The sequence below is a fragment of the Eumetopias jubatus genome, unplaced genomic scaffold (assembly GCF_037043125.1).
Source record: "Eumetopias jubatus isolate StellerSeaLion01/CBP00866 unplaced genomic scaffold, mEumJub1_p1.0 scaffold_2, whole genome shotgun sequence".
NCBI lineage: Eukaryota > Metazoa > Chordata > Mammalia > Carnivora > Otariidae > Eumetopias > Eumetopias jubatus.
Window position 1 is genome coordinate 834,369 of NW_028274808.1, and position 72,089 is coordinate 906,457.

Here is a 72,089-nt window from a genome sequence, read left to right on the forward strand (position 1 = left end):
TGTCGTGGACACACACGGACACCACATGCAGGACACGGGGGGTCGCGGGGGAGGGGGGGAGACAGGGCACACAGGGGAGAACAGCAGGGTGCAGCCCACAGGGCCGCGTCTGACGGCGCTGCGACCAGAAGGGGCAGACGTTTCCCAGGAGGCGGCCACCGGCTGGGGCTCTCCTCCGTCAGTCCGCGGACAGGAACGCCCGGACACGGGCGGGCAGAGAGGGTACTCTGCTCTCGTCCACGCGGGAGGGGCCAGCGGACATGGGAACGAACGCAGCGTGAGACCGCAAACTCTCAGACCGGCATGGGGGGGCGGAGGGGGGGGGAGACGCAGGGGTCGCGTCAGCAGTTGTGGTTGGAGAGCACTCGGCCCCGTGCGGTCACTCCAGCTCTTCCCAGTTGTCGGTCAGGTGGCCCCTGCTCTGCCGTCGGATGCCGACCAGCCTCCCGGCCGACCGGAGGCTCCAGCGGGAGCTGTTCCCTGAGCTCGCCAGGCTGCTGTACTTGCTACGGCCCTTGCCCTCCTCCTCCCAGCCTGGCCGAGGGGGGCGGCCGCTCGCCGCGTCACCCGCGTCGGCCGTCACATCTTCAGGGGCGAGTGTTGGGGGCTCCCAACCTTCAATCTCATCTGGTTTCTTAGACTGAATACTCTGTTTTAAAACCAAATTGTCCCAAAATCCAGACTTCTTCTCTGTCTTCAACTCCTCTCTTAACCGCAAGTTAGTTCTGCGGGAGACAAGACAGCCAAGCGTTGGTGACCCAGTGATCTCAGGGCCTCAGTTAGTGTCCGCCGTATATACCTAACGCTCTTTAAAAAGTTTAAGTCATTTAGAAAGTGACCACAAATCTGTAATAAGGAATTTTAATTAAAATTAGTAAAGAAAACTTCGTCACTGCGTATTAGGGAAACCGTGAAAGCTGTATTTTAAGGTACCATACTCGGCCGTACACAAGCAAAGAGCTAGTTTTCACACAAGGAAATACTCAAGTATTTGAGCAAAGTAGAAAACAGGAAATGCAGGGTCCTAGTTAAGAAATATGGGGATAAATATCCATTTATCAAACTCGTTTTCAACAGCTATTCACATACACACAGAGCCGTGAGTGGGTAATTTGCTGAACACAAATGAGATTCAGACACGAGGGGGCCGGGGGTGGGGGACAGGCCGCTGTCCCTCCAGCCCGAGAGCAGGGGCATCCCCGGGGCGCCACGGTGCCCGCACAGCCCAGGCTGCACCCCCAAGAGTCCCGTGCGCTGGACTGGGGGACCCCACAGATGCTGACCCCGGGGGCCCAGGCCCACAGCCCTCCGTGGGGCGGGCAGGAGGGTGAGGAGGAGGAGTCCCGGCCGTGGGGTTTGGAGCAGGGCTGCCTGGGCGCCCCTGGCCCCCACAGCAGCTCCTTGTCCGCGGCCAGGGCCCCTGAGGCTCACGTCTCGTCAGACACGCCAATGGCAACCCCACTCAGCTCTCACTGACTTTATCTTTTCATGTTTAAATATACTTAAAAAAATTCTGTGTCTAATGAACAACATGTCAGTTTCAATATATTCAATTTTCTACAATCTTTTACAGTTCACCAATCCTTTGCATTTTTAACTTTTCTCCCCCTTGATTTTCTGCAGTTAGTAAACCTCTCATGCATGGCTAGAGGCTGCCTGAAGGCTGAGTGTTTCCAATTCCGAGTTCGAGAGCTGGTCTGCGAAACCTTCCTTCACTTGTCCCGGAAGCTCTCCGGGTGCCAGTGACGGCCATACCCCCGTGACCTTCCCCCAGAAGCGCATCTCACTTCCTAGTTTCTTCTGTTGCCACAGCATCGAAATGAGCACAGCGCGTCTCTTGTCCACTCACCGCCCTCCCCCTGGAGTCCACGGACACTTACCCTTTGGACTTGGGGGATTTACATCTTTCCAGCAGGTGCTGTTCATCGTCTTTATTAAACAGAGAAGTCACTTCTTTCCAGCCTCGGAAACTTGCTCCCTGAACCTAACAGGAGGTTAGAAAAAGGTCAGCTCCGATGGAGGAAAGAAACAAGACGGTTCCGTATGCAGCAACCCTGGAGCCTCAAGCGAGCACGACAGCGCAGACTCATCGCGCCTCTGCCGGCTCCGCGCACACAGGCGGCTCCCCTGGCTGCAGGGCCCGCGGCCGGGCCCGGCTCGCCTCGCTCGGGAACAGGCCGGGCGGCGGTCTGCTCGGCCCCGCGGCCCGAGGCGGGACAGGAAGGCACACACGGCAGGCTGTGTCTGACCCTCAGCGTCTGGCTCTGCGCTAGGAAGCAGGAAGGACCGGAGGGAAGGGAAGGTCCCCATGAACCCACTGGGCACCCGGGGCCGTACAGCTGGGCCTGGACGACGGGGACCCTGACGCTCCGGAACGTTACACACGTAACGTGGCCTAAAGCAACCCCGGACACTGGACCAGGAGGCGGCGCGACGATGCTGGCCTCGGCGTCTGAGAGTCCGACGCCACAGAGGCTGGGTCGCCAGCCCGCGGAGCCACCAGGCGTGGGGACCGGGCAGGGCCGCGCAGGGACAGGCCTCAGGAGCCTGCCTCACGGGGGCGGACGCAGGCCGCCTCGAAGCGGGGGTGCCGAGGGCGGGGCAGCAGGGCCGGAGGCCGGCAGACGCGTGGCGCGGGGCGGGGCCGGGGCGGGGCAGCGGGGCGGGGCCAGGGCGGGAGGCCGGCAGACGCGTGGCGCGGGGCGGGGCCGGGGCGGGGCAGCAGGGCCGGAGGCCGGCAGACGCGTGGCGCGGGGCGGGGCCGGGGCGGGGCAGCGGGGCGGGGCCAGGGCGGGAGGCCGGCAGACGCGTGGCGCAGGGCGGGGCCGGGGCGGGGCAGCAGGGCGGGAGGCCGGCAGACGCGTGGCGCGAGCCGGGGCGGGGCCGGGGCGGGGCAGCAGCGCTCACGCTGCGCAGGCCCACACAGCCCCGGCAGAGGGAAGGGTGGGTGTGCGCCCCGCGCGCAGGAGCCGCGGGGTGGGCGCCAGGACCCCAGGCTCCCACAGGGACCTCCCTGCACGCACTCCTGCTCGCTCCCTGACGAGGTCTGGGGAGGCCACATCTCTCCACGGGCTCTGCCGCGGGGCCTGGTTCAGCAGGCACCTGCCGGCCTGGGGGCCCCACACGGACCAGGGACCACCCCCAGCAGCACGGCCGCTCCGTCCCAGGCGCTCCTGCCGCCCAGCGCCCTCGCGGACGCACAACTCCCCGGGCGCTCACAAGACCTCCCAGTGCTAACTCGTCGGTCTCCCCCCCCGCATTCGGGGGCCTCCCCCGCAGCCGGGTGCGCACAGGCTCCTGCCCGGTCAAAGACTCGTCGGACACGTCTCACAGGAGCGGGCGGCGAGGACAGCGGGCCTCCTGAGGGCTGAGGTTCTTCCTCGTCTCACCTGCCCGGGGCCGGTCCGCCAGTGGCCACGGCACCCCCACCCCGCGGTTGTTCCGAGGACACACGCCACGTGGGGGTAGACCCCGTTCACGCCGACCATGCACAGCATTTCTGGGCGCAGTCGCCTGGGAGCCCACCAGCCGCAGACGTCCTGCGAAGGCTCCTGACAGGTGAAGGCGGCTCGGCCGGAAACGGGGTAGCAGGTGCCGGCGGGGGCTGGGGAGCCTGCCTGGCGGGGGACCTCACAGCGAAGGAAGCAGATGCCCAGAGGCAGGGCCGGCGGAAGGGTCCCGTGCGCACACACGGGCCGTTTCTCAGCCATGAACAACGAGGGGTCCCACCGTCGGACACGGCTGTGCTGAGAGACGTCAGTACCACCTGATCTCACGCGCCTGTGGAATCCAAACCAAAATACCACACTCGTCCGCAAAGAACTTAAGTTGGCGGCTGCAGGAGGTATGGGGGAAGGGACAGGTCCGGAACGCCGAGAAACCAGCCCTGGGGTGTGCAGGTGCACGCCGGCTGGGACGGAGCACGGCAGCCAGGCCGCGGGGAAGGGGGGACCCCAGGCATTCCCATCACGGCAGAAACGTTTCTGACAAGATGGATGTCAGCCGGACGGGCGTGGGGATCACGTCGCACCAGCGTGCCCGACGCGTTCGGCTCCCACGGCGACGGGCGTCCACCGCTTCTCGGTAAGGCGTGGGGGCTGGCGGGGGGGGGGCGCAGCCGGGGCCGAAGGGCAAGTCGGCCTCCACCACGCAGCTAGCAAACGCAACCCCGAGGGAAGCACCCTAAACGCCCAGTCGGCCTCCACCACGCAGCTAGCAAACGCAACCCCGAGGGAAGCACCCTAAACGCCCAGTCCGAGGAGTCAACCCTCGGCACACAGAACACACTCCCCTCCCTGCGCTCCGTGCGTGGGGCCGCCAGTACCTCCCCGTCCCCTCCACTCCCCCGACCAGTTCACGCTCACGGGGCCGGAGACGCAGCGCCGTCCTTAGCCCGGGGAGGCTGCACGTGCGCACGCAGCGCGGGGCGCTCTTCCCCCCAGGCCCACCCCCCCCCCCCGTGTGGAAGAGTCTTGGAGCCTGCCCCAGACCCAAATCTCCCGCCTAAGACGGCCCGCCACGTAATGGCCAGCCTCCACCTGCACCTCGCCTCCCCCTGACACGGGCCACTGACAGGAGAGCGAGACTCCACCGCCCAGCACACACGCGTCCAGGGAGGGTCACGGCGGGACTCGACCTCAGAGGCACCGCGAGTCATCGGGACAAGTGAGCAACACTGTCTCGGGGCAGCTGAGCAGTCAGAAGAGGCAGAAATCACACAAACGACCGCGGTAAGACTATAAATGCAGCAGAGACACAGACGTGGCTGGAGGAGTTCCACGTGGGCGCCCATGACACCATGGGGCACACAGACCCGGGCTCGGCCTGGAGGGGGTCGTCTCAGCCCCCGACTCTGGTCCTAAAGACACGTGCCCCACGCCGGGCTCGATGGCAGGCTCCCACGCCGGCATCTGCACCTTGTGCCAGGGAGGGCCCGAGGGAATGTCACACTGGCTGCACTTGCCGCACTTGGATGCGACTGCCGTCACCCCACAGGTCCCAGCCGGACCTCAGAGGGGCCCCCATCCCAAACACCGTTCTAAAGGACGCCCGCAACTGGGTGTGCTCGCGAGGACCTGGGTTTCTCCTGGGTTGGAGAGCCAGTGCGGGCTGTGTCTGTCAGGCATCTTCGTCCCATCCAGGGGCAGGACACCCCGTAACAAAGGTGAGACGGGCCCAGCGCCTCCCGAACACACAGGATCGGGGCTCCAGAGTTCTTTACAACTACGGTCAGGCTCGGAGAAGTGACAGCCAGAAAAACGAAGACAGAATGATGTTCTATAGTCCGAGTAGTACCCAAGAAGTTGGGCTGCGGAAACGAGAACATGAGCTTCGGCACAGAAAAAGGCGTCCCTTTTGCCCCGACCTCAGCTGCACCTCACCTCATGCCCCGTGAGGAAAAAAGCTGTGAAATCATCCAAAACCGACCAAAATTCTTTCTGCTGGAGCGACTTAGCAGAAGTGCCTCATCACCACACACGTTCAGAGAGGCCAGATGACCTCTGGAGGCAGCACGAAATCCAGAACACACCCTCGAGCACATGTCCTGCTGGCCCCACAAGATGCCAAGCTCTGAGTACAACACACGAAACGATGTCTATGAACGATCACACAGAAAACTCAGAGGCATGCTCTTAACAACACACAAGCAAAATGTGAAAGTAAAACGAAGAAAAAGAAACCATGAAATAACCCAGAAATCCTAGAACTGAATAATCCCTGAGGAGAAAAATTCAAGAGCTCCAACAGCTGACCTAACAATGCAGAAGAAGAGTGAGTGACCTTTGAAATTATCCAACTAAAAGGGCAAAAAGAAAAACGCGTGAAGAAAGCCTATGGGAATTGTGCCCGTACTATGGGAATTCCAGGAGAAGAGAAAGAGACAGAAAAGTATATTTAAAGCAATAATGACTGAAAGCTTCCAAGCCTGGGACAGAAGTGGACGCCCAGGGGACCTCAAACAGGTCGGACCTGAATAGGGCTTCGGTGAGATACGGTATAATTACATGGTCGAAGACAAAGAACTTTGAGAGCAACAAGAGAAAACAGACAAGGTACACAGAAGGAGCCAGCCTTATACGGGGTGGTTTCTCAGCACAAACTCTTGGGGCCAAGAGAGAACAGGATGATGTAGTCAAAGTATTTACAGACAAAGAAAACCCTGTTAACCAGGAATGCTGGAGCTGACACAGCTGTCCTTCAGAAATGAGGGGAGATACACACTTTCCTTGACAAACGAAGGTGGACAGAGCTCCCCACCACTAGGCCTGCCCTCCGTGAAATGCTCAGTAGGGGTTTTCTAGGCAGAAATAACAAAATGCCACTTAACATCATAACAACGTGAGCAGGGAACATAAAACTCACTGGTCAAGGTAAATTTGTAGTTGGTCGGCTCTGCAGTACAGTCCTGGTGGTACATAATTCACTTACAACTTCAAAGGTTAAAATACAGTAAACATGACCAGAACTAGCACGTTCTGTGATTGGGTACACTATGTAAGAAACACGTGAACTGCAGCCCCAACAGCCTCCGGCGTGAGAGGGCGGGGAACGGAGTGTCAGGTTGAGGAAGCTACTGGAGTTGTCCGTAAACTGTTTCACAAAATCCTCATGATAACAAGGGAAAAACCTTCAGTAATCACACAAAAGATCATTATAAAAAGTTAAAGGACACTGATACCAAACGACATCAAAAAATAAAAAAAGAGGGCAGCATAAAAAGAAACAATGTGTCTACAAAACAGCCAGAGAACAATCAAGATAATGACAACAATAAGTCCTTGTCCACCAACAATTAAATATGAAAAAGTCAAATTCTCGAATCAAAAGATATATAACAACTGAATAAATAACAACACAAGATCCAAAGATGTGCTGCCTACCAGAGACTCACTTTAGTCCTAAGGACACACGTAGACTCATATTGAAGGTGTGGAAAAAGAGATTTCAAGCAAGTGGTAACCAAAAAAGGTAGGAGTAGCTCTCTTTAGATCAGACGAAATGGACCTTAAAAAGAGTAAAAGGAGACAAGGGAGATCATTATATAATAATGAAGGGGTCAGTCCATCAACAAGACATGACAATTGTAAATATTTATGCAGCCAGCATCGGAGCACACCTATACACATTAAGCAAAAACTAACAGAAATACAGTAATAGTGGGGAACTTAATGCCCCACTGTCAACAAGGGATCATCCAGACAGAGAATGAGGAAACGGGACCTGAACACTACAGACTAACGGGCCCAGCAGACACTGCAGGTGCCGGTCCAGCCCAAATGCTGTGTAATGTCGACACGTCCCTGCTTCACAAAAGCTATTTAATGTGCGTACTTTTTAAAGGTATTTAAGTTCATAGGTGAGGGCAGAAAACTAAAAATCTTTGTTAGGCCAGGTATCCCAATGTCTTGTTAGGAAGACACTGTTCTCATTAATGATGTGGTGACAGTTCAAGGTCAGCGTTTCAGTTCATCTCACGAGGCCTGAGCTGTGCGATCCGGGGTGTGATCTGGTGCAAGGGGTCCTCTCACCCCTAGAATCGCTTCACACTGCATGCATCTCCTGCTGTAGATGGAAAAGAGGTGAGCGCCCGTGAAACCCAGGGGCCCCGTCCTCCGTCGCAGCAGAGCGCAAGTCCAGGTTTTCACGCTGCGGCCAGCAGCAGCGACCCCCAGCCTGGCCCGCTGCAGACCGTGGAGAGCAGTTACCCTGCGGCCTGCCTTCCCCACTCCAGAGTGTCCCCCGCGGGGACGGCACGGTCTGCTGTGTCTCCGAGGAGCCAGGCCAAGGTTTCAATCATGATGGCATTTAAGAAGCCTAACTTTTCCCCAGACCATTCTAAATGGTAGAACTCACCAGAGGCTTAGGTTTCGACACTCTGAAGTTATTGAGAAATTGGTAATCCTGGAGAAACGGATTTCATAACCAAACTGACGAGTGGCTGGCCCTCTCACAGAACCGCGCCGTCAGGCCACAGGGACAATTCTGATGGCGCATTCAGCACCCCCAGAGCGTGGGCCTTGGGAAGGCCGTGGAGGGCACGGCCAGCCTTCCTGCTGCAGACGGCCCTGGGCCAAGAGGGGCAGCCTGCCCCTGAGCTCTGCCCGCCCAAACACCCACCTTTAAAAGGCCATTCAGATGACACTAAGGCAGGATGGGGACAAGCAGCTGTACACTGAGGGCCAGTGGCGAACGAGGGGCAGCAGTGCCCTTGGGTCCCAGTTAGTGTGACACGGATGGCGCCCACCTGCCCTGTCCCTGCCCTGTCCCTGTGACTAAGCCTCCATCCACGGTGAGGCAGGAGCCCGGCTCCGTTCCTGGAGAATAGAGCCTCCCTGAGATGCCAGGAGCACAGCGGGCTGCGGCCACTTCCACACAAAACCCAGGACGGAGGCAGCACTGGGGGCCACAGGCCTCTCTGGGCGAGGCAGGCTGCACAGCCGCCCACGGACAGTTCTCATCTGTCAGGGCGGCTCGGGCGAGACCCCTGAAGCAGAGAAGTGGCAGCGCGTCACACGGTCTGCTCTCCAAATTGCATTCTGTCCGGCTGTGCCCCGTGCAGGTGCCCTCGGGGGGAGCCTGCGGCTCAATGTGACCCGTGGCCTCAGCACTCGTTCCACGCGCACAACATGGCAGCGCACACGTTTCGGAGCTCCTAACCCACAACAAAAATGCCTGCCATCAACTGCCTCTGACACTGCAGGGATCTGCCCATCGGGTCACTCACACCAGTGTTCACAGCTCTTCTCCGTACCCCGACCATGGACCAGCCCCCTGGGTTATCCGTGTGGATGGAAGGGAAGAGCCATGCCCAGGACTCAGAGGCAAGCACATCTTTACAAGAAAACACCCCCACAAACGGGGTCAAAACTAATGCCCACTCGCAGCGGGTTCAGGGACACAGAGTGTGGGACGTCTGCGCTTGAGCCAGGCAAGGCTGGACGGAGCCACAGGCCCCGAAACAACGCTGCCAGCAGGACACGCGCACAAATCCGAATCCCTACCACGCGCCGCCCCCAGTATGCGCAGCTACAAGACATGGTCGTTTAGATGTGTCCGTGTATATATTCACATCGATACATCTGCGTGAAGTGTTCACAAGTCTATATACTGACCTCTCTCTGTGAGGCGTACATCTTCCATGCAAACAGACCTGAAGAAAAGAACGGGTTGGCCGGAAGACAGAAATTACAGAGAATCAGTGTCCATCCTTTAGTTCATTTTAACTTTTATATGTGTGTCTTAGTTTGGGCAGTCATAAAAACTACCGCAGAAGGGGTGGCTTAACCAACATTTCCTTCTCACAGTTCTACAGGCGGGCCCGGCTTTCCGGGGTCGGGTGGGGGGCCCGCTTCCTCCCGGTTCACAGACGGGGTCTCTTCCGGAAGCGCGCGCTCCCAGAGGCCCCCGGCCGAACTGTCCCGCTGGGGGTTAGGTCTGAACAAGTGAGCCCGGAGGCGCACAGACATCCAGCCTGGAGCGCTCACGTGTGTGTGCTGTACCATGGTAGGGACCCCCCCCGGAACTTGGCACCCCCGTCTGAGCCGGCGGGACGGTTCCCTCAGTTCTCCCCGCGAGCGGCAACTGCTGCCGTGCCAGATGCACGCAGATGGCCGAGTTCACTTTACACCACACGCGGACTCCGGCCGGGGAGGGGAGCCGCCCAGACCCCTCTCGGCCCAGCGGCCTCAGCTCTGGCTGTCCCCGCGGACCAGCAGCACTCGTGGGAAGGGGCTGCAGCGAGGGCTCAGCGTGCCGCCTGCGCGGGGACGCTCACAGGGCCCGGGGAGCAAAGGACAGCCTGGGCCCTCCATGCGGCTGGCCCTCCTGGTCCTGGAGGGACTGGGAAGCAGGGAAGACGGGGGGGGGGGGGGGGGGGGGTGGCCGGGGCAGGTCACAACGCAGATGGAGACACAAAAAGCAGACGAGGTGGTACTGAAGAGATGTTGCCAGTGCAAGAGACACGTTTAGAAGAGAACACATGAAAACCCAACTGCGAGACGGGGTCAGGGTACTACTGCATCTGACACAACGAGACACAGGAGCAGCGGGGAGGAGGTCCCAGGACTGAACAGACAGGAGCGCCACCTGAAGTGGCAGCCCTGGCTCAGAACAAAACCTCTGTTCTAGCCCCCATGACCGGGGCGGGGGGGGGGGCGGGCGGACAGAGGCTCTCTCTCAAATAATACATAAAGTTAAAAAAGGGTACATGCAGGTGCACCTGGGTGGCTCAGTCATTAAGCATCTGCCTTCGGCTCAGGTCAGGGTCCCAGGGTCCTGGGATCGAGCCCCGCATCAGGCTCCCTGCTCAGCGGGAAGCCTGTTTCTCCCTCTCCCACTCCCCCTGCTTGTGTTCCCTCTCTCGCTGCGTGCGTCTCTCTCTGTCAAATAAATAAAATATTTTTTAAAAAGGATACATGCACCCCTTTGTGTACAGCAGCATTATTTACAGTAGCCAAGCTATGGAAGCTGCCCCAGTGTCCGTGGACAGACGAACGGACAAAGAAGATGTGGTGTATATATACACTACAGAATATTCTTCTACCATAAAGAAGAATGAAATCTTGCCAGTTGCAATGATGTGGATAGAACTAGAGAGTATTATGCTAGGTGAAATAAGTCAATCAGAGAAGGACAAATACAATGTAAGTTCACGCATATGTGGAATTTAAAAAACGAATGAGGAAAGGAAAAAAAGAGAGAGGAGGGGGCAGAGCAAGAACCAGACTTAACTACAGAGAACACACAGGGTTCTCGGGAGGAGGATGGGGGAGGGGGAAACAGGGAGATTAGGGAGTGCACTTGCTGTGCATGATGAGCACCAGGTGACGTGTACAAGTGTGGAACTGGTATCTTGTACACCTGAAACTAATATCACACTGTACGCTAACTATACTGGAATTAAAATGAAAAGTTGTAAAAAAAATTCCAAAGACCTCAACATAAAGGATTTTATTTTAAAAATAATAAAACAGCCAAGTAGAAAAATGGGCAAAACAATGGGAAAAGCAAGAGTCTTCTGAATACAAAAGTATCTTCTTGTTCACAGGAGAAGACAGTGACCTGAGACAGGGAGCAGGTCTCAGGCGGGCCGCTCAGGTTATCTCTACAAGTTTAATGATTCTGGCAGAGATCTAAAACCTAAGGCTCCTCAGAGACAACTGTGGCCTCAGAGCTCAAAGGAATCTTTCCGGCCTGCTGACCTGGTGGTGAAAACAGCTTTCCTACTTCGCCCTGGGCTCTGCCAGGCACCAGCCTCCACGAGACGTCCTCCCTGCAGTTTCTGTAAAACATGCAAGGAAGGACCTGTTTGCCAGCCCACGGTGGGGCTCCTCACTTTTCCTCTGACAGGCTCAGACACTGCATCTGGGGTAACAGGTTCCTTTTTGTCTTTAGTTCTCTTTCTCTCATTTAATTTTGGAATACAACAATGACGTGTTTATTGAGTCCGGAAGCCAGAAAACAGTGAGAAAAAGCAGGATCCCTAAAACATTCATTTACCAAGCTAGCTGAGAGCTTTTCACAAGCAGGAAGGGCATCAAGTCAGAGAAGTGAACTCAGGGGCCCTGCAGAGAATCCCAAACCAACACCCACTCTTAGTCCACCACCTTAAAACCAACTGCGTTAGAAATCCACATACTGTCAGGAGGAACAGGGCACCCCTTTAGCCACACGTGGCCCTCAGTGCCTGTCAGTGGGGCCAGTCTATACTTTGAGCTAACCCACTTCTTCACACTCTGCCGTTTACTTTTCAGAACAAAAACCGGCACTTGAACAACAGACCGTGACAAGACAATCATCAAGACAAATGAACTTGTGTTCTTTGCTTATGCACATTTTGAAACCTAAATTTAGTAATAATTCATTCAGAGCTTTGAGGCAGCATTTTTAACTATTTCCCACCCCTAGGAACTTCTCCCTTTTGTCCTTTACAACATCTATTTGAGACGAAACAGACAGTGGTGATTACTTACTTAGAGCAAGGAGAATCTGAACAGTGCGGAAAAGGGGCTTTTTACTTCCTGCACCTAATTGTTTAACAAAGTATTTCGTGGAAATGAAAATTAACCTTCTTCAATGACAACTAATATTCAATTTATGTAAGCAATATCAATCATAACTCGATCTAATCGTGTATGCCTAATGAACACAGACACATGCGCTAACGCACATGGAGCGCCGGCCCACACGGCAAAGGGACCACGGTGGGAAGCAGGCCGGCTGTAGCCTCCCTGGGGACACATCCTCTGGTTCCACAGGTACCATAAGCCACGGATCCAGCAAGTGCATCACATGTGCTGCGTGAATCCACGTCGCCGAGTACTCGCTGGCGTTAATAACAGGCTCCTCATGCTGGCCCTCTTGCAAAACTCGGGGGTGGGGGCCTCTCAGGAGGAGGAAGACCACGGTTCACAGTGACGAAGGCTGCTGTGGTCCGAAAGTCTGTGCCCCGCAAAGTTCACATGTTGGGACCCTAACCCCAGACGTGATGGTGCTCAGAGGTGGGGCCTTCGGGGGAGGAGTTCATGAGGCTGGAGCTGCCCTGAAAACAGAGGCCCTGCCACGGGAGGACACAGCCACGGCAAGACGTGTGCAGCCTGGAAGAGAGGCCCCACCACAACTCTGAGAGCGATAAACGGCGAGAATTAATCTCCACGTTTTAAGCCACGCAGTCCTTGGTATTTTGTTACAGCCGGCAGAACAGACTAAGACAAACATGCTTAAAACGTGTTTGGAAGGAACTAGAAAAAGCAATCCCAATGAAGAGAAGTCATCCATTACTTTGCTAACCAAAATCCAAAATATGGGGATTTTTTTACTAGAAATATTTCAGGCAGATGAACTTAATTAACATGTTGCCAGAAACCAATGGAAAATTCCACCTACTCCTCCCCACTTCCCATAAAGTCTCTGAATTCCCCCTTCAATCGCAGCAATGGGAATATATAAAAGCAGACAAAACCCAGCGTTATCAGATAATCAATACTTCAAGGAGGCTTAGGTTGAGAATAAAAAATGATTATTCTCAAAGGCCAGACTTGTGCACAACAGCACACAAAGCAGGACACAGCATGGAAACACCCTCCAACACACAGCCCTCAAAGGATCAGGCCTCCCCCAGGGTGAGCTGTAGCCGCGGCTGCGGCTTCGGCTGAAACGCAGCGGCTTCAACACGCGGGGTGCGGCAGGCCAGGGGTCTGCTCTGCCCTCTGCGTCCCTCCAGGCCCTCCTACCACGGTCACGCGGGGCAGGGCCGAGGGATACGGCTAGTTCCAGCTTTCCCCTGAGCCATGTGGGGCTTGCAGTTCTTGCTTGGCCGGCGTCTGAAGACTGCGTGGACACGGCACGCGGGCACGGACACGCCTCACCGACGGCAGGCAGGGCCCGGTTTTCCCTCCTTCCCGCCTCTGACAACGCCGCCCCCATTCCCCGCGGGGCTCTGGGCTGCAGGGAGCAAGCAAGTGTGAGCGGCACAGTAGCCACCGCCTTCCCCCGCTCCCAGGGGCAGTCCGACAGAGCAACAAGAGGGGCGCCCGTGAGCCACGGCAGCATGCAGACCTCCTGAAGAACGGTGCTCAGAGAAAGCAAAACGGTCAAATGAAACACTACCCTCCGTTTTCTCTCTGGGCTTTCTTCTCCATTGTGTAGGTACAAGGAGAGTCCAGAATATTGCCAGAAACGGCAGGTGCCATCTCCCACTCCACAGCTGGAGGAGAAGCTAATCATAGAATCATCACACAGTCATTAATGATACTAAAATTCTACATATTTGCAATCCTACTACCAAAAATAGTCGTAAGAACCTAGCTGCACGAAACGTCAAGTGAGAAGAATTCCAAATTGTATGAAGATGCCAAAAGAAACACGTGAAACTCAGAACAAAGCCGTTGCTACTGTTCATAAATAACAGCGGTGTTCTATGTTACTGCTGTAAAAATGAACTTAAACGGTAAATACATATACATAAAAGGCAGAAATAAAAAGAATCATTGAAGGAAAAAAAGACCCCGTGCCTTCACTCAAGCCATCATTCCTTTTGGAAAGTTACTAGAGACACATGAACACACCAAATGGCAGCAATCCGAACCACTGACTTGAACAAATGGTTTCAGCACTGACAGTGAGGGAGGGGCGCCAGTCTCAGATCAGGGGGGCCACCGCACCCCCGTGGCAATAGCTGGGGCCCCCTCGTGCCAGCCCGATGCCTGACTTCTGACAATCCCTCCCCCACGGGCTAGGAGAGCACCCGCGAAAGCAAAATTACCACCACCACCCACACCATGCACCCTCGCAACTGAAAACTCTTGAGAAAATTTACTGTATTGAACACTTCCTATTAGAAGAAGGAGAGTTTGACTTACAGCAAGAAAGGAGCAAAATGAGTAACGGAGAAGACCCCAGGGTCCATCACTCCAACACTGTCCAGGTGCGCATGCACACACACCGTCTCCACGTCTGGGAGCTACTTAGGGGCTTTAAGGAGGAAAGCAAGAATCACCTTCCACCATGAGCATGAGGAGCTAGGAAGACTCACTCCCCAACGGAACCACTGAAGACTGTAAAACCAAAACCAAAAAGAAGAACTACTTACAACCTCTGGAAATGCACCTAAGGACAAACTGTAAATAAAGAAATATCTACTTAAAAAAAAAAAATCTACTTAAAATCTACAAATACGTGGGCGCCTGGGTGGCTCAGTTGGTTGAGCAACTGCCTTCGGCTCAGGTCATGATCCTGGAGTCCCGGGATCGAGTCCCACATCGGGCTCCCTGCTCAGCGGGGAGTCTGCTTCTCCCTCTGACCCTCTTCCCTCTCGAGCTCTCTCTCATTCTCTCTCTCTCAAATAAATAAATAAAAAATCTTAAAAAAAAAAAACCTACAAATACTTGAAAACTCAGAAATTCACAACATCTACGGAAGGTGAGCCTCTGTGGTATTTGAACTGTGACCGCTGTGTCCTTGCCCCTGGAGACTGCCACAGGCAGCGGCTCCCAGGCAGAAGGCGGTTCTCCCAGGGAAGCAGGGCTTCAGCACTTCTCATCCTGAGGCTGATTCCCTGGAGAGACGGGGCCCCTTCTCAGGGGGCAGAGTGCGTATGGATCGCTGGGAATCCTGCGGCCCTCATCACCTCGCCCAGGTCATGGGGTGACAGTCACACACAGGCAGGAGCAAGCTGAGAGGCCCCCAGGCATCTGCCCACCCCACCAAGCACTCGCTCCCACGGTAAAGGAACCGCTCAGGGAGAAGCCCATCATGGTCTCCGCCCCCATCTCCAGAGCCCTGGCTCAGAGACTGCACCTGGGACAGAAGCAGGACATGAAACAGAGCTGGGAGCAGCAGCAGCAGCAGCTATGGAAGAAAAAGACTCACTTCCCAAAGGGGTTGATTTCATCTGCAAGAGAGCATGGAGAAATTTAAACCTAAGCGTGCTCTCAGAGTCAGGGAGGTTGGTACAGGCTAAACTGAGCTAGCTAGCAGAAAAGAACTGAGAATAAACCTAGAAGGGGCCCCTTAGAGCAATTATCAAACAGGAGCCTCAAAAATGATTCCCTCAAAGCAGCCAGTTTGATTAGTTTGTAGAGAAATCCATACCCAGCATATTTAAATAATAACAAGAGCAATCAACTGGCAATTAGTGGAGTTTACCAGCTGGATGTTGTCAGGAAAGAGAAGGTGACATGGGCATGCCTACAGCTGGGACTCCCTGGGAAGCTACAGCAGATATTTAACAACGGGAGTGGGGGCATGGACAGGTCACTAAATAACCCAGCTAGCCATTCAACAGAGAAGCAAAAAAAAAAAAATAATAATAACAACAGTAATGGGGGTGGAAGGGAAGGACAGTGCTCAGAGTTGCTACAACAAAGTATTTTAAATGTCCAGTTTCTAAACAAAAATAGAACAAACAATCCCAAAATTTGCACAGAACCTCAAAAGACCCCAAACTGCCAAAGCAATCCTGAAAAAGAACAAAGCAGGGTCCTCACACTCCCTATTGTCAAACTCTATCACAGAGCTGTGATAATCAAAATAGTATGATACCGGCATAAACCCAGACACACAGACCAACCGAACAGAACAGGGAGCCCAGAGATAAGCCCACATGGATAAGATCAATTCATGACAAAGGAACCCAGAATACAGGACCCAAAGCAATTGGGGAAAAGGACAATCTCCTGACAAACGGCACTGGGAAAACCGGACAGCTCCGTGCAAAAGAATGAAACTGGACCCTGTCCTACCCCACACATAAAAATAAACTCTAAACAGAGCAAAGACATGAATATAAGGTCTGAAGTCATAACACTCCTAGAAGAAAACACGGTAAGCTCCCCGACATACATCTCAACAGTGACTTTTTTGGGTATGCCACAAAACCAAAGGCAGTAAAAACAAACATCAACTAGCAGGACTACATCAAGGTAAAAAGCTTCTGCACAGTAAAGGAAACTATTACCAAAATGAAAAGGCAGCCTACCAAATGGGTGAAAATATTCACAGATCTTTTACCTGATAAAGGGCCAATATCTAAAACATATAAAAGAACTCATACACATCAACAGCCAAAAAACAATCCAATTAAAAAATGGGCAGAAGATCTGAATAGACATTTCTCCCAAGAAGACATACAAATGGCTAACAGACACATGAAAAGATGATCAACGTTATTATCATCAGGGAAATATAAATCAAAACCACGCTGAGCTTTCACCTCACACCTAGTATCAAAAAGATAAGAGATAACAAGCGTTGGCGAGGATGCAGAGAAAGGGGAGCCCTCCTACACTGTTGGTGGGAATGCAAACTGGTGCAGCCACTCTGGAAACAGTATGGAGATGCCTCAGAAGGTTAAAAATAGAACTACCATGTGAACCAGCAATTCCACTTCTAGCTATTTATACAAAGAAAATGAAAATACCAGCTCAAAAGACATCTCTACTCCCATGTTCACTGCAGCATTATTCACAATACCCAGGACATGGAAACAACCTAAGTGTCTAACAGAAGATAAATGGAAAAAGAAAGTGTGTGTGTAAATAATGGAATATTAGTCAGCCATAAAGAAGGAAACATGGATGGAACGTCAGGGCATTATGCTGAGTGAAGTAAGTCAGAAAAAGACACACACCTTATGATCTCCCTTGTATGTGTAATCTTAAAATACACACACACACACACACACACACACACACACACAACAAGCTCATAGATACAAAGAATAGACTGGTGGTTGCCAAGGGCTAGGGAAAGGGGCGCAAAATGAGTGACGGTGGTCAAAAGATAGAAAAATTCTCAGTTATAAAATAAATAAGTCATGGAGATATAATGTACAGCACAGTGACAGTAGTTAATAATACCGTGTTTTATATTCTTCTGGTTTTCACCACAGGAAAAAAGGATTTTGTAACTATGCATATACTGTAGGGATCATTTTGCAATATATACAGGTGTCAAATCATTCACTGTATACCTGAAACCAATATATTATGTTAATTATTCCTCAGTTTTAAAAACTAAAATAAAATGTCCACTTTCCAACAAAAAATTTTGAGTTAGCCAAAAAAAAAAAAAAAAGTATGACCCATACACCAGAAAAAAGTAAATACAAAATGCCTGTGAGCACACCCAGATGTTGGATTTAACAACAATAACACTAAAAAACAGCCATTATAAATAATTATGTTTTAAAAGATTGAAGGAAAACACCATGGAAGAAGCAAATGAAGATATGATGGCAGCACACAGAAACACCAGTGACGAGGCAGACATGATCAAAAAGAATCAGATGGAAATGCTAAAGTTGAGAAGTACAATAAATGAAATAAAAATGTACTGGAGGGTCTCAGTAGTAGGTCTGAATTTGGAGAATAAAGAATTATGGAACTTGAAGATGGATCAGGATGGATTATGCAAGCCAAAAACCAGAAAGAAAAAGCATGAAGACAAATGAAGAGCCTAAGAGAAATGTGTGACGCCAACACATACAAAATAGAAGCATCAGAAGAAATTAATTGGTAAGAAAATATCCACAGAAACAAGAGAACATTTCCCAAATTCACCGAACACCAAAAATCAATACATCCAGGAAGCTTAACAAACTACAGGTAGGATGAACACAGAGATCCACAAACATGCACATAGTAAAAGAAAATCAGAGTGTTCTGTCTCACCCACCAACTGGTTTACCGTAATACAATTCTGACACTAACCACAGGGAGTTTGTCTCAGACTCTACAATGAAGAATCAGTGCTCCTCAAGACTGACCTGACTTCAGGCGTCCCAGGCCAGGGGCACTTCTGATGGAAAAGTATAAATTCAAGGGTTCCCACAATCCCTTCAGGTTCAATAGCTGACGAAGATCACACAGCAGGAAGGAGACCACTACGCTTAAGACTACAGTAGTAGTAACAAAAGAAACAGTTACCTGAGGAGACACACAGTGGGAGGCCTGGGAGGCCATGCAGAGCCTCCCTGCCTCCTTAGGGAGTCAGGGTCAGCCCATCACTCCCCACCAGCACATCAGTGTGTTCACCAGCCACAAAGCTCCACTAAGCCTTGTGTTCAAAGTTTTGATTGGAGTTTCATCATGTAGGCATTGGTTAAACCACTGGCCAGAGGCTAGAACTCAATCTCCAGCCTTCTCCCATCCCTGGAGGTGAGGTGGCTGAAAATCTCAAGCCTCTAATCACGGGCCTGCCCTTTCTGGTAAGCATCCCCCATTTTCAGCCACTTCGTTAGCATAACAAAAACTCCTAACATTCAGGAGATCCCAAGGATTTTAGAACCTGTGCTAGGAATCAGAGGCAAAGACCACATACATTTTTTTATTACACCACAGAAAGACAGGAGAACATCTTGAAAACTACAAGGAAAAAGTGATTAGTCACTTACCAAGGAAACTCTAATAAGATGAACTCTCAGAAAAAACAATGGAGGCCATAAGGCAGTGAGAGAGCTCAAAAAAAAAAACTGTCAAACAAAAATCCTGTATCTAACAAAGCTATCTTTCAAAAAGAAAGATGAAATAAACCAGATAAACAAGTTTGAAAGAATTTGTTGCCTTACAAGAAAGACTAAAGGAAGTCCTTCAAGCTGAAAGCAAGTGACACATACAGTGAGCAAATCCACATGAAAAAACACAGCGCTGGTGGGGGTCATTATTTAATTAAACATAAAACACAGTAGAAATGCCTATTTTTCTGGGGCACCAGATGGCTCAGTCAGTTAAGCAGCTGCCTTCAGCTCAGATCATGATCCCAGGGTCTTGCGAATGAGTCCAGGATCAGGCTCCCTGCTCAGTGGGGAGTCTGCTTCTTCCTCTCCCTCTGCCCCTCCCCCTGCTCCTACTCTCTGTCAAATAAATAAAATCTTTTAAAAAATGCCTATTTTTCTTTCTTCTCACAACAAACTTAAAAAAGCGTAGACAATAATACGCATATAACGTACTGTTGGGCCTGTAATATATACAGATATAATGCATGTGTAACGCATTTGCCAACAACAGCTTTAAAGAGGTGGGTGGTGGAAGACTGTATTGGGCTACGAGAAGGATCACAGACAGTAAATGATAAGAAGAAATTAAATGTTACAAGAGAAAATATACCCAATGCAAAGAAAGGGTCAGAAGAGGCGTAGAGAAGCAAAACAGACACGAGACCTAGAAAACAAAACGTAAAATGGCAGATGGAAACCTGCTACAGCAACAATACTCTATTACACGTAAACACATTAAATAATCCAATCAGAGGCAGAGATGGTCAGCCTGGATTTTAAAAACTGTTCCAACTAAAGGCTGCCTACAGGAGACATACCATAAATTCAAAAATAAAAAGAGATTAAAGTAAAAGGAAGGGCAAAGAGAGGTCATACAAACAGGAACCACAGAAGCTGGAGTGGTTGCATCAGTGGACAAGATAGACAATAAAATTTCAAAAGTTACTAAAGGTAAAGAGAAATTTCATAATGATAAATGAATTACCATCAGGACGACATAAAGATTCATACTAACAGAACAAAATACAATAAGCAAAAATGGGAGAAATAATAAATAAAGGGAGAACTAGACAACCCAACAATAAAAGATATGCCACTAACAATAATGAATACCACTACACAGAAGATAGCAACCGAAGCCATGAAAACCACTACAAACTAACTAGAACATATATATAAAACATTCCATCCAACAACAGAATACACACTCTTCTCAAGTGCAGAGGGAGTAGTGTTCAATATAGAACATACGCTAGGCCTAAAACAAATCTCAATACATTTAATAGGATGAAATCAGGGCCACTTGGCTGGTTCAGTCGGTTAAGTGTTTGCCTTCCGCTGAAGTCATGATCTCAGGGTCCTGGGATTGAGCCCCATGGTGGGCTCCCTGCTCAGCGGGGAGTCTGTTTCTCCCTCTCCCTCGGTCCCTCCCCTCACTTGCACACATTCGTTCTCTCTCAAATAAATAAATAAATAAAATCTTTAAAAAAATAATAGGATGAAATCATTCTGAGTAGGTTCTTTGCCAACAGTGGTATGAAATTAGAAATCAATAGCAAGAAAAACTCACAAGTATATGGAAATTAAACACCACATTCCTAAATAACCAGTGAGTCAAACAAAGACTGAAAAGGGAAACCAAAAATAGTTTGAAATAAATTACAGACAAGACACAACATACCGGGCGCCTGGGTGGCTCAGTCGTTAGGCGTCTGCCTTCAGCTCAGGTCATGGTCCCAGGGTCCTGGGATCGAGTCCCGCATCGGGCTCCCTGCTCTGCGGGGAGCCTGCTTCTCCCTCTCCCACTCCCCCTGCTTGTGTTCCTGCTCTCGCTATCTCTCTGTCAAATAAATAAATAAAATCTTTAAAAAAAAAAAAAAAGACACAACATACCAAAACTTACAGGATGCAGCTAAGGCAGTGCTTACAGGAAAATGTTTAACCTTCAATGTAACAAAGACTTCAAATCAATAATCTAAACGTCCATCTTAACACTGGGGAAAAAAAACCAAAAACCAAAATAACCTAACACAAAGCAGAAGGAAGGAAATAAAAAAAGATTAAAGCAGAAATCAATCAAAGAGAGAACAAATAACAATGGAGAGATCAACGAAAACAAAAGCTGGTTCATTAAAAAGATCAGCAAAATTGACAAATCTTTAGACTGACCAAAAAAAAAAAAGGGAGAAGATTCAAAATTACTAGAATCAGGAACTAAGGAGAGGGCATTATTACTGACTTTACAAAAATAAGAATAAAGGAACTCTGAACAACTGTACATCAAATTACATAACACAGATGAAATCCCTACACATACACACTACCAAAACTGACTCAAGAGAAAACAAAAAACCCGAATAGATCTACAAGCAGAGAAACTGAATTAGTAATCTAAAAGCTACCCCAAAAGAAAAGCACAGGCCCAAATGTATTCATGACTGAGTCCTACCAAACATTTAAAAGAAGAATAAATACCATTTATTCACAAATTGCTCCAAAAGGTATGAGAGGAGGAAACTCTTCCTAACTCATTTTCTAATGGCAATATCACCCTAATACCAAAACCAGACAAAGACATCACAAGAAAAGGAAATAGACCAGTTATCTCTTACAGATATAAACAAAATAATCATCAACAAAATACTAGCAAACTGAATCCAGCAAAAACTAAAAAGAATTATGCACCATGGCTCAGTGGAATTATCCCAGAAATGCAAAGTTGGTTCAACGTCTGAAAATTAATATAATAAAATCATTTCAAGAAAATAAAAAATTATATAATTTTCTCACTAGATAAGAAAAAGCATCTGATAAAATCCAACACCCTTTCATGATAAAAATATTCAACAAACTAGTAATAGAGGAGAATGTTCCCCTGTGTAGAGGGTTATAAATTATTTCTACTTTTTTACTTATATACATGCGTGTATATTTTATATTTTTTCTGTGAAAAAATAGCATAAAAAGTAAAGCAAACACTTAAAACTTATTGCTACCATACTTGGAGCCTACAGTGACAGTTTTACTGTAACTCTGTATGCAAATTATACTTGAAACTTGAATGGACTACTTTCAACTTCTATGTTTAGATAACATGAGATAGGTCAGAATAATATTAATAATATTCTGTTTGCTTTGCTTTTTATGCTATTTTTTCCAATCAGCGATTATTTTAAAAAAAGAACTTCCTCAATTTGACAATAGGCATCTAAGAAAAACCCACAGCTAGTATCATATATATGGCTAACTACTGAAGGCTTTGCCCCGAGATCAAGAATGAACAAGGAGGCCGATCTGGCCATTGCTATTTAACGCTGTGATGAAGGTGCGAGCACGGCACTTGGAAAAAATAAAGTAAAAAGCAGCCAGATTGGAAAGGAAGAGGTACAACTATCTCTACTTTAATAACATCATCTTTTACATAGAAAATCTTAAGGAATCCACCAAAAACCTTAGAACTAATAAACAAGTTCAACAATTTGAGATAAGATATGATCAATATAAAAAAATCTGTTCCTGTACACCAGCAATGATCAATCAAAAAAGAAATTAAGAAAACTTCCATTTACAAACACATCAAACAGAATACTTCAAAATAAATTTTACGGGCGCCTGGGTGGCTCAGTCGGTTAAGCGTCTGCCTTCAGCTCAGGTCATGATCCCAGGGTCCTGGGATCGAGTCCCGCATCGGGCTCCCTGCTCCTTGGGAGTCTGCTTCTCCCTCTGCTTCTCTCTCTCTCTCTCTCTCTCTCCCTCTCCCTCTGTCTCTCATGAATAAATAAATAAAATCTTAAAAAAAAAAACAACAAAATAAATTTTACAAAAGTTGAAAATTTCTTCCCTGAAAACTACAAAATATTATCGAAATAAAGTTTTATCACTTATTTGTGGAACATAAGGAATAGCTTGGAGGACATTAGGAGAAGGAAGGGAAAAATGAAGGGAGGGAAATCGGAAGGAGAGCTGAACCATGAGAGACGATGGACTCTGAGAAACAGACTGAGGGTTCTAGAGGGAGGGGGTGGGGGATGGGTTAGCCTGGTGATGGGTACTAAAGAGGGCACGTTCTGCGTGGAGCACTGGGTGTTATATGCAAACAATGGATCGTGGAACACTACATCAAAAACTAATGATGTAATGTATGGTGATTAACATAACATAATAAAATTAAATTAAAAAAAGATAAAGCTGAATTAAAAAAAAAGAAAGTTTTAAAAGATTTGAATAAACAGAAACTCATATCATGTTCAGGATACATAACACTGTCAAGATAGCAATGTCCCCAAACTGATCTATAGGTTCAATGCCATCCCTTATCACAATCCTATCTGACTTCTTTGTAGAAAATGATAAAGTCTAAAATTTATATGGAATCACAAGAGATTCCAAATAGTCAAAATAATCTTTAAAAAAAAAAAGCAGAAGGACTCACAAAAAACCTTACTACAAAGCACCTATAAATACAGAGAACAAACTGATGGCTGCCAGAAGGAAACGGGTGGGTGGTGGGCAAAATGGGTGCAGGGGAGTAGGAGATCCAGGCTTCCTGCTGTGGGCCGAGTAAATCGTGGGGATGGAAGGCACAGGGAATATAGTTGGTGGTGCTGCAACAGTGCTGAATGGTGACAGAAGGTAGATCCGCACAACGTGGAAAGAACTCGAATCACAATTGTACATCTGAAACGAATGTAACGTGGTAACTATACTCAAAACATTTCCTTAAAAAAATAACTTACTACAAAGCAGTGGCAATCAAGACGGTGTGGGGCTGGTACATGAATTAATAAATAGATGAACAGAATAGAAGTAGAATCCAGAAACAAACCCATCCATCTAAGGTCAACTGATTTTCTTGAAGGGAGGTAAGACGATCAACTAGGAAAAGAACAGTCTTTACAACAAATGATGCTGGGACTCCTAAAGAGCCACATGCAAAAGAAAGAAGCTGGACCCTTACCTCACACCACTTACAAATATTAACTCAAAATGGACCGGAGATCTAAATGAAGGAGCTAAAATTATAAAACACTGAACAGAAAACACAGGGGGCAAACCTTTAAGATCTTGGATTTGAAAAAGGATTCTTAGATAAGATACCAAACCAGAAGCAACAAAAGAAAAAAAGAGATAAACTGGAGTTCATCATAATTTTAAAAAATTGTGCCTCAGGAGGCACCTGGGTGGCTCAGTCATTAAGCATCTGCCTTCAGCTCAGGTTATCGTCCCAGGGTCCTGGGATTGAGCCCCGCATCGGGCTCCCTGCTCAGCGGGAAGCCTGCTTCTCCCTCCCCCACTCCCCCTGCTTGTGTTCCCTCTCTGTGTTTCTCTGTCAAATAAATACATAAAATCTTAAAAAAAATTGTGCCTCTAAGGACACCATCTAGAAAGTGAAGACAACCCACAGAATGGGAGAAAATACTTACAAATCATATGATCAGATAAGGGACTTGAATTTAGAATATATGAAAAACTTTACAATTCAATAATAAAAAGAAAACCCAAGTTTTAAAAATGAGCAAAGCATCAGAATAAATACCTCTCCAAAAAGTTGTATAAATAGGCAATAAGCACATGAAAAGATATTCAGTACATCAGGAAAATACAAATCAAAACCACAATGAGATACTACTTCAAACCCACTAGAATGGCTAAAATCAAAAAGTCAGATAATAACAAGGATGTGGAGAAATCAGACCCTCAGGGCACCTGGGTGGCTCAGTCGGTTAAGCATCTGCCTTCATTCAGCTCAGGTCATGATCTCAGGGTCCTGGGATTGAGTCCGGAATCAGGTTCCCTGCTTAGAAGGGAGTCTGCTTCTCCTTCTGCCTCTCTCCCCCTCCACCCAGCTTGTGCTCTCTCTCTAATAAAATCTTTAAAAAAAAAATGGGTAATTAAAAAAATAAAAAAGAAAGAACTCAGACCCTCATACATCATGTCAAATGGAGAAAGTGCCCATAGAAAACAGTCCAGCAGGCTCCTAAAACCATTAAACATAAAGTTACCATATGACCCAGTGTCTTAGTCCGCCAGGCTGCTATAACAGAACACTATAGACTGGGCAGCTTAGAAATAACTGAAGTTTATTCTCTAACTTTTGGAGTCTGCAAGTCCAAGGTCAAGGTAGCAATGGGTTTAGTGTCTGGTGAGGGCCCTCTTCCTGGCTCATGGATGGCGATCTGCCCAATGGGTCCTGATATGGCAGATGAGGCAAGGGAGCTCTGTTGGGTACCTTTCATAAAGGCACTTAAGGCCATGCAGAGCATTCTCATAACCTACCCATGTCCCAAAGGACCCACCTCCTACCACCATCACTCTGAAGATTAGGGCTCAACATATGAATCGGGGGCACGGGGCAGATGCAAACACTCAGTCTTCCAGCACCCAGCAACTGTATTCCTAGATATATACCCACCAACCCTAAAAACACAGGTCCACACAAAATGTTCTACACACAGGTTTACAACATCACAGTATTCACAGGGGCCAAAAGCAGGAGCCCAAATGTTTGTGGCAGATTGATACAATAAAAATTATTTGGCAATAAAAAGTAATGAAGCACTGATAAATGCACAATATAATTGGACCTTTAAAAAATACAGTAAGTGAAAATTGAGGAAGACACAAAGAAATGGAAAAACGTTCCATGCTCATGGACTGGAAGAACAAACATTGTGAAGATGTCAATGCTACCTAGAGCAATCTACACATTCAATGCAATCCCCATCAAAATACCATCCACTTTTTTCAAAGAAATGGAACAAATAATCCTAAAATTTGTATGGAACCAGAAGAGACCCCGAATAGCCAGAGGAATGTTGAAAAAGAAATACAAAGCTGGCGGCATCACAATTCCGGACTTCCAGCTCTATTACAAAGCTGTCATCATCAAGACAGTATGGTACTGGCACAAAAACAGACACATAGATCAATGGAAAAGAATCGAGAGCCCAGAAATGGACCCTCAACTCTATGGTCAACTCATCTTCGACAAAGCAGGAAAGAATGTCCAATGGAAAAAAGACAGTCTCTTCAACAAATGGTGTTGGGAAAATTGGACAGCCACATGCAGAAGAAGGAAACTGGACCATTTCCTTACACCACACACAAAAACAGACTCCAAATGGTTGAAAGACCTAAACGTGAGACAGGAGTCCATCAAAATCCTAAAGGAGAACACAGGCAGCAACCTCTTCGACCTCAGCCGCAGCAACTTCTTCCTAGAAACATCGCCAAAGGCAAGGGAAGCAAGGGTAAAAATGAAGTATTGGGATTTCATCAAGATAAAAAGCTTTTGCACAGCAAAAGAAACAGTCCACAAAACCAAAAGACAACTGACAGAATGGGAGAAGATATTTGCAAATGACATATCAGATAAAGGGCTAGTATCCAAAATCTATAAAGAACTTATCAAACTCAACACCCAAAGAACAAATAATCCAATCAAGAAATGGGCAGAAGACACGAACAGACATTTCTGCAAAGAAGACATCCAAATGGACAACAGACACATGAAAAAGTGCTCCACATCGCTCGGCATCAGGGAAATCCAAATCAAAACCTCAATGAGATACCACCTCACACCCGTCAGAATGGCTAAAATTAACAAGTCAGGGAACAACAGATGTTGGCGGGGATGTGGAGAAAGGGGAACCCTCCTACCCTGTTGGTGGGAATGCAAGCTGGTGCCACCACTCTGGAAAACAGTATGGAGGTTCCTCAAACAGTTGAGAATAGAGCTACCATACGATCCAGCAATTGCACTACTGGGTATTTACCACAAAGATACAAATGTAGGGACCCGAAGGGGTACATGCACCCCAATGTTTACAGCAGCAATGTCCACAATAGCCAAACCGTGGAAAGAGCCAAGATGTCCATCGACAGATGAATGGATAAAGAAGATGTGATACACACACACACACACACACACACACACACACACACACACACACACACAATGGAATATTATGCAGCCATCAAAAGGAATGAGATCTTGCCATTTGCAACGACATGGATGGAACTGGAGGGTGTTATGCTGAGTGAAATAAGTCAATCAGAGAAAGACATGTATCATATGATCTCACTGATATGAGGAATTCTTAATCTCAGGAAACAAACTGAGGGTTGCTGGAGTGGTGGGGGGTGGGAGGGATGGGGTGGCTGGGTGATAGACATTGGGGAGGGTATGTGCTATGGTGAGCGCTGTGAATTGTGCAAGACTGTTGAATCACAGATCTGTACCTCTGAAACAAATAATGCAATATACGTTAAGAAAAAAAAAAGAAGAAGAAGAAGAAGAAGATAGCAGGAGGGGAAGAATGAAGCGGGGGAAATCGGAGGGGGGGGATGAACCATGAGAGATGATGGACTCTGAAAAACAAACTGAGGGTTTTAGAGGGGAGGGGGTGGTGGGATGGGTTAGCCTGGTGATGGGTATTAAAGAGGGCACGTTCTGCGTGGAGCACTGGGTGTTATGCACAAACAATGAATCATGGAACACTACCTCAAAAACTAATGATGTAATGTATGGTGATTAACATAACAATAAAAAATAAAAATAAAATAAAGACCGAAAAAAAATTACATTAAGTGATAGAGGCCAGTAAAAAAGGCCAGGAAATATACAAAAATCTCTGTGATACAAATTAGATTAGGGGTTGCTTAGGGTTGCTTGGGGCCGGGGGGAAACAGTAGAGTGCATAGCTTCAGGGATGGGTTTTTGAGGTCAAGAAAATTTTGTCCTAAAACTGACAGGTTGCACATATCTGTGAATACACTAAATCATTAGTTTTACAGTTTAAGGGGATGAATTGATGTCAAATGAACAATATTTCAATAAAGCTGTTTAAAAGGATAAAGGAGACGGTAGTATTTGAAAATGCCATGAGGATGAGACCTTCTCAGCACCTCTACCACCAGCAGTCAAACCCTGCAACCAGAATGCCGGAAACGTGCTCACAGCTCACAAGCAGGCTCTGCAGAGCTGTCCTACAACAGGAAACAATCCATAGCCATAGCCTGGATGCACTGCCCATTTTACTCACGTACTGATGTCTGAGCAGGAAAGCCAACTACCATGACTGTCCTGTACACCCCGCCAGGTAAGCAGCACATGCTGTGCCTATGGAGCTTCGGCACAATCAACACAAAATAGGATTTGTTCTAAGTAGGAGATGTGTAACTAGCTGCACTCCAAATGTTCCAAGAGTGTGGGAGCCGCGGGAGGACCGCGTGCTTCCCTGGATCACACACACGTCCACAGCACAGGAGGAAGGGAGGACCGCGTGCTTCCCTGGATCACACACGCGTCCACAGCACAGGAGGAAGGGAGGACCGCGTGCTTCCCTGGATCACACACACGTCCACAGCACAGGAGGAAGGGAGGACCGCGTGCTTCCCTGGATCACACACAGGCCCACAGCACAGGAGGAAGGGAGGACCGCGTGCTTCCCTGGATCACACACACGTCCACAGCACAGGAGGAAGGGAGGACCGCGTGCTTCCCTGGATCACACACAGGCTCACAGCACAGGAGGAAGGGAGGACCGCGTGCTTCCCTGGATCACACACAGGCCCACAGCACAGGAGGAAGGGAGGACCGCGTGCTTCCCTGGATCACACACAGGCCCACAGCACAGGAGGAAGGGAGGACCGCGTGCTTCCCTGGATCACACACACGTCCACAGCACAGGAGGAAGGGAGGACCGCGTGCTTCCCTGGATCACACACAGGCCCACAGCACAGGAGGAACTCGAGGCCTCCCCTCTCAGTGCTTCTGTAGCTCACATACAACCACCAGACAGGAGGAACTAGAAGTTGCTGTCCTCAATGTTGCTCTAGATCAACCTTCCCTGCCCCAATCCAGAGATTAGGATGTCTGTGACAAACCTGGTGTCTCCAGAGAAACACTGAGTTAACCAAATGTGTGGAAATATGAAGAACCACTTGTTCAGCTACAAAGCCATCCCATGACTGATGAAATACATCAGCAAAATGGATCTGCAAGCCCTGTCTCCTTCCTCCTGGATAAACTCTGTTCCAAATTCAACTCTTTCCCAAGGAGCATGGCACAGGGAGTCTGGCGGGTCCCCCAAGACAAGGGGAACGTAGGTTTTGTCTTCCCGGCTGGTGGACAGGAGGTCTCACCAGTGCCTGAGCCAATGGAAGCTCAGGAGCTCAGGGCTGCAGGGCTAACACCAGGGGGCAGGAGCCTATTTGTTCCCAAGGGGTAGAAGTACCCTAATATTAAGTTTCTCGTTTTGTAAAATGAAGGAACTGAACCTTGATGGAATTTACCCAGAAAAAAAATCTAGAAAAGGAAGAGTTTTAAAATTGAGAATTTATTATGCTTTAGCTAATAACCGAATAAAGACACCATCCATACTGGGAATGTAGGTCAGGTTTCAGGGCCTCACTCAGCAGCTCTGCAACTTGGTGGAAATTATCCAGCACCTCCTCGGCCTGAATTTCATGAACAGAACACACTGACCTCTGACTCCTGAGAGCTGTTGGATGCAATCTCATGGTTCCCTCCCCTTCCTCATCCTCACTCTAAGTATCTTTTCTGATCTATACTTTCTATGATTTTTAAATGCTCACTTAGCAAACCCTGGGGCAGAAAAAAAAACTGTATGTGTAATACTATGAAATATCTCTCTCTGAATATAACTACTAGTACTAAAGTAGTGTGTATATTAGCATGTTTAAGGTCCTGTCAAAATAAGTGACATTCTAGCCAGCAGAGCCCACTGAAGTCAGAAAGAACGTACGACAGCCCTCTAACATTATTTACTTGTATTATTCTGTAAGTTCTAATCAGTACAAGGCATGAAATAGAAATGAATTAAAGGAAGTTACAATTATTATTATTGAGACTAATGAGAAAATGGAAAAGCATCAAATGAGGAACCATTAGACCTAAGAAAATGGCTAAACAGAAAAAATAGCTATATTACAGTTAAAGAGAATAGGAAAAAAGCCATTCACAAGAACAAAAACATTAAAAATATTCAGAAAAAAAGTTTACATGTTGCCTTAACCAACTATATTAAAAAGGAAACTTGAGTAAATGATTATAAAATCACTTTTGGAATGGCACATGACATTAGAAAACATCATTTCTTCCTAAACGAGTCGCCGGGCTGGTAGGGTGACTTCTCAGTGGGGTAGAGGACAGAATCTGTGGTGGTTCCAGGTCACACAGGCCTCAGAAGACCCAGATCCAGGCCGCTGCTTTTCCCCAGTCTCCACAGGCCCGGTGAGCTGCCATCGACATTGGCACAGCAGCCCGGCCCTCGGGAGTGTGGAATACAAGACCAGAGGTAGAATTCAAGAGAATGAGAGGAAAACCCACAGACTGAAAGAAAATATTCACAAAAGACATCCCTGATAAAGGACTATCGCCCAAAACATACAAAGAACTCTTAAAAAAGTCAACAATAAGAAAATGAAAACCCAATTTAAAAATGGGCAAAAGCCTTGAACGAACACCTCATCAAAGACAGAGTAAAACCAAAAAGGTGAACTCCTATTTTCTCATACAAAAACAAGCCTGTTTCCCACTTTTGTGTGCAAACACAAATAACAAAGATGGTGGCGGTAACTGGCGTCCAGTCTCGGCGAGGCTGGTGTGATACAGGGCACGTTTATTTCAATGAAGACATTACACACTGACTCAAGATATACAGATGGTGAATAAGTGTATGAAAAGATGGTCAATATCATACGTCATCAGGAAACTGCAATTTACAACGAGATACCCTCACACGAGTGTTAGAGCGGCCAAAATGCAGGACATTTCCCACCACCAAGTGCTGGCGAGGATGTGCATCGATGGGAGCCCTCCCGCACTGAGCACTGCGCGTGGGACTGGAGCACGGTGCCGGCGGACAGCACGGCAGCTTCTTACGAAACTAAACACACTCTCACCCTACGGTCCAGCAGCTGCACTCCTTAGTACTTACCCAACAACTCACAAACTTATCGCCACTCAAAAACATGCACACAGCTACATTCATAATTTCCTAAACTTGGAAGCAACCTAGACGTCCTTCACTTACTGAACTGCTAAATAAACTGTGGTCCACTCAGACAACAGAATGTCGTTCAGCACCAAAAAGAAAGGAGCCTTCAAGCCATGAAAAGACATGCGAGGAAATATAAATGCAGATTACTAAGTGAAAGAAGTCAGTGTGAAAAATCGACATACTGTGTGATTCCAACTCTATGGCATTCTGGAAAAGGCAAAACTATGGAGGCAGTAAGATCAGTGGTCGGCAGAGGTTAGGGGCTGGGGGAGGAGCAGGCGGAGCACAGAGGGTTCAGGGCAGTGAGACCACTCTGTGTGACCCTGTCAGGGTGGGGACGTATCACCACACATTTGTGCAAACCACAGAGCGTGCACCACCAACAGTGACGCTGATGTAGACTGTGAACTCTGGGGAATGACAAGGCGTTCATGGGGTTCATCAGATCAGTGGTGGCAAATGCACCATCTGCTGGGGTGCTGATGGTGGGGGAGGCTGGGGGCGGGAAGGAGGGTGCAGTCTATGGGAAATCTCCGCACCTTCCCCTCAATTCTGCTGTGAACCTAAAACTGCCCCTGCCCCCACGAAATAAAGTCTATTAAAAACAAAAAGAAAATGAAAAACTGGCTCAATAACACACAAGTAAAAAAAAGTGAACAGGAAAGGGAAGACTATTTTTAAGTCTAATTAAAGGTAACTTGTGGTACCCGTTATTAAATGCATTATAAAACTTCAGTTAGCAAAACTGCAGGAATGGGACAAGAATACACAGAAGGATCAAGAGAACAGAATGGGAAATCTCAGGCCCCAACATATAGGGTGATTTCAATATACAGTAAGTGGCATGAAAAAGAGGGTAAAAGAACAATTTTTTTAATGGATGTAAAATAACTGGTAACCATATTTTGAGAAAAAAAAAAAGTTAAATCCTTATTTACACAGCAGACAGCAAAATAAATTCCCCACAGATGAAAGAGTTATTCCTTTTAAATGAAGCCATAAAGGAACTAGAAGACTCTGAACTCAGGGAAGGAAATGCCTTTCCAGGCATAAAAGCAAGAGGGAAAAAACAAAGAGAAATACAGAGATTTTATCATTTTTTTTAAAGTTCTTAAAGAAATCATTTACCTATCTTGATAAAATGTCTAATTTGAAGTTCATACATATTTATAACAAATCAAATACTGGGTGTGGTAGAGTAAAAAATATTTGGTCTTTGTCCCTGTTTCCTGGCACGAAGCTTCTAAAACCCTTGGAATTTACAGCCTTTTGTATGCTAATGATGTGGCTGGGGAGGGGGCTGGAGAGCTCGGGCTGGGACTGGTCACCAGAAAAGCCAAGGCTTACAGCGCTTTCAGCCTGCTACCGTCCCCTCCCCTGACATGGGAAGGAAAGCCCTGGAAATGGGCCAATGGTTTAATCTACCATGCCTCGGGAATGGAACCTCCCTAAAACCTCCTAAATGATAGGGTTTGGGGAGCCTCCAGGTTGGTGATCATATTCATGTGTTAGGAGATGGTGTGTCCAGAGAGGGCAAGGAAGTTCTGAACCCCTCCCCATACTTTGCCCATGCATCTCTTCCCTGGGGTTGTTCCTGCGTTTTATCCTTTACAGTGAGTAATGATGAATAAATAAGTGTGTTTATATAAATACAATGCACATATAATAAGACACATGCACCCGAATGCTCACGGCAGCATCACTTACAGTGGCCAAGACATGGAGGCAACCCAAGTGTCCACTGATGGACGAATGCACAAAGAGGATGTGGTGTGTGTGTACCCATGCGGGCGTGTGCGCACACCCACACCAATGGAATATCACTCCGCTATAAAAAAGGAATGAAATCGTGCCATTTCTAACAACATGGATGGATCTATAGCATATTATGCTAAGTGAAATAAGTCAGAGAAAGACAAATACCATATGATTTTACTTTTATGTGGAATCTAAAAACAAACAAAAAAAAAAAAGGGAAAAAGAAACGAACCGACAGAAACAGACTTATAGATACAAAGAACAAGCTGTAGTTGCCCGGGGGCAGCGAGGGAGGGAAGAAAAGGTACAAGCTTCCAGCTGGAAAATAATTAGGACAAGGGGAGGTGACATACAGCAGAGGGAACTGGTCAAATACACTGCAACAACTCTTGTATGGTGACAGAGGGTGGCTAGATTTATAGTGGCAATGATGCCACAGTGTAGAGAAATGCTGGGTCAGTATATATGCTGTACACCTGGAACTGATATAATCTTTTGCGTCAACTACACGTCAATAAAATTAAAATAAGGTAGAGGTTAGCAAATAATGGCCCCCAGCCCAGCGCAGCTGTTTTTGTAAATAAAGTTTTATTGGAACGCTCACACTCATTCATTTACATATTGTCTAGGGCGGTTTGTCTGACAACTGCCAAGCTGAGTAGTAGTGACAGGGACCATCTGGCCTCCAGAAAAGCTTAAACTATTTACTACCTGGCCCTTTACAGTAACATAAGCTGTAGGACACAGAATAACTATTTGCCTCAAGTCACAGAATTAGTGACACGGCTGAGACCCAGATCTGCCGCCTGCTGACTCCCGGACAGAGACTCTGTCAACACACCTTTTGCTACTGACTCCCTTTTCCCTGGTTCCCATTCACTTACTGATCAAATTACGAGCTCTGAGGCGGAGAGCCAGTCCCTGCAGATTTCTTGTAGTGCCATCAAGGATGAGCCTTTCAGGCCTTCCCCCATCACAGCACCTGCTGGACTCTTCAGCCTGGACCCTCCTGCCCCCAAAGCCTTGCTGCCCTCCTTCCGGCTTCTCTGTTGCTCTCAGAGGTGACATCTTTGTCCTGACCCCTCCAGCTGCCCTTCAGGCCTTGACCCTCACCGCCCAAGGCACAGAGCTCACCGACCAGCTTTGGCAACTACTCCCTTCTTCCAGCTTTTCTTGACTACTGTTTAAAATTCAGGCTCTTCTTTCACATCTGAGCAGCCACACTGGAGCCCCCCTGTTTAATCTGCACTCGCCTCTAACCCCTCCTCCTCAGACAAGTAGTGTCCCTTGTTAAGACATCATAGAGCTCTCACTCAAAAATCTTTACGTACCTAAAAGGTGAAGTCTGGACTCCTTAATGGGGCTTTCCTAGTTCTCCCCTAAACAAATCTTCCTGTGCCAGTTAAACTGCATTGCCCTGCCTTTCTCGATATCCTTCCTCAAGAGCCAGCTTACACTTTCTGCTCCTCCTCTGATAATTAAGTAGAAGAGGTGTACAGAGAAAAGGGGAGGGGTACACATGACAGTTCTTTTCTCACCTGTTCTAACTGGTGATTGGAACTTGCTAATTCACCGGAGGACTTACCACCCACGTAAGATTTCTGTCAATATGCTCAGTATTGCAAAACTTACATACAGCAAAAAGTAAAACTATAGTAGGACTCCTGGGTGGCTCAGTCGTTAAGCGGCTGCCTTCTGCTCAGGTCATGGTCCCAGGGTCCTGGGATCGAGCCCCGCATCGGGCTCCCTGCTCCGCGGGAAGCCTGCTTCTCCCTCTCCCACTCCCCCTGCTTGTGTTCCCTCTCTCGCTGTGTCTCTCTCTGTCAAATAAATAAATAAGATCTTTAAAAAAAAAAAAAGTAAAACTATACTATATAGGAATCTGAGCCAAAACACAGTTTCATCAATGCTTTCCTAAGGCACCGATCATTGAAATCCTAAAACTTTTTATATAAAATATCAATATTTGGAAAATGAAGAAAAATGATATCACAAGTTTATGATAACCTATTAAGAGCAACAATGTAGCAAAAAATAGCAACTCAGAGCGCCTGGCTGGCTCAGTCAGTAGAGTGTGTGACTCAGTCTCAGGGTCGAGAGTTCAAGCCCCACCTTGGGTGTGGAGCCTACTTAAAAATATACGTATTATTGCACATATACATATATATATATATATAAATTCAGAGAAACCTGGATTCTGGATTCAAATTCTTCTTAGTGACTGTATAACTTCACTAAATTCCTCAAACGTAAACTACTGTGATAGTCATTATTGGAGGTAGCGCTGAGATAAACATAGTCCTGAGCCCTAAATTAAACGACTGAGTCACGGTTCTCAGGGGGAAATACGGGGTCAGGTTTCCATCCTTGTTTCATGCGTGTCTCTGTCCGGAGACCTCTTATTCCGTATGTACTGCTTCATTAACACCGTAACTGACGCCTGAACAGAGCTGGCTTCTCGTGCGTTTCCTCCGTAAGGCACATCGCAGCCTTCCTGCCCAAAGGCACTCTAGACAGACAGCACTGCGACATGGCGCTGGGGGGCCACTTAACACGGCGCATCCACAACACAAAGTACCAGAAGGACCGCGTGCGAGAGCCGGACTGATGCGGCCTCGGCCACGAGGGTGTGCGTGGACTACTCTCTTGGGGTTCCTAATAAATTTGAGCGAGGAGGTGGCTCTGCAAATCCAGAATGGGCAGGTCACAAGGATTAGTGTGCCCACTGCTGGGGGTCACTGGGAGGACCTGCAGTGACACCTGTCCAGCGCTCGCCACGGTATCCGGCACGCGGCGGGAGCCAGCATTTATCCCCCAAACTGAGACAGTCGCTCGCTGTAAAAACATCTCTAAGGACTGCAGTACTCCACCGACTGTACCGCGGCAAGCGCTCCCAAGAGGACACTAGAATCAATGAGCATCAGCCACCGAGTTTCCACAGTGAGAAGTTTATACTGTACTCCGTCTGCAAGGCTCGAACGTAAGCCACAGTTTTCTCTTACGGAACATCCGTTTACCATCTTGGGAAGCGAAGAGCCCACGCAAGGCGCTCCCTGGACCCGCTCCCTGTGTGCGTGCCCCGCATCTACCCTGCGCCCTAGGTCCCTCCTCCCCTCAGTCTCTGCGATGAGCAGAAGTGACCAGACTCCGTCTTCCCTCAGAGCACCTCCCACTAGACGTTCGGGCAGAAACTCTGGTTTATCTGACTACCCACGAGTCTAAGACCAAGAAGAGCTCGCTCAGTGTGTGAGGAACATGCAGGCAAAATGATCTGTTAATCCATGTACAGACAGGAAAACAACAAAGTCTACGAAATTCTCGTGGCTGTCCCTAGTGTGGATCTTGATTCATTCTTAAATAATAGGTGAAAGCCCTCTGAGCTTCAGTCTTTGGCTTTTAATCTTAAAACTGGGGTTCATTAGCCCCTGTATTACACCTTAACCCCAAACCCAGACTTCCCAGCAGGTATTTACCCCTCACGACTCCCATGGCGGGGTCACCAGCGAGGGGACATGCAGCCGCAGGGCACAGCCTCAGAGCGGAAGGGTCACTCCCAGTCTGACTCTCACACTGAAGCCCACACCGTCCAACGCACGTGTGATGTGGAGTGCTGATTTTTAAGAATGTTCTAAGTCATGCTACCTCAAGCTCCAGTAAAAACCAGTGAAAGTAAAACTTATAAATTAGGACGTGAAACTCTTGGGAGTAACAGTTTTAATCTGGCATTTATGGGTGAACATTCTACACAGCAGTACGCCAGGGCCTGGGAGAGGCAGACACCGAGCCTGGGTCACTTCTGTCTGCACATCCCTCACTGTGCCGAGGGACAGGCCGCGGGCCTCCACACGTGCCTGGCTAAGTACTGGGAGGCCCACAGGCCAAGTGAGCACCAGAACCCGCAAACCCTCCTGCACGAGCTCATCTGGGTCTGGGGGTCTCTGGAGCTGTGCTGTCCACGCAGGACCCTAGCTAGCATGGCCGAGGAACCGCATTTCCAACGATGCAACATCAGTTTAAAAACAGATACTCAGCTCAGCTATTTTAAGTATGTGTGGAACAACTTGGGATAAAACCTTTTTTTTAACTGCACATTTTATAAAATGTAAATATTTATCAAGTATTTGTGATGAAAAGCTAACATTCAAATTGAGACATGCTGGTAAATGTAAACTACACACCAGATTTCAAAGACTTCATATGGGAAAAAAATACCTCATTCACAACTTTTTTTTAAAGATTCAGGTATTTATTTGAGAGAGTGAGCACGCACGAGTTGGAGGAGGGGCAGAGGGAGAGACAGACATCCTCAAGCGGACTCCAAGCTGAGCCGGGAGCCCGACTCCGGGCTGGATCCCGGGACCCTGAGTTCCTGACCTAAGCTGAAATCAAGAGCCAGGGCGCCTGGGTGGCTTAGTCGTTAAGCCTCTGCCTTCGGCTCAGGTCATGATCCCAGGGTCCTGGGATCGAGTCCTGCATCAGGCTCCCTGCTCAGCGGGAAGCCTGCTTCTCCCTCTCCCACTCCCCCTGTGTTCCTGCTCTCACTGTCTCTCTCTGTCCAAAAAAAAAAAAAAAAAAATCTTTGAAATCAAGAGCCAGATGCTTAACCGACTGGGCCACCGAGGTGCCCCACACAAATTTTTATATTGGTTACATCCTGATAGAATTAATATTTTCGATACACTGAATTTAGAAAATTGCATTGAAATTAATTTCACCTTAAAAAAAAACTTTTTTAACATGGCTACTAGAAAATTTTTGCATTTTTTTTTTCTGTTAGGCAGCCCCAAAGTAAAAGAATCCTCAAACTTTCTTTTAGGATGAGTGAACTAAATCTAGGGGGGAGGACTGAGTGTTTTACCTGCCATCTTTTCTCTTTTCTAACTCTGCCTCTTCTTCCCTTCCCTCAAATAATCCTCATTTACTTACATTTGACAAAACCAGTTTTGCTGACTAAATTAGATTTAGCTCCTGAGTGTCCAATGAGACTAACCCTACAAAGAAGCATCTGCTTGCCCCATCATGAATCTTTATCTAGAAATGTCTCCGATCTTCTAAGGCTGGAGAACTCCTATTCATACTTCCAGATCCAGTGAAAATGAACCCTGTTCTGGGATTCCTTCACTGCCTTCCCTTCATTTAAGCCCCTCAGCACCTCACACAGCGCAGCACTCAGCACAGGTGGTGGAGTTCCTGGAAAATCCTGCGCCTGGACCATGCATCTCACAGGTACTGACGGACGCCCACCAGCTGGGTGCCTGGCGTCTTCCTGCTGTTAGGGACACAGCAGGGGACATAAAGTCCTTTCTCTGTGCAGTTGTCCATGTAGAGTCTAAGTGACTCTTCAGAAGGGAGGTAAGTGTTCTCTAAACACCTATCAAGCGACTAAAATGCAGGAAGTCTGCACCACGAGTGCAGAGCCGGCTGTCTTGCCATGCAGAATCACCCATTCCCGCCCCCTGCCAAACTGCACTTCACCAGCTGAATTCACATGGACAGCATGTCCATCCCAGACTGCTAACAAATTTTCTCAGAGCCGGAAAGAGCGCTCAGACAAGCCTGACTCAAGTTGGATCACCACCTACTAGCCGTATGGCTCTTCCAGGTCACCGTCCTGCTTTGAGACCGGTTTCCCCACCTGGCAAATGGTGGCACCAACCCACGTCAAGGGCTTATCACACAACGGATGATAAAGGTTAGCGTTGGCTTATCCTTATCTCAATTCTACAGTTCAAAAACAAAACCGAAGCTCCACTAGGTCTAGCGGCTCGAGTGGCAGAGGTAAGACTAACTCTTGGTGCATCAGAATCTGAAACACCAGGCTGTATTTTCACGGGAAAGCAATAATTCTGACTACAGTGCATCCGATGATGTGGTAAACAGGACTGGTAAGGAAGTTCTCAGAAGTCTTCATTCAGGCTCGTAAACACATGAAAAGTGATTTAATATTATCCATGAGAAGAATATAAATCAAAACCATATTAAGATCCCACTTTTCACCCATCAGCTCTAAGCATTATATCACACTGGCAAGCCTGCTGTGAAAGAAGTCTCATCCGCTGCCTCAGAACTGCAATGTGCAATACGACCTCTCTGGGGGGCGGCGGGGGGGGCGGGGGGTTAGACCTATCAAAATTACAAAAGTGTAAGCCCTTGCATTCAGCAGCTCCACTCCCAGAAATGATCCTCAGACCTGTGAAATGACTCGATGCATGCTGTAATAGAAACGGACTAGAAATAACCTTCTAAAGGTCAACAGTGGACTGCTTCTAAAAAGTCAATTATCGGGGCGCCTGGGTGGCTCAGTCGGTTAAGCGACTGCCTTCGGCTCAGGTCATGATCCTGGAGTCCCGGGATCGAGTCCCGCATCAGGCTCCCTGCTCAGCAGGGAGTCTGCTTCTCCCTCTGACCCTTCCCCCTCTCATGTGCTCTCTCTCTCATTCTCGCTCTCTCAAATAAATAAAATCTTTAAAAAAAAATAAAAAGTCAATTATCCATACAAGCGAATACTACAGACCCCAGCGAAACACGCAGAAGCAAGTTCTTCACGTATCAGGAAGAGTGCTAATTGGGAAGAGCAAGCTGGTAGAGCCTACATTCTATACTAAAAGCTCACCTCTTCCCAACACGGCCATCCCCCAAGGAGAATGCTAGGCCTCACAGCATGGATCTTCTGAACATACCTACAACTATCTAGTTTACTTTCTTCCCAAACACCACCACAGCAAACTTCAAACCATCATAAAGAAGGACTTTTGTGTCATTGAAACTAAGGTTTGCCACCCCTTGGTTCTTCCTTCTTAAAAGCAGGTTAAAAAACACCTGGAATGTTCTCTGATTTGGGGGTGGGGTGAAGGGGCTACCTACAGAATATGTGTAAGCCTCTTAAAATTGTTTTAAAAGATTTTATTTATTTATGAGAGACAGAGAGAGAGAGCGCGCGCACACAAGCAGGGCTGAGGGGCAAAGGAAGAAGCAGACTGACGCGGACTCCATCCCAGGACCCGCATATCAAGACCTTAACCCACTGAGCCACCCAGGCGCCTACCCCCTTAAAATTTTTAAACAGGAAAACGCTGCAAAAATTCCCTGAGGTTTTTAAAGGCATTAATACTAATTTAGGGGCGCCTGGCTGGCTCAGTCAGTAGAGCGTGTGACTCTTGATCTCAGGGTTGTGAGTTCAAGCCCCACGTTGGGTGTAGAGATGACTAAAGGCATTCATTTAAAGCTACCTAAAGCCCTCTGCGGTCCAGCTCAAAGCAACGGAGAAGCTGTGTCAGCTACCTTTAGTGGAGCATCTCTGACCTTCCCTCTCTGCTACTGCATAAAATTTTGACAAGCAGAGGTTTAAAAAAAAAAGGCTCAGCAACCTCAATATCCATCAGAAGTGGTCCAATGAAATTCTGACATTTAATATTATGCAGCCTTAAAAATGAAATTCTTTTCAGCCACAGTACTGAAACGAGAAGTGTTTGATATACGTATTATGGAGGGAACAATTCAAGATGCAGAGAGATTTATAGTAGGAAAGCAAATATATGATTTTAAACATACGCTTATGTATATGCATAAATATTGCTCATGAAAAGCTATACAAAAAAAGTGATAGTACTTCTATGGGAGAATGGGAAGAAGTTAGGAGCTAACATTTGACATCCAGGAGTCTTTCACTATGTGCATAGCAGGGTTTTTTTTTTTTTTTTTAAATAAACATGAGACTTGGGGCACCTGGGGGGCTCAGTCAGTGAAGTGTCTGCCTTCAGCTCAGGCCATGACCCCAGAGTCCTGGGATCAAGTTCCCCATCAAGTTCCCCATCGGGATCCCTGCTCAGCGGAGAGCCTGTTTCTCCCTCTCCTCCCGACTCGTGCTCTCGCTCTCAAATAAATAAAAATAAATAAAATCTTTAAAATAAATAAACATGAAACTCACCAAAACTTGTCTCTCCTTGTTAAATGACTGCAGCGAATAAATCGCTTTATAAACCTTACTGCTAGATTTTAATACAAAATAGTGTGTATTCATGACAATACAGGCCAACAGCCTAAGAGCAGCTCAGAGATTGTTTTCTACTGTGTTAAAACTGTTTTAGTAACAGTTCGGTGTCACCCACATCCAAGTACCAATTTTGAATGCCTCACATCTCAAACTTATTAAAACTTAACATTAAGCTATTTTTTTCTTTTTAAATAAAACACGGATTATAGCCATGTGACCGGATTTCCAAGGAAGTAGAACACCAGACAGGAATGCCAACAGAACAGCGTCCTAGAGCAAGGCAGGGCGCTCTCTGCCCTCAAGAGTGACGCCCGAGCAGCGGGCTGACTTTGAGGGGTGGGGGGGCCCAAAGGCTGGAGATAAAAGCAGAGCGCACAGCCTCCTGCTAATGAGACGCTGGCCTCAACAGATCCACCAACTCCTCCTGCCTGTTAATTCCTACTTTTTTTAATGTTAAAATAAAATTTCATAGGCAGAAGTTTTAGAATGGACTTGTCATGAATTTTAAAATTTAATTCTAAGGAGAACTGGCTTTGGGATAAAGAGGAATCCTCCTGAAGGGATTAAGTGAATGTGGAGTATGACTAACCTATCCCAATTCAACATGGCTCTGATTTCCACAGCAAAGTGTTTCCACACATTAAACCACACGCACCCTTAATAAAGTAACACAAGCAGCACAGTCACATCTCACTCCCAGAAAACAGAGAACAAAACCCAAATGGCGTTGAGTGTGGCCATGACTTCAGAGATGCTACACAAAAGACACAATCCATGAAAAAAAAATTGACAATCTGGACTACATTAAAATCAAAAACTTCTAAAGCACAATAAAATTTAAAAAAAAATGAAAACTTCTGCTCTGTGAAAGACACTGGCAGGAGAAGAAGGCAGACCACGGACTAGGAGAAAATATTTGAAAAAGACATCTCTGATAAAGGACTGTTACCCAAAATACACAATGAACTCTCCAAAACCAACAAGAAAACAAGCAACCCGGTTAAAAGATGGGCCGAAACGTGGACAGCTCAGTGAAGAACGGGCACAGGAGAAGGTGCTCCACATTGTGGTCCTCACGGTAACGCAAACTGAAAACAACCAGACACCACTTCACGCCCATCAGAGGCCACCACCCAGAGCGCTGACCACGCCAAGTGCTGGCGAGGCCATGGTGCCCCGGGGACTCCTACTCCCTGTTGGCGGGAGGCGGAATGGTGCGGCCACTAAGCAGAGTGGCGGTGTCTCCCAAAACTCAACAACCTCTTACCCTCCCGTACAGCAGTCACGCTCTTGAGCGTTTCACTGAGTTAAAATTTAATGTCCAGGCAAACGCCTGCATAAAGGTATTTAGAACAAGCAGCTTCGTTCCTAACTGCCAAAACCTGGAAGCCACCAAGACGCCCTTCCACAGGTGATGGACACACGGTACAACCAGACAATGAAATGTTATTTAGGGCTAAAAAAAAAAAAAAAAAAAAAAGCTCTCAAGCCTCAAAGAGACAGAGGAACTGTAAACACATTGCTAAACGAGAGAGACACCAGTCTGAGAAGGCTCCATCCTGCAGGATTCTAACTCTTAGGACTCCTGGAAAAGACAGACCCAGGGGCACAAGGGAGGGATGAGTAAGTAGAACAAGGAGGTCTGTGGGTCTGTAGGGTAGTGAAACTATTCTGGTACTCTAACGGTGGATAGATTTCACATTACATTCGTCAAAATCTATCCAACGTACCACCCCGAGTGAGCACCAGTGCGCACGAACCCTGGGAAAACGGAGGTTCATGGATTACAACAGATGGGAGGCTGACAGTGAGCGAGGGCCGGGCATGTGTGGGGACAGGGGGTATGGGGGAACGCTTTGTCTTTTCCACTCAATTTTGCTGGGTACCTAAAGAATAAAGTCTATTAAAATAGAAGAAAAAAAACCCACTGTGAGCTAAGATGACAATTCTGTAAGAAGAAAGAAAATGGGTCTTAGGATTCATTATAAGTGGACGCAGAACACAGCAAGGATCAATTTAAATTTTTAAGAGTTCATCCAGAAACAACAGTATTTTTAATCTTTGACCAGTAAGAATTGTACTAAATAATTCTGTTGCCACATACAAACAACATAAAAATTCTCACCATTACATTTAAGAGAGTTGCTGTTTAGAGCAATCATAAAGTTTTGAGATTCAAAAAGTTACAAGTAGGATGAGCACTATCAAAAAGTAAATTCTGAAAGGCCAGCTCAGATAGGAACCAAATTTCAACAATTCATCAGATGCATTTAAGTCCGATAAGAAATAGCTGCCGGGATGAACTCCTTCAGTCTGGAAGCTAAGTTATGTTCCCCCCACTGGGGAAAAAGGCTCGTCAACTATTCACAAGTTCTCAGAAGGAAAAAGACACTGATCATCACTGACTTCGGTAAGAGCCTTAACAGCAGCAGGAGTTTCCAAACATTTAACGAAGGAAGAAAGGAAGGAAGGAAGGAGAGGGAGGGAGGGAGAGGGAGAGAGAGAGAGAGAGAGAGAAAGAAAAAGAAATTAATTTTATAATCACGTCCTTTAAAAAAAAAAAGCTGAATTTCTGACCTCAATTTCATAATGGGAGAAAAAGAACACTTGCATTGGAAAGGGGGAGGGGCACACATATGTAACGCATCCAGACTCCACCTGGGATCCTTTTTAATTAAAAAATTCTAAGCATTCCAAGCATATCTCCCAGCTTGTAAGGCCAGTGTCTGTCCATTTTCTGCACGAAGGACACCTGCCTTCTTCCTCCAGACAAAGGTTTAAGGAAAAGAAATACTTATCCCGACAAGTTTGTGGTGTCTGAGCGCTTTCTCGCGTCCGCGGGCAGGCCCTGAGGTCCCCAGCCGCCCGGGACTGGCGCGCGGGGCGGACTTGCCAAGGTCCCGGGCGGCCGTCACCCGGCAGCCGGGTCCACCGAGGCAGGAGGACCAGCGGGCCAGCAGCGGAGGTGCTCCCGGCTGCGCGCCCCGGGCGCTGCCCTGGGCTCCCGAGCCTGCGCGTGGGGGGCGGCGAGGACGTGGGGCTCAGCGCCTACTAACTTGGGGAGTCCACACGGACGGCAGCGGCGCGGCCCCAGGACAAGCCCCCGGTCCTAACGGGCGCCGCGGCCCGGGCCTCACCTGCGCAGCCCTACCTGGGAGCCCCCATTCCCGCCCGCGCACCCCCCAGCCGCGCGCCTCTACCTCCGCGCAGCCCCGGGCCTGGCGCGCGCACCCCTCCCCGCTCCCCCCTCGCCCGCACCTCCCCCTACCTGCGCGGCAGCGGCGGCGGCGGCCGGCGGCGGCCCCCCTGGCAGGCCGTCCTCCTCCTCGGGGGGCTCGTCCAAGAGCACCCGGCTCCGGCTCAGCTTCCACATGCTCCAGGGCGGCTCCGGGGTCGGTGCGTCGACGCGCGCCCCTTCTCTGCCGGCCCGCAGCGCGCCGACGCTGGGCCTGCGGCTCCTGCGGGACCGGGACGCGGCGAGTGGGGCAGGGCGGGGCTGAGCGGCGGCGGCGGCGGCGGGGCCCGGCCCACCCCGGCCGGACCGGACCCACCCCGGGCGGGCCGAGCCCCCGCCTCCGCCCCGCCCGGGCCTCCCCGCGCCCAGCCAGGCCCACCGTACCCGCCCCCACCCCCGACCAGGTCCCAGACCCCAAGCCCAAGCAGGCCCGCCCCCCACCACCACCACCACCGCACCCCGGCCTCCACTCCTCCTCACGGCCCCCCAACCCAAGGTCGCCGCCCCCCAACCCAGCCGAGCACCCCGCCCGGCGGGCCAGGCCCCGGCCCGGACCAGGCCCCCAGGACCACGCTCCCACTCCTCCCAGCGACGGCCCCGCCCCCCTCACCGCCCCCTCCGCCAGACCCCGCCCCTCACGGCCTCGGGCTGCCCCCCGATCCGGCCGCCCTCACCCCGGGTTCCCCTTCTCGTGGCTGCCGCTCACCCCCCGCCCTGGGCCGACTCCCCCACCCCGGGCTGACATCCTCGCTTCAGGGGCCCCCCCCACCGCTCACCACCCTCTTTCCTCGCGACAACCCCCCTCGGCCCTCCCCCAACCCGGGACCCCTTCACCCCGGCCCCCCTCACCCCAGACCACTCCTCACCCTCGGCCACCCCCCCTCCCGGGCTGACCGTCCCCTACCCGAAGCGGACCCCCTCACCCCGGGACTCCCCACCCCTCACCGCTCCCCTCATCTCGGCCCCCCCACACCTGGCACCTCCCACCCCGGTCCGACCCTGTCACCCCGAGGTGACCCCCTTACCCGGGACCCCCCCCATTCCGGGCCGCCCCGAGCCCCGAGCCCGCCCCCTCATCCTGGGCCCCGCCTCACCCCGGGACCACCCCCCCCCCACCCCGGCCAGCCCCTCACCCCGGCCGTGGGGCGCGGCCAGGTCCGCCGGGCGGTGGCGCGGGGGCGGGGCCCGGGCGGCCGGGCTGCGGTCACCATGGCAACAGCCGCCGGACGCGGGGCGGGCACAGTGCGCATGCCCACTGCCCTCTGGCCGCCGGGCTTCCGCCCCCAGAAGGAAAGGCGGCGCGCGCAGGACGATGACCCCTGCGGGAGGACTCGGCTCCGGGCGGCGGCGGCCCTCCAACGAGCCTGGGGTCGCAGGTGTCCCGGGGCGCGGCGGCGCCCAGCATGCGGCTTTCCCGCAGACGAACCCGGGCGCTCGGGTGACCGGCCTGCCCTGCCCCCCTCCTCCCCGCTCCCGGGCTCCGGCAGGTGTGCGCGGCCGCAGGTGTGCGCGGCGGCGCTGGGGCTGTGGCCTCGGCTGTGCCCAGACGCAGGCCGGGACAGGACAGGGGCAGCTTTAGGGGGCTCCCTGGTGTATCGGGTCCAGGAAGAGGCAGCAGGGTGGCCCGACCGGGCCGGGACCCGCACAGGCCCCGTGCAGCGCTCTGGGCCGCCGCTGACCCGCTTCAGCACCCGCCCCTGGCACTCAAGAAGCCCCGCCGGGCAGTGCTGAGGTTCTGGGGCAGAGTGGGGAAAGGATTCTCAGGCTCTCTGGACCACTGGCAGACAAGATGTGTGGGTGCAGGTTACAGGCTTTCACAAGAAGGGACTTTCACAGGTGGTCTTTACTGAGCTAAGATAGGTTACCGTCACTGTCGGCGGGGCGGCGGCAGGACCGGCCTGTACCCAAGCTGGACAGTCGGAGGACCCATCTCGACGCACAGGATCTCTCGCCCCTCTTACACATTCCGAAGTACAAAGGGACATGCGTTTCCTGTCTCTGAAAACAGACGAATAAACTACGGAAAGATACTCAACTGGGTTGTGATCGGGGAAGTGCAAATTAAGGTATCTACCTAGCAGTGGATGCTGAGTGAAATTAGTCAGAGAAAGACAAATACCGCATGATCTCACTCACCTGTGGAGTTTAAGAAAAAACAAAGAAAAAAAAGACAACCCCAGAAAGGGACTATTAACTCCGCGGAAAAACCAGATGGTCTCCAGAGGGGAGGTGGGTGGGGGATGGGTGAAGTAGGGGACGCTTGTGGGGAGCAGTGAGTAAGGCATAGAATTGTTGAGTCACTATATTGTGTACCTGAAACTAACATAATACTATGCTAACTCTACTGGAATTAAAGTTTCAAATTCAGTAAGAAAAAGATAACCTACCTATCAAAGTGGGTATAACAAACATTGATAAAGACACATCTAGTGTTGGGAACAGGGTAGGGAAGCCCTCATAGGCTCCTGGCAGCAGTGTAAATGGTATGAACTTTTAGAAGGCAAATTTGATCTATTTGTTAATAGCTGTCAAAAGTCTAATGTGCATACCCTCCTACCCAGCAATTTGTATAGAGAAACTTTACACTATATACTTCAATGGTGCTTATATTTTCACACCAAATATATATTCATGTATTACTTGAGTAATTTAAAAACGTATTTTATAAAAGGAATCCAGAGTTGTCGGCTTCTGTAAACACTTTCTTAAGCTTTGTAACTTTACTACTCTAAAAGTAATAATAATAATCAAGGGTACCTTTGGAGTTTTTCCAGGAGTGATTAGCAGCAGAACGTTTAAAATGAAAAGTAGGGCGCCTGGGTGGCTCAGTCGGTTGACCGACGGCCTTCGGCTCAGGTCATGATCCTGGAGTCCTGGGATCGAGTCCGGCATCGGGCTCCCTGCTTGGCGGGGAGTCTGCTTCTCCCTCGGACCCTCCCCCCCTCATGTGCTCTCTCAAATAAATAAATAAAATCTTTAAAAAAAATGAAAAGCAGGTCTGAGTCTGTCTTCAGGAAGGGTCTGCAGTAGCACAAAGAACAGATCCACCGGAGACGGGCATACGGCCCTACAGGGTTAGTGGCGAAGGTCTGGAAGGGACCAAGCTGCTAAGCGGATAAAGCCAAATTTTAAATAGCAGCCAGCTACCTGGGAAGCAAGACCATGTGGCAACAAACCCACAAATCCTCCCCTTACGTGCTCAGTGGGTCACAAAGATCAGCGGATAAATAGTCACACACATAGCTACCCCACCCACTCCCGAATATCTCTGGACTCACCAAGCACAAATATTACAGAATCACGTGAAACCACAGAACACTTACTAAAGAATCACCGGTAGGAATTAAATTTAAGAACTCCTTCTTCCTGGAAATGTATAAGAATGTTAAAAATGTGTATATACGCACACCTTTTCAAACCAGGTCAAACAAATTTGGCCCTCGGGCTGGAAAGTCTTAAGAAACCCCAGTGCATGGACAATGTGCCTGTCTGTACTCCAGGTCCCACAGGCGACTTTCACAATAAACACGGTCCAAGCACAAACACTGATAAAAGTCAAACACCATGAAGCAGAGGTTACAAAACAAAGCCAGGATCCAAACACAGCCCTTTCAAGGACACTCCGAACAAAACGTGGAAAGCCAACTCAGAACACTTCAACAAATAACACAGATCCTTTCCTTCATGGGAGAGGGGCTGGGGCCGGTGCTCAGACCGCCGGCTTCCTCTCAGTTTGCTGCATCCACGTTCCTGTGCTTTTAAAAATCTTCATTGCGAGTTCAACTGTGACCCCCTGCAAATCCAGGAAGGAGAAGGCCAGACTTCTAAATCAAAAGGCTAATTCCCAGAATATTTTAAACAGCATTCCTGTTACTTCTGGGAGAGCCAGTTAGGGTGTCTAGGGTGGCAGGAGGTGGAAGGCCAGGAACCCTGAGCAAGCAGCAGGGGGAGAGCAAAGCAGGTGGTCGTCCTCTGTGCGGGGCATTCCTGAAGGCAATCCGGAACCCTCCCAATTCCTGGGGGGCGCTCTGCACGTGCTCTGGCAAGCTTACCTGTGGGTCGTTTATTCACTCATTTATGATTTTTATAAAATTAAGTGGTGCTATTAAACTTCACAAGTAGTGCACTTCACACAATCCGGGGTCACAAAAAGACAACCTTACACACGAGAGTTCATTTCTGTATCCAGCAAGACGTGATTGAAAACCCTTTCCGGGTACTGAGCCCTCCTTTGGAGGGAGCTGCTTTAGCCGGAATTTCCCTGATTGGCTAAGAGAGCCCCTGAAAATTCACTAGCGGAGAAACTCTTTTTACTTATTAAAAGTCAAGTCTCCCATCCCGGTCTGAAGGCTCAATTTAGTGAGATTTTATTCTAGCAAAAATAATTTTAAGTGAGAGTATGCTCTGGGGTACCACATAGAACTAACTTCCTTCCTTCCTTCCTTCCTTCCTTCCTTCCTTCCTTCCTTTCTTCTTAAGACTTTATTTAATTATTTAAGAGAGAGAGCGCGTGAGCGCACAAGCAGGGACAGAGGGAGAAGCAGGCTTCCCGCTGAGCAGGGAGCCTGCTGCGGGGCTCGATCCCAGGACCCTAAGATCATGACCTCAGTCGAAGGCAGACGCTTAATGACTGAGCCACCCAGGTGCCCCCACATAGAACTTAATAGTAACCAAAACTATTTGGAAACTGAAGGAACAGCCTCAGGAGAGAGTGAGGTCCTCGGCCGGCCCGGAGGTGGTAAAGCAGGGGCAGCCCTGAGGACTGCCACTCTTCTCGACTTGGAAATTGTGTTTTCCAGTGACGTGGGCCGTGTTTCCAGTCTCGGACTCCGTCCTCAAATGCCTGGGAGCCCCAGAGGCAGGCGTGTGCACAGGCCTGAGCTCCCGGATCCTTCCCTGTGGGCACAGAATAAACTGACGCTCTCTACCCGTCACAACTTGTCTGCAGCTTCTCAAATACCCTCCCGTACATCCGTTCCCAGCATCGTGCTGGGAACAAAACGTGTGCCAAACAAATATTCTCTGATTGGTCCACTAATTCTCTCTGCTTAATAGTGTTGTTGGAAATAAAACTGGAAACTGCAGCTAATATTTATTGAGTGCTTACTGTATTCCAGGCACTCACTAGTATTTTATATACATGATCTCATTTAATGGAAGGAACACAGAATTTGAAGCACATTGACCTGGATTACAAATTTGGGCTCTACTTACAAAAAACAAAACCTGAAAGTTTGCACCAAAGCCTCGTGCTGGTCACATTTGGGGAGTATGCTGGGGGACAGAGCGAGGTGTATGTATTTACAGAAGTTGTTACAATATATTTGTGCCCCTCATATGTTAGGTATCTACTATGAATTATGTATGCAAGATGTTCAAAAGGATTTGCTGTTTTGAATTTTTAAGAAATCTACTCTGTAAAATATAAACGATTTGCACATGGGCAATTTACAACAAACTTAAATGATTGATTTATTCTAGTCTATTTCTTATTTTTCATGTAAAAAACCCTACAATGACCTCAGTAACTATACCCAAATATATACATAATGATGACAACTATATAAAAACTCACATTCCTGCAATTAAATATAATGTACACCATAAATATTACAAAGAGTCACATATGTATTTAAGTGAAATTGGTTTTCTGTTTTGGTACTGTTCTATGTTTTTCAGATTAAAAAATCCCTTGGCAAATATAAATAACTTTGCCCTTTGCCTTACTAAGCCTGTGACTCTGCGCCCCTTGAGCGTTTGGAGCTATTGCTCCCCCTGGGACAGGAATAGGAATGCCTCACAGGTGATGAGCGGAGGCGCTAAGATGAGACAGGGAGGCCTGCCTGCAACAGAAAGACAGGATATGCATTTGCTGTGAGCCTTTGGGAGAGTCACTAACCCTCTCTGAGCCTTGGAGTTTGGTCTCTAACCTGAGCGTGATTCCTCTACCTCTCGCTGGTAAAGCTCCCAGGAGCACTGCTTCTGGGTCTCAGAGGCAGATGGGCAAACGCACCTGCTTTTACTGACCTGAGTCTGACTCATTGCTCAAGGAACCAACAAACCCTGTGTGAGGCAACAGAACTCTATCCTTGACCAAACGCCAGCGAGTCTCCTCCAGGGTCTCAGCCTTCACCTCCTGACCTTTAGTGTCAGCCCATGGGGCCTGTGTTGCCCAATCTCAGGGAGACACCCCCCCCTCGGCCACGGCCTTTGTTAGAGTGGTGCTCAACCCCACATCCTGAACGTCAGCAGGATGGCCACAGGGACATTGAGCCCCCTCTCTGCCCCCGACGGTCACCCCCGCCTCAGTTAGGGCCCCTCCTCTGTCACCAGACCCAAGGCCGGCGCGTCTTCACTGCCACTCCCCACCAGCAGGTGTGGGCACTGCAATAACACGGATGACGCCAGCGAGAGCCGGAGGTGCCCTTGGCCTCCCCTCCAGCTTCACTTCCAAAGCTCTTTTGTGCCTGGTGCCTCCTCCGAATCACTGCCCATGTCTGAGTTATTCCTTTTTAAATTACAATCATTTAAAAGGGTTACTCTCTATTTAGTTATATTTATATGTCTTTAAAATATGGAAACTGAAACTCAGAAACACTTTTAAGGAGCGGTTATCACGGACGAGATAGCCAGGTAAGCCGAGCAGCCCCCCTGGGAATGCAGGCTTCACCAGCTGCGGGCTCTGTGCCTCGGTGTCCTCCCGCCTGAGCGAGGCTGGAGAAATGCGAGGTGTTACCTCCTGGGGGCGCTGGGGGGGGCCTTGACGTAGTGCCTGGTGCACAGTCAGTGCTGAGCCCCTAGGACCAGCGTCCGAGGACCTGCGGACAGTCACCCTGAACGTCCACAGCCGCACCCAGGTCAGAACAACCAGGAGATGGATCAGATGGGGGGTGGGCTGTGGGGAGCACGCATCCCCCTTCTGCAGACCCTGCCGTCTGGGCCGCTCCCGTGGGAAGGAGCAAGTCCTGCTTCTGCACCAAGTCTCCTTCCATCTCTGGGCCAGCCCCTGTCAGGCCGCGGAAGCAGAAAGGCTGCAGGGGGAGCCGCGAGGTGGGGGGATCCCCTGGGGGGCAGGGACGGTCCTGCCACTTCCCCTGACCTGTCAGGACCAGGGTGGTGAAACCTGCTCTAGAACCTGCACACAGTCCTTAACCGAGCGGAGGGTAAGGTGGCCTGAGGGGAAGGAGTCTCGGGAAGCTGTAGGGGAGCAAGGGCTCCCCCCCACCTCAAGGCCTCCCGGGTTCCAGAGCTGGCCCCCGAAATGGGCAGGGTCACAGGAGGAAAGGGCGTGAGTTCCTGGACTTGGAAGCCTGCGCGCTCAGGTGTCCCGTGGCAGAGTGGTGTGGGGCCTCGGCCGCTTCACCCGGGAGGGGTGCAGGCCTTCCAGGGAGAGTCATGATGTAGGAGACGCGGGGCCCTGGGAAGAGCCCTGGGGAGATGTGGCCGTTGGCGACAAAGTTTGGGGTGGGTTGACATCCAGTCTCCCGGCCTGTGACAAGAGTCCATCATCCTGGCCGGCCAGACTCCACGGAGGGGGATGGGTGACCCGGGTCCCTTTGGAGGGTCTGTCTTCAGGCAGATGAGGGGCATTCAGAGAAAGTCTCTCCAGGCACTTGCTGTTTTTCCAGTGCCCTCTGCTCAGAATAATCAGTGGACCCAAGCAGCACGTTTTGGGGTGCTGTGTCCCAAACTCCTTCAAGATCAAACAGGGACAGAGGCAGTTAACTTTCTGCAAGGACTCAGCTCGGGCAGGGCTCCAGGGGGGCGTCCAAACTCGGGGCATCTGGGCGCTCGGCCAGCAGAGCGACACGTGCAGGGCCTTCTGCCCATTTGACCCGCACATACACACACCACGCACACCACGCACACAGACACACAACAGACATGCGTGAACACATGTGCACACCACACAGAACACACACAGCATGCACGCATCTCACACACAGACCCACACACACAACACGTATCCACGCACGCCGCACACACACGCCTGGCAGTGCACGAAACTTGCCTCTGCGCTGGGCTCGTGGGCTCCCGTGTGCGAAAGGCAGGTAGTCCCAGTCTGCCGTGCCGGGCTGGAGGGAATACTGAGCTTCCCCGATCCATGAGGAAACCGCATCTCACCACTGAACTTGTCATTTTTTTAAAGATATTAAATGTAAAAAAAAATTGTTTAATAAGAAAAACGGCAGGGCAATCCTTTCAGCCAACGACAGAGGGCTGCCGATCTTCCCACCCTGTGCAAATTCCAAACCCAGAGGAGCAAAGTCTCGACCACGGCGGCCACGGCAGCCTCACAGCACGCTCAGAAAGCACTGGGGGGCCAGTCCCAGGAAGCAAGGTGTCCAAAGCCACGGACGCGTGCTCAAGGTCCACACCACCTCTGCGGGCTGCTCAGAGGCCGGCAGCCTCAGCCCTGCGCTTCCCTGCTCGGCCCTGTCCCTGCCGCGCTCTCCTCTCCTTCCCTCCTTTCTTCCTTCCCTTTATTCCGTCTCCTCTTTACAGCGTAGGTTTACAAGTCTTCTACAATTCGCCTGTTCCTTCTCATTTGGCTAATAGTGACAGATTTACTATATTGGTGTTAAAATATTCAATATCTTCTTAAAAATAGCTATTTTTTCTGCTTACAAGAATAATGCATGTTTACAGTAGGCAATTTGGTAGATAATGAAGAGCACAGAGCAATTAGACATCATCTACTTTGCAATAACTTAATAATCAAGCCAAGCAACCTGGCATCTCAAATGCGGGACAAATGGCACCTGGTTCTGCCATGTTCTGCAGTTTTAAATGTCATGTGTTCCAAGGCCCTGCCCCCTCCACTCCTTCCCCCTCAAGCCCGCCTGGGGCCTCCCTGCAGGCCCTGAGCTCACAATGCTCCTGCATCTGCAGGGGCTCCCACTCAGCAGCAACCACCTCCTTCCCACTGCCCACGGGCAGACCCCAGCCCGCCGAGCCTCATCCCCTTCCTTCTGCCCACGTCAGGAGCTCCTGTTACTCAGCGTCCGCCTGGCACCCTGGGCCATGTGGGCCCTCCGCACAAGCCGCACAGACCCTTGCAGGAGGCCTCTCTGACAAATCTCACTGCATCTCCAGGGAAGGGCGCACCTGTCACGGGGTGGGGGGGTGGTCTTGCTCACAGCTGATGTTACTCAGTGGGCGGCTCGCCCCTAGACACCTAATTCACAATGAGGTCAGCGGCCCTCTCTCTCTGTCTCTCCCTGTCTCTCCTCTATCTCTCCCTCTCTGTCTCTCCCATCTCTTTCCCTCTCTCCCTCTGTCTCTCCCCCTGTGTCTCCCTCTGTCTCCTGTCTCACTCTATCTCTCCCCTGTCTCTCCCCCGTCTCCCTCTGTCTCTTTGACTCCCCCCATCTCTTCCTCTCTGTTTCTCCCCCTCTCTCTCAGTTCTGCACTCATGTTCTGCAGGTAAATTCAGTCCCGTAGGTCAAAGCACACCAAGGTGCACGTGAGAGGAGAGGACACGGGGCCACAGGGACGCCTCCAGGGCAGACCCAGCCGCGGTGCGGATACCACTGGACAGATCAGCCGGGAATTCCACGTGACGAGCTCGGTGATCAAGCATGGTTTCAAGTGGGTGCCCACAGATTGTAAAGTAGGCGGAGTTAGTTCTCTGTGGCAGGACCGGGCCAAGAAGGAAGAGCAGAGGTCACTGTGGTCACGACCGTCTACCGGACGTGGCTAGCAGAAGGCCTGTGCCACAAAGTGCAATCCGGGCTCTACACACGCGTGTGCACAGGAGGAGAGGAAGCTAAGAACAGTATTCGGCCGTTTGGAGGCAAAATCTCCCCATTGAGATAAAGAGAAAAGTCTGGCTGTGGCCCAGAGTTTCCCGTTTGAAAATAAACCCGTCGTTTGCGGGCCTGCCGGCCTCCAGTACATTCATCTTCACTGTCTTCGTGTTCTGGAACTTTTCCTGTTGCTTGCTGGGCCCGATCTCTCTCCCTCAGTCTCTGTTCTCATCTGTAAGCAGGTCGCCGGAGTGGAGGTCTTTCTCAGACTTGGACACAGGCTTGAAGCCCGAGCTGTGTTCCTGCAGGAGCTGGAGTGAAGGAGGGTCTGTGAGCAGGACCCCCGCCCCATGGGCTGGGGACAGCCGTGGGGGAGATCTCCATCCCCACACGGGGATCCGTCTGCACACACAGGACTTCTGTCTGTCTGCCTGTCCTCTGCAGTTCTTCGTCTGGGGGATCCAGGCGTCGGAGATTTTGGAAATAATTGCATTGCCTTCTACGGCAAACGTGGGCTCTCACCCTCCAGGACAGAAACATTCTCGTTCACCGAGAAAGGAAAGGACTCGGGAGTGACGGAGTGACGGGAACAACGGGGTGCCCGAGGGCCTGAGGGTCCGGAGGCTGGGCTGTCTGGTTCAGAAGGTCAGCTGGAGGCGGGCACCCCCCACCGTGGGGTCTCCCCCAGCCCCCACTTGCTCCTCGCTGATCCCCGGGGCGGGGGGCGCAGACAGTCTAAATGACGGTCAACTATTTCTCACAGGTGTTGATCTAATTACCTTCTAGTCTGGCCAGTTTGGGAGCCATGCAGGACATTTCTGATGACAGACCTCAACTTGGGTCCGAGACGGAGGCTCGGGAGCGTCCGCGGCGTTCCTGCCTTCCCCAGAGCTCCTGTCATGTGAACGAGCAGACAAATTTAGTGATCAGCTAAACATGCTCGGTTTAATAATTTTACTCAGAAAGTAAGGTGCCTTGCCCCAGTTCTAGGAACGAGACACCTAATTCACAATGAGGTCAGCTATGTGCAGTTCACCAGGTTGCTCACCAGCACAAACTCTGATGTCCGCCATTTTATTGAGTTTTGTTCTGTGTGTTGTTTTGATCGTGTGGACTAATGAATCCATCCTAGAAGTCATTAGAGTGCAAAGCCTAAACGCGCAAACACAAACGTGGGCCGTCAGAGATATCATTGACGATGTTTTCTTTGTAAAAAGACAGTCCATGGCAATAATAAGTGCATTACATTTATATAGCAAGTCATGGGAAGGCTTGCTTTCATGTATGGGTGGTTCAGAATCACCTTGCAAATGGCTGCCTGCCCATTCTCTGAGGGCAGTCTTTCTTGAACGCTATCAGAGGTTGCTTGGTCCTTGTCACAAAGTAGCCACAGGACTTGGCAGCCAGGCTCCCTGTGTGGGTCTTAGTTTTTTATCCGGGAAAGGCAGACAGTGGGAAGGGCGATGCTTGCCACGCTAGCGCGCATGGGAACCGTGCAGTTTCTGACCGGGGAGTCATGGGGCGGTCCTGGGAAGAGGGGTAGCAAGTCCCAGTGATGGGGTTTTGGAATATAGGGGAGGTTCAGTGGGGTGAGGTCTGGAGCCGATGACCAAGAAGAATTCTTGAGATGTCTTTGGTGCAAAATGGTGGTTTATTAAAGCATGGAGACAGGACCCCTGGGCAGAAGCAGCTGCTGCCCCTGGGTCTTGAGGGATGGTGATTATATACTCTGGAGTTGGGGGAGGTAAGGAAAAGGGAGGGTTCAAAAGAATTTTCATATGCTAAGGAGGACGGACCTACAAGACACCTACAAGATAGCCGAGGCTTTGCCATCGTCAAGTTAAGGTTGTTTTCCCCTCCGGCGAGGCATTAACATTAAGACAGTTGGGAGAGCCCTACCAGAATGTCACACATGTCCCACCCAGGAGTGGGCTGGGGGGAGGTTGCGGGGTGTTCAGCTCCTGCTCTGTCTTCAGCCCGCCTCCTGCTCATCACCAGCGCTGCTGCCACGGCCTCACGGGCTTCCAGATCCATGTTCTAGGAGCTTTCTGCAGAAGGACCCTGCAGTACTTTAATGGACCGCTGATTTTAATCAGCCCATTGACAAATTGCATCCCAGACACAGACCTGCAGTGTGAGTGTCTGTGGGAACATGGAGCCCCAGGAGAGGACCAGGACGCTTGGCCCCTCCCGCAGGCAGCATCATCATCCTCAGGCACACTGTCTGGCAGGAGAGGCTGATCTCAGATGACCTGCACTGAGCTCAGAGGTGGCTGGTGTGGCCGGCGCAGCCCAGGGCAGCTCCGAGGGAGGGTGACCACACCTGGGGTTCTGCAGGACAGTAGGTTCTTCTGTTTCCTGGGACTGCCCAAATTAGCAGGACGTTGCAAGCAAAGGAGGTATTGTATTTGGGTTTTTATTGCTGTCATATGTACCCTACGGTGGTGACGAGCTCCGGTGAACCACTGAGCCTCTCCATGGGTGAGTGCTGGCGGGTGAAATATGCTTTCTATTGCAGTGCTCAGTCTTCCTTCTAGTTTGTGTCTCAGGGCCTCAAAATACATCACAAACACCTTTTCTCCAGAATGTGCCTCCTTCAGAGTCACTGAGGGCAACACGCCCCTTCTGTGTGGCGGGACACGGGTGTGGGGTGAGGCTGGCCCCAGACCCTGGCCTGGTCAGTCCCTCTCTCTGCCCGGCTCCGGCCTGGACAATCCGTCCACTGGGGCCCAGTCCCCAGGAGGCCCTGCCCTCAGCCTCCTCGGGAACACCTGCCCACCTATGCCTTTCAGAGCAGGACTCAGTTTCCCCTCTTCCAGACAGGGTGCTGTTTGCACGTTTCCATTGTTGGTGTGACCCCACGACACATGGTGAGTGCTGAGCCTTCAGAGAAGGTACTTGATTCCTCAGAGCCAGTATAAAATCGACCGGCATATCTTTGGGAGGTTTTTCAATTACCATTTGAATTGCTAATTTTGTGTGAAAGCATTACTTTTTTTCATTCAGAAATGCTTTGGTTTGCAAGTGAATAAGACATTTCTCTAGGAGAGGGACATGAAATGCTGACTCTGAGACAACATTTAAGTGCAAGAGGCAAGTTCTGGGATGAAGGTTTGCTGGGACCTCACCTGCCCCTCCCACCCTCGCGGCCCAGGGAAAATTCCTGGAATGCTTTCCCTCCCGAGGGCAGGAAGGAGGGCTGTTTGATCTGTCACAGGTTTTGGGTTATTTTATAAGCCTACGGGTGAATTTTTTATTCACAAAGGTGGTGATTAGGATGCTGGCTGTGAACTCCAAATACACCCAATTTTCATTTCCCCTCAGGCGCAGTCAGTTAACATCAACGTCAAGGCCTGACCCTGGGGCCTGTGCCCCGGCACTGGCCAGGTATGGACGCCACGGGGCTGCACAGGGGGCCACGCGTGGCAGTCACACGCTGTCCTGAGGGTGGTACCAGCGTTTCCCATGTGCTGGGGAGTCTGCCTGGAACGTGGCCCCGGATCGGCACTTGGTGTGAAATCCCATCGAGAAGTCCTGTCTGAGAAGTTGGTGGGGATACAGATGCTGGTCAGTCAGAGCCTCCGACTTGGTCTCCAAGAAGGGCTGCTATTGCCCGTATCATGAGATCTGGAGGAGGGTGTCATCCAGAAAGACGGTTGTGTCTTTCCATGTGGCGGCTTTGCAGTGTCCATGGCCTGGCCTGGCGGGCTTTCTCCCGGGGCTGGAAAATGCAGACATGTGAGCAGAGTGGGGTTTCTTCACACACGCGGCCCCGTGAAGTTTGCCTCTTGGCGCTGCCTGCAAGAACAGGGAGCAGAAGGGGATGCAGAACAGGCCCGCGGTTGCTCAGGGCCATGGAGAAGCCCCTGACCCTCAGCCCTGGGGGCCAGCCATCCCTCACAGTCACTGGAAGCAGAAAGAGTGGGACACCAAGAGCTTTCCTTATGGGAGAAAAGTCATTTTAGTCCCCAGGCCATCTTGTGACATCTGTGAGAACAAACGGCCACCGTTAAGCCAAGAGAAACCTGTCACATGCAGAAGTGAACACTGACCTCACACACACATCACTCATCTTTGTGGGATCTACATCAAAACCCCTCTGAGCATGCAGATATGAGACCCGCTGGGGTCGGAGAGCGGGTGCTGACCCCTGCTGCTTCATGACTTTGGGTGAATCACCTTAGGATGACTTTTGCCCCAAATCCGCGCTGAACTCCCAAGGAACAATACCCTTCCTGAATATACGTGCCTCTTAGCCTAAAACTTCCCTGGTTCTGTTGCTGGGGAGACACTGCTTTGGGAAAGATCCCCGGTGCTCTCCGGTCATCAGCCCCGGGGCCCCAGCCCATCCTCCACGGTCACCAACCCTGGGACCCAGCCAGTCCTCCATGGTCACCAGCCCAGGGACCCAGCCTGTCCTCCACGGTCACCAGCCCAGGGACCCAGCCCGTCCTCCACGGTCATCAGCCCTGGGGGACCCAGCCCGTCCTCCACGGTCACCAGCCCGGGGACCCAGCCCGTCCTCCACGGTCACCAGCCCGGGGACCCAGCCCGTCCTCCACGGTCACCAGCCCGGGGACCCAGCCCGTCCTCCACGGTCACCAGCCCGGGGACCCAGCCCGTCCTCCACGGTCACCAGCCCGGGGGACCCAGCCCATCTTCCACGGTCACCAGCCTGGGGACCCAGCAAGCAGGAAGTCAGACCTGTCCCTAGCAATCCATCCGGGAAGCCCGACAATAACCCTGTGACAGCTGGCCCAATGGCCAGAACTTGATCCATAACTGACAGCTTCCCTAATTATGTCCCCACTGCCAACTTAGGACCCACCCTGGGAAGGCCAATGCGCCCCCGAGCCAGTAGTGAGGGCGACCCTCCTCGCGAGCCCAGTTCGGCTTCCCGGTGCCCGCGGCCCCTCAGGGTGCCCGGCGCTCCCTGACCTTCCCTTTCCCACGCGGAGCTCCCACTCGTCTGCTTGCCTTTGGGTTTCTGCCCCATGAGGCTGAGCCTGGCCCGTCCCCTGCGGCCGCAGGCTCTGAGTGAGTATGCAGCCTCCGCCCGTCCGGCCCTGGGCGGCCCTGGTTTGTTTCTACACCAGTTATTGGCCCTTGTGCACTCAGAGGATGGGAGTCACACCGGGGGCCTTCCCACCCAGTGGAGGCAGGTGTCTCTCACCTTGCTGGTGGCAGGTGCATCCCACTGCAAGCTTGCAGCTGTGTCCTGGGCTCTGTGCAGTAGGACAGCCTGCGCCGGGTGGTGATCCTGTTCTGTACCCAGGGTCACCAGCCCTGGCTCTGAGCCGGAATGGGTCTCATGACGGCTGGGGGTTGGGTGACAGGAATTCTCAAAAGTGAGAGAAAAAACCCTTTGGCAACTCCCCACCAAAACCTAAAGACAGATTTTTTTTTTTCAATTTTACAACTTCATTAAAGAGAAATTAATCTCTAAGTCACAACCGTATAAATTAAAGTCGATGAGGACTACGGGGTAGGGGAAGTTGGCTTGAAGACCTGGTGCCATGAGGTCTCAGGACGGTTCCTGAACGGAAGCACATCTGAGGTAAGGAAAATATGAGACTGAAGCCTGGGCTGCTTCTCCCGAGACCTCCTTCCTCCACTTTCCCCAGCAGCGCAGACCGCCCTGAGCTGCACACCCCGGGCTCCTGCCTCCTCGAGGTGAGGTGTCCTTAGAGTCCCTTCCTCTGTCAGCTCTGCCCCCTCCCGCACTCCTGCCACAGCCCCTCCCCGGCTGCACATCCCACATCTGCTTCCGCACCCCGCCGGCCCTGTACCCACTTCCCCCCACGCCTGACACACTTCACAAATCTACCCCTCTCTCTTTAAAATCGAAGCCTTTCTGCCCCCCGCCGTGACACATGGCACAGACCTCTACCCTGTCCTCCTTCCCTCTAGTTTCACTGCACTGTGACTGCGTAGGCAGGTTGGGGTCGGAGGACCTTATGGAAAGGGGAGTGACACCACTCAGAGGAAGGCTTGAAGGGAGTTTGGGCGGATTGCCACACACTTGCACTTGGTCCTGTTTGACTAATAAAAATGGACTTTCCTCATTCCTATTTTCTCCACCATTTGCGCCAACACCGTCTTAGCTCCCTGCCCCAGGCATCCAGGCCCAGTCATCCTGTGTGCCTGGCTCGCCCGCGGGGCCCCGTGGGCTTGGGACTCATGCAAACACCAAGCAGCCTGAACAACATCAGTCACGAAGTGCTGGGTGCTGCGGCACAGGGCAGGCAGGTATCTCCACACCATGGCCACTGCTGACCTGGCGCCCCAGCCGGCCATGGTTGCACGCTTGCATGTGTATATGTGCGTGCATCTGCATGTACATGTGCCTGTGTGCACTGTCAGCGTCTCTGCACGTCTGTGTGCACGTGTGTGCATCAGCATGCCTGTGTGCATGTGTCCGTGTGTGCATGCATGTGTGTGCATGTCTGCACACACGTCTGTGTGCATGTGTCCGTGTGTGCACATGTGTGTGCACGTCTGTGCATCAGCATGCCTGTGTGCACGTGTCCGTGTGTGCACGCATGTGTGTGTCTGCTTGTGTGTGCAAACATGTCTGCGTGTGCATGTCTGTGTGCATGTGTCCCTGTGTGCACGTGTGTACGTGTCTGCGTGTGCGCGCACACATGTCTGCGTGTGCATGTGCCTCGGTGTGCACGTGTGTGTGCATGCATGTGTGCGCGTGCCTGCATGTGTGCGCACACATGCCTGTGTACCTGTGTTCGTGTGTGCACGCATGTGTGCGCGTGTCTGCGTGTGTGCACACATGTCTGCGTATGGGCACACATGCCTGCGTGTGCATGTGCCTCTATGTGCACATGTGTGCATGCATGTGTGCACGCGTCTGCATGTGTGTGCATACATGTCTGCGTGTGCATGTGCCTCTGTGTGCACTGTGTGTGCATGCATGTGTGCGCGTGCCTGCATCTGTGTGCACACATGTGTGTATGCATGTGCCTCTGTGTGCACGTGTGTGCATGCATGTGTGCACGTGTCTGCGTGTGTGCACACATGTCTGCGTGTGCGTGTCTCTTTGCACAGTCTGTGCATCAGCATGCCAGTGTGCACGTGTCCGTGTGAGCACATGTGAGTGTGTGTGCGTGTGCGAATCTGCACGTGTGCGAATCTGCATATGTGCATCTGTGCCTGCACAAGATGCACTGTGTGTCCTGACCCACTGACTGAGGCAAGATGTTGGCCCCATCCTCTCACTTTCTCCCTCAGGCTCTGCAACCCGGGCCCTCGCGCAGTGCAGTGCTCACTGGGTGGAAGTTCAGTGGGGTGGAAACTGGGTCTCTACACACACCGTGGCCAGGAGAAGCAGGGCCGTGTTTTCACACTTGGGCCTCTGCGTCTTTTCAGCACTCACACGCGGATGCCCGTGGGGTGTGCACGGGCCGTGTCAGGGCTGAGTGCGCCTGCTGCGTGTGGACACCAGCATCTGCCCTGCGGTGTTAACTGACGTCCCCGAGCGCCAGGGACCGGGAAACCCCCAGCCCCACTCTGGTACCTTCCCCAGCACTGCTTTGGATCACGATTATCTCCGTGGACACACGCAAGTGCACCCAAAGCTAAAGCCATCAGCCACACCAGCCATGCTGCCACGCTCACCCTTCCCACCCACACAGGAACATCCGCTGCCCAACGAGGGGACACTGGGGTGGCTCCCTGTGATCTGGCTCTGCACACAGCCCCACCACACCCCACGTGGATGATACCTGACGCCACGGATCCCAGCTCATCCAGGGAAAGGGGAAGTGTTGCCTGTGAGCCTGTGGGAAGAAGAGCCGATGCGCTAGATGCGCTAAGGCCTCCAGCATGCATGGGGCTTCGGGCTCAGGAGCACGAGGCCCTCCCTGATCTCTGGCACGGCACGTCCCAGAGCCGCATGCGAGCCATAAGCAGATGGACACATGGGGACTCTCAGGCTGCCAGGGAGGTGACCTTCACCCATGACCTGTCCCTGCTGGGCAGTCTCTCTTTGTTCAAGTGCATAAGGGGACTTTCCCTCCCTCATGAATCACTGTGTTGACCTTCTTCACATTATTTTGCTGTACTTTCCCCAGCTTTTTGAGGTGGAGGCTTAATTAATCTATTTTCATTCTTTTTTATTAGTATGAGCTTCAAGCTATGAATTTTCCTCTTCCAGCTGGGTTTTTGATGACCTGAACAGGTTTAGTGTAAACTTACAGAAAAGCAGAAATGCCTGTTGATAGGTATAATGACCTCATCCAAAAGGAGAAAACAGGGGGCAGAAGACCCACCAGGCAATGGGTTGGATGCACAGCCTTAGACCCACATCATGGTGTGAGTACAGACCCAGTGTTGGTGAAGCTGAGCAGGGACACGTGGAGGGGATTTGTACCACCTCTCTTCTGTTGTATTTGTTCTATAATTTCAATGGTGAAAATTATTTTAAATTCAGTATGATGCTGACATGGGAACATCTTCACAAACAAATGGAACAAGGAGAGTTCAGAAATTGACCCAGATAAATGCAAGACATCACAAAGCAAGGGGAGGATAGGTTTATTTAGTCTGTGGTATTGAAAAAATCATCGCAAGGATGAAAACAGAACTAGCAACTACATTAGAGCATTTACGCAAAGGTAGACTCCAGATAAGTTAATTCTTAAATGTTAAAAATGAAACGAGAGTGATCCTAGTAAGGATCTTTGTAGGTGGGGAAATGAGACTCCCACAGCACAGTCCATAACACTGAAAAACAGAATCTAAAGTCCACAGGAATAATTTACATTCACAATAGACAGAGCTCATACATAATGCAGAGAGAAGATATTTGCAGTATTTCAAACAACCAGGATTGTATTACATTCAAACATATAAGGAGCTTCTGCAAATCATCAAGAAGAAGGCAGGAGACCTGACAGAAAAATTGGCAAACAATATGGAAGGCATTTCTGGTAGGCAGAGTGATGACCTCCTTGACCCAAAGACATCCAGGTCCTAATCTCTGGAATCTGTGAATATATTACCTCGTGTGGCCACAGGGACTTTGCAGATGTGATTATGTTAAGGACAGAGATTGTCCTGGATTATCTGGATGGATTCAGTGTAACCGTGAGGGTCAGAACACAGGATCCGAGGACAGGAACAGAATCTGAGGTGCAAGGCTACCAGCCAAGGATTGCGGTGCCTCTAGACACTGGAAAGACAAGGAAATGAGTTTTCCGCAGAGCGTCTGGAGGGACGTCCTGTCCTGTCCTGAGGCTAGAGTAGAGTAAGAGCCACTGCGTTTATGGGGATTTGTAATGGCAGCCATGGGAGACTGACAGAGCACCCAGTGGACAAGGGAAATAAACACAGCCTCAAGCCACACCTCACACCCTATCCTGTCTGGCAGTGAGAACAGTGGAGGTGGGGAAAGTTCCAGAAAGGGATTTAAGGGAAACCTGGAGCAGGCACATAAGGGGACTGGTCTGCAGACCCTGCAGGGCAGGTGGTGGGAGGCCCTGGAGGGAACCTCGGTGCCCCCTGGAAGGGTGGACGAGCACTCCCGGCATCCTGAGCAGCTGCTGGAAGCAGAAGCCTAGATGTTCGTGCAGCACGTGATAGATGCTTTAAACAGAAGCAGAAGAAAGAGCACAGCGAGAATTAGTAGCTCAATGCCACTCATGAAGCCAACACGCAGACATCAACCGCTGCATGGCCACTCAGCGAACACTTAGGGAGCATGTCCCCTGTTCCAGATGCCTCAGCAGGGAATGAAACCAATCCAACAGCTGCCCTTACAGAGTTCTCATCCCGCATGTGCAGTTCCAGGGGCCCCAGCGAGCCCAGGGACAATGGAAGACAGCCCAGGGGACAGGAGACAGGCCAGTGTAGGAGGGGACAGACCTCCGAGGACCTTCTGTGGCACTGACATTGCAAGCCAGCTTCTGTTCCTGCGAGTAGGCAAACGAGCCAGAACATGGAAACACACACTCAGCAACTCAGAGCCTGAAGCGAAGCCAGAACATGGAAACACGCACCCCAGCAACCTGAAGCCTAAAGTGAAGCCCAGGGTAGCAGCCTGTGTGTCTCAGACAGAGTTCCTGCCCCACGAAATGTTTATTCTCTGGCATGGCCAGCACACGTGTGGTACAGCTTCTGACCACATATGTGAGTTAGGACCCTACAGACCCATCAGATAGCACTGACATTTACTTCAAAGCATGGCCACACTCTTCCCCCAGGACGTAAGAGAAAATCGCAAATTCCTCCAGAGCTGGGGTGGGCTGTCTGCTCTAGGCATGGCCCATGGATGGAGCCCAGATGCACAAGTAGGCATAACTATCCTTGTTGAGATTGTGAGTAAATACCCGCCCTGGCAAGGAAACCTGGCACACACTTGGTGTGTCCCAGACACAGGCCACCAGGTGCTGTGAGGCTCAGGTCATTTCCCTTCTGAGAGAACAGTCAAGCACGTCAGGTGCACGGACACTGGCCAGGTGAAGTGGGAAATAACTCCCTGTTTGAACAGAACCAGCCACAAAGAAGAAGCAAGACAAAGGCACTCACATGGGAGATGGAAAACAAATTCCATTTTCAGCAACTGTGGGTCTTAAATTATTTGTGCTGTAGCCACACACTATTTCCTGGCATTCAGCCATGACTCATCTGGTTCTTGGTTCCTATATAGTTAACCTTGATTTCCATTTGGACAGGAAGAATTTTCTTTCTTTTTCAATCTTTTTGGGAGAATCAAAAAGTCATAAATTCCTTTCCTGGTTTACTCTGTGGTTTATCACTAAAATTTCCCCCTAGATTATGTTTCAGAACGTATAGAGAAATTTCACTTTGGAATCAGAAGATTAGTTGTCTTCCCATTCATGGTGACTGAGCAGAGCTGTCTCTCTTCTGGTCTCCAAGCCGACCCAGTGAGCAGGAGCTCTGAATTGTTGCCTTTCTTGTACTTCAACTAGGAAAAGCTCAGGGAACTTTCTGGAGGGGTTTTTGGGTACCTTTGTGGTGGGTATGACTGACCACGTCTAATAACCTGGCTGATGTACGAAGCACACCAAGTGTCATAGTCTGTTCTGGCTGCCATGACAGATACCATAGACCAGGTGGTTTGTAAACAGCAGAAAATTCTCACAGCTCTGGAGGCTGGACCTCCGAGATCAGGAGCCTGTGTGGGCGGGATCCTGTGAGACCCTCTTCCAGGTGGCAGAGGTCTCACATGCCTTCATGTGGTAGAGGGCAGAGAGGAAAGAGGCTCGCTTGTGTCTCTTTCATAAGGACACAAATCCCAATCATGAGACTCCATCACATTGGACATCAAGATTTAACATATGAATTTTGGAGGGATACAAACATTCAGTCCATAACAAAATCCTAGATAAAATGGATACTCTTCAGGGTGGCTGGGTGGCTCAGTCATTAAGCGTCTGCCTTTGGCTCAGGTCATGATCCCAGGGTCCTGGGATCGAGCCCTGCTTTGGGCTCCCTGCTTGGTGGGAAGACTGCTTCTCCCTCTCCCACTCCCCCTGCTTGTGTTCCTGCTCTCGCTGTGTCTCTATGTCAAATAAATAAATAAAATTTTAAAAAAATGGATACCCTTCTAAAAAAATACTAACGAAATGGACATCAAGACATACATAATCTAAATTGATCACTTTGCAAGAAACAAGAAGAGAAATTATTGAGAATGAACCATTCCTCACCACACTTAAAAGCAAGAGGCCCAGATTCTCCCACTAGGGCATTGGGACTAATTTAAACAGCAGGTAATTCCAATAATTCAGAAATATTTCTAAAACATTGGAAAAGAAGGTAAACTTCCAGTTATTTTCTACAAAGTGAATACAACATTCATGACCAAAAGAAAAGTGCAGGTTTTCACCTATAAATATCAATACAAAAACTAAATAAAATATAGGAAGAAAGTCATTAGCACATTTAAAATAATGCAGAGTGATCAAGAATGCAAGGATGGTTCTATAATAGTTATCTATCAATATAATTCATTGTATTAATAATTCTGAGAAGAAATTATGTGATCATCTTCACAGTTGCTATAAAAATATTTTTAAAACATTCTTTAAAAAACACTGAATAAAATGAAATAGATGAATATTTCTTTACTATTAAAAATGTATCTTATATAAAATACACTCTCATGCTTAATAGGGGAGTGTTATTCCTGACATCAGGAGAGAGCAAAAGTGCTCAAAACCAGCACTATTCTACCACACTCCACTGGAGGTACAAGCACACGCTTGGATCAGAGCAAGAGTAGAGAGGAGGAGATAAAGTTCCTTGTGAGCTCTAACATTGCACGTCTGTGCTTCTGACCTGGTGCCAGACACTCGGCGGAGGGGCGGAAGAGTCTTCACCAGGTGGTGCTGCAGCTGCAGGGCGTCCACATGCCAAGTCGTGAAGTTGGACCCCTACCTCACACCATACACTGCTGCAGCTGCAGGGTGTCCACACGCCAAGTTGTGAAGCTGGACCCCTACCTCACACCATACACTAAACCAACTCCAAATGAGTCAAAAATGAAATAGGATCTAAAGCCCTAAAACTCTCAGAAGAAAACATAGGGATAAATCTTCATGATCTTGGATTTGGCAAAGGTCTTCATGACACCCAAAACACAAGCAACAAAGAAAAAAAAGACTAATTAGGCTTCACTGAAATAAAAAACTTGGTGTGTTAGAGGACACAACCAGAGCAGCAAGAAGACAGCCTATGGGATCGGAGAGAGTGTCTGCAAACTACGTCGAGGACAGACGGCGTCTGGTGCCTACAACACATAAAGGTTCTTACAACTCAACAGCAAAAGGACAAACAACCCAAGTAAAACACGATCTGAACAGACGTTTTTCCAAAAAGATGCTTAGGCAGCCAACAATGACATGAAAAGATGCTCACCATCACTGAGCATCGGGGATGTGTGACTCCACACTGCACCGAGGCCCCCCCGCGCACCCAGGAGGGCAGCTACACTCTTAAAACGGTGAGTAACAAGGGTGGGTGTGGCTGTGGGATAGCAGGGGAGCTTGCACTCTGCTGGTTCAGGGCCGAGTTGCTGCATCCACTGTGGACAACAGCTCCGATATTCCCTCAGGAAGTGACGCACAGAACTGCCCGTGGACATGGCAATCCCACTTCTGGGGGTGTACTCAGAGAGCTGACCACTGGCGCTCAGAGAAACTTGCCCACGGATGTCCACAGCAGCACTCTTCGAGCCACACACCCCGAGTGTCCATCAGCTGATGGACAAGCAAAATGCAGTACAACCACACAATGGATATTGCTTCAGCCCCAAAAAAGGAATGAGGTCGGACACATGGCTGCACACAGAAGAAGCCTGCACACAGGACAAGAAGGGGGAGGAGCTGGACATGGAGGCCATGCATTCTTCTACTGTTCTGGAACGTCCGGAGGAGGCAGAACCTGTGGTTACAGGGGCTGTGGGGCGATGCGGAGAGCCTGAAGAATGGGTTCAGGGCTTCCCCTCAGGGTGACGACAATCCTAGAACCAGATGGGGTGATGATTGCCCAACATTGTGAATGCACCAACAGCCACAAATGATAAAGTTTGTGTGTATTTTACCACAAAAAACGGCAATAACAAGATTAGGAAAATTTTCGTTTCCTAATCTAGAAAATCTGGCAGAATCAACTGGGAAAGAACGTCAAACGACAGGACCATCTGGTGAAGTGGGTGGGGCACAATTAAGACCACCAGGTGTTTCACGTTCGAGAATGACCCACTGCGAATCCTGAAGGACAGACCGTGGCGTCCGTGGCCGCGTCACAGGGCGCTGCTCACTCCTCTGCCCCCTCCTGGCCTCCCTCCTTCCCCGCCTCCGCCAGGGAGGCTGACCCCGATGGCCACACTGCTGGGGTCAGGAAGGCAGGCGGGAAGGGCGGTCGGGGCCCCTCCTCCCCTTCCTTGGAGAGCACGTCTGGCCCAGAAAGGACTGTGCGCTGCTGCCCTGCCAGCTTGCCGTGAGTCCTCTCCTGTTCCTCTGCTCAGGGGTGGCGATGGTTTCGGTGACACGCGGGACAGAGGACGTCCCCTGTGACCTTCGCCTGGTGCTGCTCCGTGTTCTCTGGCAGGGAGGTGATCCAGGGGGGCTTCATCTGGTCAACGGAGTCTGAGAGCAGAGGGTGCCCCAGCGGGGGAAGCAGGGAGGCCAGAGGCCAAGGGTATGAGGACAACTGTGCCCACATTGCTGGCTTCAGGGGTGGGGACATGTGAGAGGAACACAGGGGACCTCAAGGAACAGAGCGGCCCCCGGTGGATGGCTGGTGACGAGACAGGGACTCTGGTCCCACCACTGCTAGGCTCTGAACTCTGCCCGAGGGCTGGGCGTGCTGTGAGCCCCTGAACCTGCCAGGCTGGAAAAGAAGGACCCTTGGCTGATTCCGTGCAGAGAATGACGGGACCCCAGGCTGTCCCTGGAGGCTCAGAGGTGCGGCCAGGCTTGCAAGCTCCGTTCGGAAGCTTGATTTATTAGGGTTATGAAAGGGGAGAGGACTCACGCACAAGATGGTCTTTACAATCTTTATGTCTTGCTGTAAACAGGAGTTAGGTGCGCCCACTCTCATGCTGTATCTCGTCAGACGGAAGCGCGCTCTGGATACCAAGTGAGGCGCCCCCTCCACGCTCCCCAGGTTGTGGCCTGAGTAGCCTCGCGTGTTTTCTGTGTGCCTCCTCTGACCCTCTGTGGGCTGAGATTGCCTGAGTCACAGGGGTGCCGGTGAATCCCCAGCATGTGAGCCACAGCAACAGGCCTCCAGGGAACCGTGCGCGGTGGCCACAGCCCCTGGCGGCCCAGCCAGAGAAGGTCCAAGGAGGGGGAACAGCACCCGCCGGACCCCGAGATGCAACGAAGTCGGAGCCCTCAGGAGCTTACAGCTTACCTGCATGCACGCAGACGTTGTACTTGAAGACATGGTACCAAAGTGATGCTCATCAGGACAAAAGAAGGGCCATTAATCCAGAAGCCACATAAATCTCTTCTGAAACTGCTTTCAAAATCTTGAGAGGAAATTATATTTATAGTGCACCGTAAAAATTAACTACTTCTCCCGCGTCTCCTGCCTCTCTCGCCTGCCTCCCCACCAAACATGGTGCCCGTGCACACACCCACTCACACACACGTACATCATGCCCGTGCACACACCCACTCACACACACGTACATCATGCACGTGCACATACCCACTCGCGCACACTCACACATGCACACACGCACACACCTCACGCACGTACACCCACACACATGCACACACACCATGCACCCACAATGCAGACACCCATGTACGTAACACATGTAGGCATATGTGCACATACCCACTCGCACGCCCGGCGTCCTCTACAGGTGTCCCTCCCTGCTTCAAGCCGCGTCCCTTCTCCAACCCAGCCACAGCCTGACACCTCCAGGCTCCCTCACCTCTTTGTTGCTCACATATCGCCTCTGCCGTTGGGACGTGTGCACATGTTGCACCAACACGCGGACCCCGGCAAGTTTCCAGTCGCCGCCTGCATTAAAAGCCACTGGACTAGACTGTCTCTCAAGTCTCTTTTGCTTTGATATTTTCGGGGCTGAGTCTGTGATTTGGGGGAAGGAGAGAGTATCCTGCAGGAAGGACAGGTTGAAGGCTGGGATGACCTGGGTTTGGGAGGGGGGCACAAGCAGGGGAGGGGTAGCGTGAGGAGACAGCTCCTGGCAAGGGTGAAGGGCTGGGAGGCTGTTGTTTGTGGGCGGCGTGCGGGAGAATGCCGGCCCTCGTGCCCTGTCTCCAGCTCCCAGCTCTGTGGCTCTGCGCTCCTCGCGGTGTCCACGGGAGTGGAGCTGCATCACCGCCAGCGGCCTCTGCAAACGGCCGATGTCCACTGAAGGAGGAGGGGCCCTCAACGGCCGACCCCTGAGGTGCCACCGTGTCCGTAGCCTCGTGAGGCTGTGGGGACCCCCTGCAGGTCCCTGCTTCTGGGCGCCACAGAAGAGTGGCCCACACTCTTCCATCCCGTGGAGACCCCTTCTCTGTGGGGTTCAGACCCAGGGCTGCGGGCAGCAGGGTCATCACTATGGCCTCTGTCTTTGTCCCGCATCAATGCTGGCTTTGTTCTGGGATGTCATCAGAATTTACATCTTGGTTCTTCATCGGCCAATAACGACAAGAGAGACAAAAACAGCGTCTTGCAAATTTGCTCCCGAAGGCCTCACCTTTGTTCCTGTAACGAGCTGACGTAGGTCTCGGTGCTGGTTCAGGCTCGAGCTGGTGTCCCCTCATTGCTTAGTAAATGCCCAGGACACCAGGGTGTTCCTGCTTAACGAGTACTTTTTGTCCACCAGCCATGTCTTACCTCCGCTCCTTCCCCCGTCAAATACCTAGTCACAAAGGCAAAAAACAGCCACCCCCAAATAACAAGACACAATGAAGCCCGGAGGATGGACGCGGAGGACAGGTGCGGTCTGCTGCAAGGGGAGATGGGGGCAGCAGGGCATGTGGGAGCCCAGATGTTTCCAGAGTGCAGAAGCCAGGAGGCAGGCGGTCCCCGCGGCAGGGGGGTGGGGTGGTGGGGGCAAGAAACACTCAGAAGCCAGAGGTACCGGCTCAGGTGGCCTCGAGGGGCTGGAAGGTCTGTGGGAGCGGAGGCAGCAACTCCAAACCTAGGTCAGCCTGTGCCTCTGGTGGAGACCCAGGGACTCCAGGGGCCACGGGCGGGGCGGGGGCAGCACCTGCTGGATGGTGAGACCCCTGAAGCTCCCACAGAGCCACTCAGATGGGCCCAGAGAAGGACCGGCCAGGAGGGAAAATCCCCACATGCTCACCTTTGGGGGTCCCCCGATGAAGACATCCTCTACGGGAAGGGCCACTGGTAACCAAGCCCCCAAATCCTGCAAACAGGTGCCTTGGTCTCCAGCATCCATGGCGAGCCAACAACATGAGAAACGGGAAGAAAGCTTCTATCAGTCAGAGGCCTGGCAGGAAACACAGACTTACGTAAACCAGGTAAAACTGGGAATCTTCATTAAGGAACAACAGTGAAGCAATCACTGAAAAGGAACTCAGGATGGAAAGGGTAGGCGGCGTGCGGGAGAGCAGCTCCTGGGCTGAGCGGACGCTTGTGAGGCCCTCGCCAGGACCTGCAGGGATGGCAACACAGAGGGCGGCGTCCTCCGCGGACGGACCCGCACACAGGGAGACCAGCGGGACAGACCCCAGGGCAGAAGTGGCCTCTGCGCCGTCCTGCCCCCACAGGGGAGCCCGTTGAGGCCCGTGGCGGCTCCTGGCAGGAGCAGGGCAAGTCCGCACGCAGACACAAAGGACAGTGGACCGGATGGATCCAAACGCGAGACAGAACTCACAGAGTCGATGGAGGGAGCGGGAAACAAACCCAGAATGTTCTCGTCGAAGGGAGACAACAGAGCTACCTTCCCAGGCCTCTGGGAGGGAAAGGACCATCAGAATCGAGAACAGCACACGTGCTGGGCATGGGAGTTGCTTACAGCTCCTGGAGATAGAACTTAAACACACCCGAAGCATTTGAGAGACAAGACGAAAGAAACAGAATCAGCCCAGAAAGTCCTGCGCCCACCTCGTGGGAAACATGGAGAGACCCCAAAAACCAGAGGGGAACCCGCAGGATCCACAGCAGAAATTTCCAGAACACAGGCCAGGAGCCCCGATGCAGACAGCCTGGTGAATGCTGGCAACGCCGCGTCATCCTCGTTCCGAGCGCGCGGGGTTGCGGTCAGAACGCCGCACTCCTGCTGCCGGAGGGTTTGCTCTGAGAACAGGAGGGTGGCCTGGGCGGGCGCGGGGGCCGCAGGCCGGGTTCTCCAGGGGTCCCCCAAGCAGAAGGGACACCTCCAGCTGACCCCAGCGCGCTCCGTGTTCCCGCTGGAAAGTGTAGCTAAAATGACAACAAAACACCACAGCTCCGAACTCCAAGGGGCAGGGGTGGGGTGCGGCTCAGCCTCGAAGGGCAGCCACAGGGGCGCGGGGGACGGGCTCGGTGCCGCACCCCCACCCCTGCCCCTGCAGACATGGGGAGGTGCCCAGCCCGGGAGCAGACACAGCTGGTCCCTTTCCATCCACGGGAAGTGGCGGGTGAGGTCCCCACGTTAAAACACCTCAGAACACGATGTGCTCTTCAGCCCCATGGAGAAGCCCCGAGGAACCACCAACGCGGCGGGGAGTGAAACCTGAGAATAAGGAAGCGATCTCTCCCCGTGAACCTGGTGCTACCCCCGGGGCTTCAACAGTCTGCCGCGTGCGAGGCAAGAAAGCCACAGCAACAGACCGAACGCGTGCGGAGTCGTGCTTTAGCGGCAGGCTGTGGTTTGGCTTTG

At 50.6% G+C, this 72,089-nt stretch overlaps 1 protein-coding gene across 1 annotated transcript; it reads right to left on the reverse strand.

The window, feature by feature from the left end:
- Positions 1-377: 377 nt before the first annotated feature.
- Positions 378-44,144, reverse strand: TDRP (testis development related protein). Its single transcript, XM_028099725.2, has 3 exons — positions 44,040-44,144; positions 1,881-1,984; positions 378-725 (listed from the first exon to the last, which is right to left on the reverse strand). The coding sequence occupies exons 1-3, from the start codon at positions 44,142-44,144 to the stop codon at positions 380-382; spliced, it is 555 nt and encodes a 184-aa protein (XP_027955526.2). The 3' UTR covers positions 378-379.
- Positions 44,145-72,089: the final 27,945 nt, after the last annotated feature.

Bases quoted from the DNA above. Each gene is read 5' to 3' on its own strand.
- TDRP (XM_028099725.2), bottom strand. From the start codon at position 44,144: ATGTGGAAGCTGAGCCGGAGCCGGGTGCTCTTGGACGAGCCCCCCGAG. The intron at 1,985-44,039 runs GTAGGGGGAGGT...ACCTCCTGTTAG, and splicing joins CCGCCGCCGCTGCCGCGCAG to GTTCAGGGAGCAAGTTTCCG. The intron at 726-1,880 runs GTAAGTGTCCGT...TGTCTCCCGCAG, and splicing joins AAATCCCCCAAGTCCAAAGG to AACTAACTTGCGGTTAAGAG.